The 72089-nt window shown below is 38.4% G+C and overlaps 3 protein-coding genes, 1 long non-coding RNA gene and 1 other non-coding gene across 11 annotated transcripts; 3 read left to right on the top strand and 2 right to left on the bottom strand.

Annotated features, from left to right (window-relative positions):
• Positions 1-23419: 23419 nt before the first annotated feature.
• Positions 23420-23490, bottom strand: TRNAG-GCC. Its single transcript has one exon. It is a non-coding gene; the product is annotated as a tRNA-Gly (tRNA).
• Positions 23491-23570: 80 nt separating this feature from the next.
• Positions 23571-26616, top strand: LOC110700939 (probable protein phosphatase 2C 26). Of its 2 annotated transcripts, XM_021878506.1 has the most exons (11): positions 23571-23793; positions 24308-24359; positions 24469-24548; positions 24648-24729; positions 24954-25024; positions 25109-25188; positions 25472-25569; positions 25715-25838; positions 25936-26018; positions 26114-26162; positions 26256-26615. In XM_021878506.1, the coding sequence occupies exons 1-11, from the start codon at positions 23642-23644 to the stop codon at positions 26351-26353; spliced, it is 969 nt and encodes a 322-aa protein (XP_021734198.1). In that variant the 5' UTR covers positions 23571-23641; the 3' UTR covers positions 26354-26615. The 2 variants fall into 2 exon arrangements, with proteins under 2 accessions (XP_021734198.1, XP_021734199.1); XM_021878507.1 differs by lacking the exons at positions 23571-23793; positions 24308-24359 and having other exon boundaries at positions 24499-24548; positions 24954-25028; positions 26256-26616.
• A 492-nt stretch (positions 26617-27108) lies between these two features.
• On the bottom strand, positions 27109-29525 carry LOC110700940 (60S ribosomal protein L13a-4-like). The gene is made up of 5 exons (XM_021878508.1): positions 29397-29525; positions 29024-29291; positions 28304-28420; positions 28111-28198; positions 27109-27483 (listed from the first exon to the last, which is right to left on the bottom strand). Exons 1-5 carry the CDS (start codon positions 29398-29400, stop codon positions 27340-27342), a joined length of 621 nt encoding a protein of 206 aa, XP_021734200.1. The 5' UTR covers positions 29401-29525; the 3' UTR covers positions 27109-27339.
• An 8604-nt stretch (positions 29526-38129) lies between these two features.
• LOC110700941 lies at positions 38130-41870 on the top strand. 6 transcript variants are annotated; one of them, XR_002507292.1, is made up of 8 exons: positions 38139-38428; positions 38697-38780; positions 39093-39161; positions 39258-39352; positions 39550-39624; positions 39733-39868; positions 40650-40794; positions 41567-41870. It is a non-coding gene; the product is annotated as an uncharacterized LOC110700941 (long non-coding RNA). The 6 variants fall into 6 exon arrangements; XR_002507289.1 differs by having other exon boundaries at positions 38130-38428; positions 38641-39161; XR_002507291.1 differs by having other exon boundaries at positions 38132-38428; positions 38697-39161.
• A 10546-nt stretch (positions 41871-52416) lies between these two features.
• On the top strand, positions 52417-53100 carry LOC110701564. The gene has a single exon (XM_021879196.1). It carries the CDS (start codon positions 52417-52419, stop codon positions 53098-53100), a length of 684 nt encoding a protein of 227 aa, XP_021734888.1.
• The last annotated feature ends 18989 nt before the right edge of the window (positions 53101-72089 follow it).

Consider the following 72089-nt stretch of genomic DNA (forward strand, 5'->3'; position numbering starts at 1 on the left):
ATTTCCCCCTTTCCAACTCCTACCTTCATTACTCCTTTCGTAAACCCCAATTCCCACAAACCCTTACTCCTTTTCTCCTCCTTCTCTCTATTCTTTCATCCCCTTACTCCAATTGCACCGATCCCCTACCAATCTCCCTTTCCCAAGTCCTTGCCTTTCATCCACTCCTCAATTCCCATCACAATTACAACCTAGATTTTCCATTTTCTCTTGATTTCAAGTGTGACATTGAGTTGGTTGTGAAGTTGTGCAAGTTGAATTTCTCGTAATTGAAAGTGAAGGTAAAGGTACAAGCATACAATTAGAGTCATGGGTAGGGATAACAAGAGGTCTAAGGCATCATCTCCATCAAGACCCCCAAGGGGCAAGAAGCAAGGTGCTTCTTCTAGTCAAGGTGAGGCACCTCCATTGCCTCGAGGGGATGGATTCATGGGTATGCGGTTGAATTCCAAGGAGAAGGGGATATGGACTAAGCTTCAACAACCACGACGAACGGTGCAATGTACCAAGTTTTTTGACTTAGAAGCTTTGCAAGAGCTAGACATGGAGGAAGTAGTGCGGCTCTTGCTAAGGAAAGTGGGTCTGGAGAATTTCATGACCAAATGCGCCCCCACCTATGTCAGGTATACCTATGAATTCCTTTCAACTCTTAATAAAGGACGTGATCAAATATCCTTTAATTTGAATAATAGGAATTATGTTGTGTCTTATGATGATATGCGAATGGAATTTGGTTGGGATGCACCCCCATTGGTGAACCATTGGGGTGATTATACCACGTACTCGTCCCGAACATTTTGGAGGGCTATAACTGGTTGTGAAGTTGACCCTCATGGTGATCATAGCTTCAAGATCACTCACCCATGCCTTAGACTCGTGCATAGGTTTATTTCGTCCACTATTCTATGTCAAGGGGAAGCCACTAAGGTTCCCAAAATTACATTGTCTTATTTGTGGGCGATGACACCGGAGGGTGTCGGTACTCCCAATTGGGTCGAGATTTTTGTTGACAGTTGTGTAAAGGTGCGGTCAAACTCCAGTGGCCACATTAGCATGGGTGGCATGGTCTCTTTGCTTGCTTGTTATTTGAATGTTCCACCCCCTGAGGATCTTGTGCCAGTAGATTCGGCATACTTAACGTATAACATCATGACTCTGGTCAAGATCGGTCTATTATCGCGTTCCCTCGTCGCCGGTAGTTATTTCTGGCGATACGGACCACAGGGTTTGAACTATTTAAGAATTCCTCGTCCCGAGGGACGAGCATTACCTTTTGGCCCTGCTGCCGCAGACTTTTTCCTTGCGCCCGACCCGGATGTTGCCCCCTATTTGGGAGATGCCGAAGTAATAATTGAGAACATGGGAGAGGAGAATCCCGATGTTCATATGGGCGGAGATTTTGTTGATGAGGATGGGGGTGAGGATGCTGCTGGAGTGCAGCACGATGATTGGCCTCACTGGAGGGCTGATGTAGATGATAGACTAGAGGAGGTGTGCGATGGGATGCAAGAGCTGCTTGCATATCAGAGAAGCATGAGTCGGTTTTATACCGCTCAATATCTACAGTATGAGCCCCCAACTGAGGCGTTCATGGATCACCTGGCATCCCGTGCTTTGCGTCGTTCCGAGAGGCGTGCTTCTCGGGGTGATGTCGGCTCTTCTGGCTCTGGAGGTCCCTCTCATTGAGATGGTAACGATTTTCTTCCTTTTCCCTTACTTTTGTTTTCATTGTAGTTGTTCTTGCATCGAGGACAATGCCTCATTTAAGTAGGGGGGGAAGCTTTTCATTGCATATTTTTGAAATTTTGTATAGTTATCTTGATTTCATGTTTTGTATAACTATCTTAATTGTGGTTCAATGAAAAAAAAATGCAAAAAGAAAAAGAAAAAAGAAAAAAATTGAAAAAAAAAAGAAAGAAAAAGAAAAAGAAACCCGCTAAGCCGAAAACCTGAAAAGGCGGCTTAGGCAAAAATGGGGGCCCGGTTAGGTTGAAAACCCGAAAGGGCGACCTAAGCAAAAAAGTGGCTAATGAGTGGGTGAGAAAGTGAGATTTGGAAAAAGATGAGAGGCTAGGATGAAAACCCGAAAGGGCTCCTAGGCAAAATGAGAGAAGAAAGAGAAAAATTCGTGAATTTGCGCATCTATTTGTCGGAGTCGGTGTCATAAGGGGAGGAGAAATATGGAGGTGTCGGGTAGGTCTCATCTTGATGTTTTCGGGAGATAGTTGAAGTTCGGGAGAAGTGTTGATCATGCTTAGAAAGCTAGAGTTATTTTTCTTGACTTTTGAGTGTGGAAGTGTTTTTTTTTTGTGGACTTTTGGTTTAGTTGAGTCTTGTTTGCCCAATTTTATCAAAAGTTTCGTGTGGTAGGATAGTTGAGAATATCTATGCTCTTGGCTATGTGCTTGTTGTTCTAGGTTGGTTTTGGGGGATGAGTTGAATGTAAAAAAAAATTAAAAAGGGAGTTTGTGAAGTGAGAAGGCGGTTAGTTGGTGGTTGCTAGGATGTCTTCTTGAGTTTGAATGTGTAGAGCTTGTTCGGTTCCGCCATCTTCTGTTTTGAACCTTAATGGGGAGATGTGTTCTATTCTCTAAGTTTACTCGAGGGCGAGTAAAGGTTCAAGTATGGGGGAATTTGATAAGTCGTCTTATCAAGGGTTGAGAGAAGAGTTTTAGGGTGTGTTTTGATGTTGTGCATGAGTTTTTAATAGCTTTTGTGAGTTTCGGGCGGTGATCTCACTTGTGTGCAAAAGTCGGGATTTATAGGTGTTAGTGAGTGAGTTCGGGAACTAATGAGGAGGATTATAGAGTATGGACCTTAGCTCGTGATTTGAGAAGAGTGATGGAGCTTGGAAGAGCAAGGGAGAAAGCTTGAGTAAAGGTGAAGCAAAGCTAGAAGAAAGAGCAAAGAAGACAGCAGAAGACAGCAGAACCGCTGCCAGGGCCGCTGGCAGCTGGCAGCGGGTCAGCCAGAGAGGACGAAGTGTTTTGCTGCTTTAGCCGCTGCCAACGGGTCCCGAGCAGCTGGCAGCGGGTCTTCCAGATTTCGGGGCCTGTTTTGGTTATTTTTCAGTAGTTTGCTTTGTCTTGGCTCGTGTTTTGTATTTATTTATTATTTTTATTATTGTTTTATGTTATTTTAAGTATGGAAACATATATATAGTCTATTTTTATGAAAAGTTAGCTAGGAGAATTAAGTTAGAGAGAGGTAAAAGTTTTCTAGGGTTCTTGGCAAATTTCAGAAATCTTTGTTTTTGAATTAGAATCCATGGAAGCTTAATCTTCCGGATTCTTGGTTAAAGATTGAAGCTTTTGGCTACGAATTGTGAGATTTCTCTTCTCTTTATTATCTATTGAATGTTTATTATTCCTTTGAATTATTTAATGATTTGCTTTAATCAATTGCTAGGTTAGAATTGTTAGATTCGCTTGCATCTAATTAATCTTTCCAAAGTAGCAACTTTGGGTTATGAATGCATGCTTTTGATTGATAACTTAAAGAGGGAATAATATTATTGAAGAAATTAGACCGCTTGTGTTAATTTATTCAATCCTTGTTGATTTCTCCGTTTATGTTCTTCTTGTGGATGATTTAGAGCGCTTGTCTTAAATTATACATTAGAAAGGGTTAGAAAGGAGCGCTTTGCTATTTCTAACTAGCTTATGAGAATTTAGAATTTAGAATTCTACAACAAGGTGTTCAATAGTGTTTGATTGAAGAGGCTTCTATGATCAATTTGTATGTTCAATTGTGGATTTCGCATAACCAAGACCGTTATTCTCATTGATTGCATACTATTTACGTTCATTGTTCTGATTCAGTTTAATTGTCACCATTGCTTGTCAAAACCCCCTTGTTACTTAGATTACTACGTTCCTAGAGTAATTCCACTTAGGTTTGCAGTTATTAGTCCCTTTTTCCCTGTGGATTCGAACTCGACTCCCCTAACTACGTTTATTTGCAGTTAGCTTAGTTGTGATATTTTTGGTTGCATACGACTGAGGCACACCACCTATATGTCAGTGCCTTTTGCTAATGAGTCAATGCTTAGGCGCTTTAAGCTAAGTGAGACGATCTCTTATCAGGTCATTCACTTTATGTAATCAAGCCGATTACTAAATCATGTCAAATTGCTTAGAGGGGCTAACTGGAATACCAAGGAACCTGAAAATATTTTACAGAAGGCTAGCACAACCTCATCAGGTGGCTGGGTGCTTTGGCGTCGCTGAAAAACCATCAGCGCCACCTATTTAGCGTTACCGCCAGGCGCTGATGTTGGCGCCAGGCGCTGATGTTGGCGCCAGGCGCTGATGTTGGCGCCAGGCGCTGATGTTGGCGCCAGGCGCTGATGTTGGCGCCAGGCGCCAAGCCTAATTTGTGACGCCAATGCACAGGGCCTGGCGTCAGCACGGGGATTTCCTTAAATACCCCTTTCCTCTTCATTTTGCTGCTCTGTTCGTCGCAAACTGCTCGAAAGAAGTCCGAAACTTCAATTGCTCATTGCTTGCTCGTTTCTCAACCGAATTCGCTCAAATTTGTTGCAAATCAAAGCTCTTTTCATCTATTTTCCTGATCTATGTAAGTTTTCCTTAAACTTCAATTCTTGGCATGTTTATTCACGAATTTCATGAAAATTCGAAATTTATAATGCTCAATTTGCCAAGTTTTATGCCATGAAATTGCTTGATAATGTTTGTATATTGCCTTGGGAGTAATTTGAGACTTGTTTGACTCAATTTGGTGAAGAAATGAGCAATTTGCCATTGTTGGACCTCTTAAGGTCATGAAGAACAATGTGGCTTGTTCTTGATGTTTTTGCTAGCAATTCTCGTTCAATTTGTCACAATAATCACTATAGTGTTGCAAGAAATTGTTTGATTGCTTGAAAAATGCTTTCATGCTCAATTTGTATTTGTGCTCTATTTTAGTACTACGTACTCTGTTTTTGCAAACATAGTATCATGCGGCTAGGCAAACCTTAGATACTATAGAACCTTAATTTATGATGATTCTGCTCAATGTAGTATGGCCAGACAACGAGGCTCGGGTTCACAGTTCCGAAACACTAGACGGGAGCATGAGCCCGTGGAGGACGACGCCACGCCTTCTACTTCACTTGGTCGGCTTCCGGAGTGGGATGAGCGGACCCTTTTCTTCGCTCCTGTCCACCACATTTCTGAGAGGGTGAGACGGGGTACCGAGCCCGGGAGGACACGGCATCACGGCTCTGGCTGTGACGGTTTAGGCGATTTGTACAGGATGTACATTGCCAGGCATCTTGAGACGAGACTCCTATGGGAGTCTTTCGGGCTAGCTACTTTGTTCGAGACCTCTGAGGCCATGGTTGCCTCCAGCGGGGGTCATCACGTTGTGCGTGCTTTGGTGGAGTTCTTCTAGGACACCACCAACACCTTCCATTTCCCTTGGGGCGAGATGATGGTCACCCCTACGGACTTTAGTCTCATCACAGGATTAGAGTTCACTTCTGTGCCACTGCCGTTTGACAGTGGAATCGACGTCTTCTCTTCGGAGGTCGAGGAGTTGTTGGGGTCGATTGCTATTCGGGCTCGAGCTAAGGTCGAGACGACTCAGTTCAGTGCTAGAGAAATTCGACGCTCGACACTGGAAGCGGCTCTTGATGATGATGCGACCACCCGAGAGCAGCGGGTGCGCATCTTCGTGCTGATGTTGTTGTCAGGGACATTATCCCCTGACAAGGGTAGTAGGAAATTGCTTTACTACCTCCCTACTGTCCGCGATCTTCAGCGGATTGGGACTTATGACTGGGCCAGCTTGGCCTATGCTGACTTCGTTCGTGCGCTGAGGGACTCGTGTCGTCACCGGTCCTTTGGGGCGAACGTTGCTTTGTCTGCTTTTTGGAAGGTCGTAGAGGTAAACATTTACTCCTTATAAAGTTTAGCCCTACATATTAGTTAGCATTTAATCACACTTTTAACTCCTTGTAGATCTGGTTCTACGAGTACTTTCCTTCTGTTGCGCCAGCGAGACCATCGCCGAGGGGATTTCCAGTGAGCACCTCTTGGGGCGGTCACCACGTGGACATGTCCACTGCACGTGTCCGGAACTGGATTATCTCGGTACGACTTTTATTGTTTATCTTGCTTTTCCGCAGTGCTTTAGATATATTCTTGCCTTATTGATGCTTTTTATAGGGACCTAAGGTGGTATACCGACCGTGGGGCGGTTGGACAGTCCCTGGATTAGTCGCACATTACTCTGCTGAGCGTCGCTATTTTCTGGGGACTTATGGAGCGGTCGCGTACTTGGGAGAGAGGGTCACTAGACAGCACTCTTCTGATGTCTTCGTCGTTCCCACTGCTCCACCACGTCATATGTTCGACGAGTCGCGGTTGTCGAGCATGTCTGAGGGAGATGGTATCCCTTGGCGGTCCCATGTGATCCTCGGGCGGTGTTATGCTGAGGAGCTACTACCTTTGTTAGCTCCAACCCCTGTTCCGGCTGAGGATGTGAGGGTAAGATTCTTAGATTTTATTTTTCGCTAAGTAGCCCCCGAGTAATACTTTACTAATTTTTTCTGTCTTATCAGGATGGTGCTGTTGAGTTCGTGCCGCCCCGTATGTCCATCCACTACCAGGGGATGTACGGGCCGATCGAGGAGATGATTCCTCCGGCTCCAGAGGGCGAGCGCTTCGTAGAGCAGTCGATTCCTCGCCACCAGACTAGAGTAAGCCTAGTTTTAATTCAGAATTTTTGTGTTCGTATATCATGTATATTTACTGACTTATTTTTCTGACAGTTTTCACGCGAGGTGGTTTCGGCTATGGCACGATGCATAGATGCCTTCCGGAGCCAGCTCGTCCGGATGAGGAACGCGACCACTTGTCGTCGGGATGACGTCGTCCGAGAGGTAGCCTTTCTCATTATTTTTTTTGCATTGCTGCTTCAGTTTTACTTTGTTTCTGATTTAACTCTTTTTGCAGGGCCAACCTATCTCTTCTCACACCCGCACGAGACCTGAGGGGCGGAGGGATCCGGCGAGGTCTAGCTCGAGACGTCGTCGTACTTCGTCAGGGGGTAAAGGTGGTCGCTCTGAGGCTGCTCGAGCCGACGTTTCCGAGGGCTCGAGATCTTCTTCTGAGGGTGGTCACACTGCACCGGTAGGAGAGGCTAGCTCAGCTTTCAAAGGTGGTGGGATGTACGAGGTTGGCTCGTCATCGCAGCAGCCTCCGCGGCCTCAGCCTCAGGTTGATCCTGGCTGGAGTGGTCCTATATTGGGTCTTCCTCCCCCTACGGAGACTGGAGCTGGTGCTGAAGCTGGAGCCGGTGGAGAGGTGACTCCTCGTACGGCGCAATTTTATAACATGATGGGCCTACGTCGTCCGGCGCCGTAGTTTGTTCCTGTGTATATTTTATTTTGACTTTTTTATAGAACTTTGCCTTTGACTCATTATTTGTAGACACATTTGTATATTTATGCTATTGTGAATTTATTTATGGTTGTGTGTATGTTTGTGTGTGCAAGGAAAGTGTGACAAACAATTTTGCGCAAAAAATTCCGTCATTTTTATTATTGATGGAGGGTATCCGACTCTCTCCCCCAAAAAGAAAAAATAAAAAGGGAAAAAAGAATCGAATAAATGTTGGGTTTTTGGAATTTAAAATAAAGTCCAAAAAGAATAATGTAAATTAAAAATAATAGCTATATTTAATTAATTAAGAAAAAGGATAAAAAAAGTATTAAACGGAGCCATAAAGTCATTAACCGACTCGAGTTTAATATTAAAAACGCGCGGCTGGTCTGGCAACTTGGCGCCAGCTGGCGCCACACTATTGCGCGTGGCGCCAGGCGCTACACTTAGCGTGTGGCGCCAAGCGCTGGCGGTTGGCGCCAATCACGGGGTTATGACGCCAATTGACGCTGACTCCGTGTTTTATTCTGTTTAAAATTCTTCACAATTTGTGTATAAATAGCCCCCTGCCCAGCCGATTCTTCTCATAATTCCAGCAAATAAAATAATTATCTTCTTTAGAAAAACAATAATCATGTCTTCAGTCACCAAAACCTTCACCCAATACACTCATGAATGGTGTCGATCCCTTAATGCTAGAGACAAGAAAGAATTAGATTTATTTCACTTGGGGGGAATTTATGGCATCAAAGGGGTAGATCTAGACCTAGACTTCATACATACCGCTTTAGAATTTTGGAACGTTGATACTCATTGTTTCAGAATAGGGTATGATGAGATTAGCCCTTTGCCGGAGGAATTTGGTGCTATCTTAGGCTTCCCTGCAATAGACCTCGTAGTAATCCCTAGAGTAGATGCATACTATTATAAGGATTTTGAGCGCTTCTTTAATTTGAAGGAAAGTGATTTATCAAAAATAGTAGATGGCAACATAGTTAATTTGAAAGAATTTGCACGCCATTGTTTTGATAAACCTCTTTCTGAATCTTTTCATATATATAGAAGAAGGGCGTTCTTATTTTGCATGCTTAATCAATTTTTTCTTAGTAGTGGTAAAAATAATAAGGGTCAATCAATTATAACCACTGTTTTAGAACAAATTGAATCAGGGAGGAATCCAATGCCATTGATAGTTAGAGAGACTATGATTAGTCTAGATGAATTGAAAAGGGACCCAAAAGCGCCTCTTCGCGGCTCTCCAATTTTATTACAGGTAGAAAAATAATATTTTTAATTACAGAAATCAAAAAATATATTTTTGTATTGTAATAATAATTTATTTGCATTGCATTTTTTACAGATGTGGCTAATAGAGAGGCTAGGATTAATTAGCCCTCCGGACGACATTGAAAAATATACTCCCAATTGCTTCGTGGGAAGGAAGAAGCGCATCCCTAAAATTGGGCGCCATGGGTGGAGAAAAGTCTTTTAATCACGTGATTTTGCTATCAAGTGGGTCATCCCATGGTGGAAAATAGAAAGGATGGTTGGTGTTAACAAGCAACCTTTCTGTCGTCTTCCAAGCTTGTCTCGTGTAACATATTATTATCCCTGCAGGGTAAAAAGACAATACGGCTTGCTTCAGAATATTCCTTCCAGGGATCTTCGTCCTCTCTATGAGTACCCTGTATCTCAAGAAGTAGATATATTCGATGCTTACTGGAGCGCTAGACCTTTATGGGAAGTGATTACCCAAAAGGTTCCTCCTTCTTTGCCTAATGATGTAAAGAAGTGGTTGCTGAAGAAATCTTCGATTGATCAGGGTAGAACTGATGTGAAGAATCGTCTAGGTGACAGGGTGACTCCTGCCAAAGAGCGCTTAGGTGCAAGAATTGAATTTAAAACACCTACAATGCCTAGGAAGAAAAATACTACCAAAGACAAAGGAAAAAGGAAAGCTAACACCACATACAAAAAAGCTTGGGTGGAAAAGAAGCATGGAGTGCTAGCTGAAGGGGAGACCATCTACTCCAAAATTGAATGTAGGTCCTCTAAAGGAGGCCTACTAGCTAAAGTTATGGATGAAGAGGAGGAAGCAGACAAGAATTGGAAAAGAGCTAGAAAGGAAAAGAAAGATTAAGAGCATTGCTTAGCTTTAGATTTATTAGACATAGATTGTTATTTTTATTTGAAGTTAATTTATTTCAGCCTTATTGAAATTCCATCAACAATGTAATTTTATTTTATTAATGAAATTTTAGCTTTCAATTAAATTATTTACTTTAAATTTATTTTATTAAAGCAATGAAAATTGAAGAATTAATTTTCCAGAAATTCTTCGAGTACGGAAGTCGAAAATTTTACGAAAAACACCGAAATTTGCCCAGATTTTATTCCTGAAATGGCACTAGTCATTGGAATTTGGCGCCAGCTACTAAAGTCTGGCGCCAGGCGCCAATTCCAGCGGCTGGCGCTGATGACTTATGGTTGGCGCAAGGCTCTGTTCTGCGACGCCAACAATTTGCCGATTTTCTGTCGAATTTTTAATTAATTCTGGAACGCGGAGATGTTGAAAATAAAGTGGTCGCACCCGTAAAGGGTTGCCTTGGTATCCTTTCTTAAGGAATCAGGCCGAACGTAGCTCTCTTGAGTATCCTACTCAAGTAATTATGGGTAGTATTTTTTAAGTTGGTCAAGATTGGTCATGTTTGAGAATTCATTGCCATCCATGTTAGTTAGTTTTGCTGCACCTCCTGATAGGATTGTCTTGACAATGTAGGGTCCAGACCAATTAGGTCTAAATTTTCCCCTTGGGTCTAAAACATTTTTCCTTAGTGCTTTTAATACCAAATCTCCTACTTTGATATTTCTTGTCTTGACCTTCTTATTAAAATGCCTATCCATACAAGTTTGGTAACACTGAGTGTGATGTAGAGCTTCTAGTCGTTTTTCGTCGAGTAGAATCAATTCTTTATATCTTACCCTAGTCCATTCAACTTCATCGAGTTTACTCTCTAGCGCGATGCGTAGAGATGGTATTTCTAATTCGACAGGTTGTACGGCATCCATTCCATATACCAAGGAGAATGGTGTATTTCCTGTTGATGTACGGATTGACGTGCGATAACCCCACAATGCGAAGTGAAACTTGTCAGACCAATCCTTATAGTTTTCTGTCATTTTCTCGATGATAGTCTTTAGATTTTTATTAGCTGCCTCGACTGCTCCGTTTGCTTGAGGTCTATAAGGGGAAGAATGATGATGTTGAATGCCGTATTTTTGTAGCAATTCTTCACATTTGGCTTGAAAGTGAGTTCCATTGTCACTTATCATTTCATGTGGGACTCCATATCGACAAATAATATTTCTTTCGATAAAGAGTGCTACATGTTTTGTAGTAAGTTTAGCGTATGATTGCGCTTTGACCCACTTTGTGAAGTAATCAATTGCTACTAGAATAAATTCGTGGCCTCCTGTTCCTGGGGGGGAGTGATTTTGCCAATTATGTCAATTCCCTATGTAGAGAATGGCCATGGCGATGTGTAGGTGTAGAGCAAAGATGGAGGGACATGTTGTAAATTGGCATAAATTTGGCACTTAGGGCATCTTTTTACGTATTGATGGCAATCCCTATTCATTGTAGTCTAATAATATCCTTCTCGCATTATTTTCTGGACTAACATTTTTCCATTTACATGAGTGCCACAGATTCCTTCGTGAACTATTCTCATTACTCTTTGTGCGTCCACCTTTCCTACACATAGGATAGCTCGACCTTTAGGTACCCTTTTATGTAGCTCGTTGTCTATGAGTACATATTGAGAAGCCAAAAGTCTCAACGCTCGCTTTGCTCTTTTGTCAGCATGAGGAGGGTATTCTCCATTGGTGACATAATTGAGTATGTCCGTGTACCACGGTTCTTCTTCTTCTTCTTCTTCTTCTTGGACTAAGTCGTCGTCTTCTATAGCCTGAATATATGCTGGTTTGTGTCTTTTTTCGACAGTTAGAGGCAGTTGCTCGATCTCCGTGAGAATCCTAACCATTGAGGCTAATCTTGCCAAGGCATCAGCAAATTGGTTTTCTTCTCTAGGTAGATATGTGTATTCTACCTTCTCTAACTGATCGGTAAGAGTTTCCAGATAGGTTTGGTAAGGGGCTAGGCTTCCGCTCCTTACTTTCCACCTTTTAGATATCTGATTGATGATCAAAGAAGAGTCTCCGAATATCCTTAACTTCTTTACTCCCAATGCCAAAGTTGTTTCAAGGCCTACCACGCATGCTTCATATTCAGCAGCGTTGTTGGTAACGTCGAAATCAAGCTTTATTGAGATTGGAACGTGCTCTTCTTTAGGTGATACTAGTAGCACTCCGATGCCACATCCCTTTTGGTTTGAGGCTCCATCGAAATACAAGGTCCAAGTATCATCTTCAGTGACCATTAGGTCTTCATTTGGAAAGTCATTGTCTTGTATTGGCGTCGAGTCTTCTATTGGAAAATCTGCTAGAAAGTCTGATACCACGGATCCTTTAATAGCTTTTTGTGGCATAATCCTTACATCGAACTGGGCTAGATTGACTATCCATCTTGATATGCGTCCATTGAGCGTAGATTTCTCGAATAGATACTTGAGTGGATCTAATCGGGAGACTACGAAAACGGTATGCACTAACATGTAATTTCTTAGCTTAGTTGTGGCCCACACCAAGGCGAGGCACAATTTCTCGAGCGGTGTATAGCGTGTTTCGTATTCAAGCATCTTTTTACTTAGGTAATAGATTGTGTTTTCTTTGCCTTCTACTTCTTGTGCTAGCATGGCTCCCATTGTCTCTTTGGTAACCGTCAAATATAACCTAAGAGGTATTCCGGGAAGTGATGGCGCTAATACGGGAGGATTTACGAGATAGGCATTGATCTTTTCAAAAGCTTTTTGACACTCGTCATCCCATATTATTGGTACATTCTTCTTGAGCTTCTTGAAGATTGGTTCACATATTGTCGTCAGCTTTGATATGAACCTACTTATGTATTGCAACCGGCCAATAAATCCTCGAATCTTCTTCTCAGTCTTGGGCGGTGGCATTGACATGATTGCTTTAATTTTGGTTGGGTCTACCTCTATTCCTCTAGAGCTTATGACGAATCCCAAGAGCTTGCCTGAGGTGACTCCAAAAGCACATTTTGATGGATTCAACCTCATGTTATATTTTCGTAGCCTTTCGAAAAATTTCCTTAAGGCTACTTGATGGCCTGGACGGTCTTTAAATTTTACAATCATGTCGTCGACATATACCTCGACTTCTTTGTGCATCATGTCATGGAGTAAGGCAGTTGCTGCACGTTGGTAAGTAGCACCCGCGTTTTTCAACCCGAATGGCATTACCGTGTAGTAGTAAGTGCCCCATGGTGTTATAATGGTTGTTTTCTCCATGTCTTCTTCTGCCATGAGAATCTGATTGTACCCTGCGTATCCATCTATGAATGAGAGAAGCGCGTGATTTTTCGTGTTATCTACCAGAATATCGATGTGTGGCAAAGGGAAGTCGTCCTTTGGACTTGCCCTATTTAGATCTCGATAGTCGACACACATCCTTACCCTTCCATCTTTCTTTGGAACTGAGATGACGTTGGCGACCCATTCGGGGTATTTGGATACCTTGATGAAACCTGCAGTTATTTGTTTTTGAACTTCTTCTTTTATTTTAAGTGTTACGTCGGGTTTCATTCGACGCAACTTTTGTTTTACAGGTTTCATTCCTGGAATTAGTGGTATAGTGTGTTGAGCTATCTCTCTATTAATGCCTGGCATATCCTCATATGACCAAGAAAATACATCGATAAATTCTTTAAGTAAGTTAATGAAATCGGTTCTTTCTTGTTTATTCAATGTTAGTCCGATTTTAACTTCATTTTTATGAGTTGAATCATTCGAGATGTCATCTGTTTCAGTTTCTTCAATTACCGGTGTTTTCTTTTCGAGTGTTTCCATTGCTTTAATAATTTCTTTGTCTTTTTCATCGTTAGCTAAGCAATGCTCGTCATCTTGGGTTAGGGAGGAACACAAGAAGTAAGGAGAATGAGAAATATTATTATACTCTGAGATCATTACATCAAAGAGTGATATGTCCTCAGGGACTGGATCACTAACTATCCTAGGAGAAGAAATAGGAGGGGGAGGTGTTACTACTAAAGACTTAGAAGACTCTGACTCAGACGACTCTTCAAACATCAGAACTTGCCCTGTCGTGATTGATATCTTCCTTCCGCTTGGAGTAGTCACTTTGATAGTCACTTTGTAGGGCCGTTTGAATGAGCGAGGAGTTATCCTCTTTATAAGTTGGCTCATTCTTTTCTCGCCCAAACAGTAATCCCATGACGTTAAAGTCAAAGCATGGAGGTGCTTTCTCCTTGTGGACGGGAGTTGGGATTTCATTAGTGAAGTAGTAATCCAAGAAAATCTCGAATCCTGGTTGTCTTATGCCGTTTACAACAAATGGCTCGGGAAATTCATAGCATGGATAGTCTCTCCTTCTTTTATGAACTGACCATTAAGCGTAAGAGGATACTGATCCATTGGGATTGTTTTCTTTTGAATGCAGCGTCCCTACGTGCTTTTGACTTTTCCTGGGCTCGCTTAAGATCTTTCCGAGTCGGTTCGAAACCAAGTCCGAAAGTATCTAACTTAGGGAGGCCAGGTGACTCCAGCGATTTTTCTATCCCTTTCTTCTTTCCTAGGGTCATCCCAGGGAAGTGTCCTTGTTTCTTCAGCATGGTGTTGACAATCATGTTGGAATGGGGGTCATGGCAAAGAGATGTATTTTCATCTTCCTGGAATAAGGATACTTCTTCGTTAAAGCCCCATAGGTCTTCGTCATCTTCATCGTGCTCCACATTAATAATTGGATTCTCTATGGATTTGATTCTCATAGGCGAAGCATCGATAGTGATTGGAATTCCTCCAACTATGGCTTTTACTTGTTGGTGGAGAGATGAAGGGACGACCTTTAGATCATGAAGCCAAGGGCGTCCCAACAACAAGTTGAATGAGGCTTTGATGTCCACTACTTGAAAAGTAGTAGCATGTTCTATTGCTCCTGTCGTCACATTTAGGGTTATTTTTCCAAGAGCTTGACGGCCAGTATTATCGTAGGCTCTTATTCCTTGTGTGGACGGAGTTAAGTCTTCATCCCTTATGCCGAGCATCCTCGCAGTTCTAAGTGGACATACATTGATAGCCGATCCATTGTCTACAAGAGTCATGGGAACATTCATCCTTTTGCAGAATATCGTGAGGTTTAATGCCTTGTAATGTTTGTCACCTTCTGGGGGTAAATCTTTGTCAGAAAAGGTGATCAAATTAATCGGACTAGGAAGGTCACTTGTGAGAAAGTTGGCTAGTCCCTCAGGAGTAGTGTCAGAATCTATCCCGATTTTATCCAAGGCATTCATTACAACCAACCTATGTTCTCGAGATGTTGCCAGAAGTTTCCACACATTCATCTCAACTTTTGTCTTCTTAAACTGTTTAACAATGTCGTTGCCTTCGATGATAGGTATGGGAACTTGATGTATGGTGGGCATAGGTTGCGTTGAAACGGGAGGTTGCATTCTCCCGGATCTTGTGAGGACATCTATTGATGAATCTTCTTCAGCCCAAATGTCATCCATGGTGTATGATACAGAAGGTGAAGGTCCTACTATGTCCTTTAGATAGACATCTTCTTCATCACTGTCCCAAACTCCATTAATGGTTATATCCTCTTCTTGTTGGACTTGGACTAGTTTCTTTTCATCAATCATTTTCTGTACCAAATCCTTGAATTTGAAACAGTTTTCTATAGTGTGCCCCCCTGATTGATGATACTGACAGTAATATCTATCTATCCTTTTTAATGACTCAAATGGTCTCGGTTCGAGAGGTTTGACCTCGCCACTCTTGGAGAGCATTTCGAACATTTGCGCATATGGGATCCCAATTGGAGTGTAGATTCTATTGCTCTTCTTGGGTTTTTCAGTGACTTGTATGGGAAAGTATTTTGCCTCATAAGTCTTCCTCACTGGTGTGAATTCTCTTTTAGGTTCTTCTTTTGGAAGTGGAAGCTCATCATATTTCTTATGGAGTTCGTTCATAACTTTGAGAGCTTCACGTAGTAGTTGCGATGCCTCCTTCATAGACAGTGTGAGCAATTGTATATCTTCTTTATTTGCCGGTTCTGGAAGGTTATCTTTGACATCGAAAAATATCTCCTCTTCTTTTTCTATGGCATTGATTTCTTCAACAGGTCTAATGAGAGATGAGGGGTCAACCTCGTTTTCTTCATCGGAGATAGCTAGAGCATGAGCTAGAGGTGCATTGTTGATGCTTGGCTTTTTACTGGCAAGGGGCAACAACAGTTTGTTATTGTCGATTAGGTCTTGGATAGCTTCCTTAAGCTTCCAACAGCTTTCGGTGGAATGGCCCCTACCTTGGTGATACTTGCAGTGTGCATTGGGGTTCCAGTTAACCGACCTCTTCTCAACTGGTGGGTCCCCAAATGTTCTAATGGGAGTTATAAGACCTTTTGCATTTAATCGATCAAATGCGGTGTCATAACTCATGCCAATAGGAGTGAAGTTCCTCCTAAACGGTTTCTTCTGTCCTTGGTTGTTCATGGAAAGAACTTCTCCTAAATTAAAGGTGCTAACATTATTTGAGTGGGCGGTTTTGGAAGAAGAAGGATTGTCGTTCTTCTTTCCTTTCCAGCCACTGTTGGAATTATTGTTGGCAGCTTTTGACTTAGCCAAGTCATCTTCAATATTGATCCCAATGTCATAAACACCTTAAAGGTATGGAGATTATTTTGATATTTAAGATGCTTGGAATATTTTTCTTGGAGATTCTTGATAAACAGTCTCACAGACTCTTTTTCGCTTGGCACCTCAATCATCTTAGCTGAGGTTTCTCTCCACTTGTTAAAGAAAGAGGTGAAGCCTTCATTCTCTTTCTGTTTGAGGGATTTCAAGTTCTCTATGGTCAGTCTCGACTTGAATGTTGCACTTGTACCTATCAACGAAAGCGTTTTCTGTAGACTCCCAGGTAGAGGTCTTTTCTTTCTCGAGAGAAAAGAACCATTGTTGGCAAACGGTCTCGAGAGATAGCGAGAATAGAGAAGGGAAGACCTTCTTATCGATACCCTTGATACTCATTATTGTTTCAAATGATCTTAAATGGAAGTATGGGTTGTCAATTGCTCTGAATTTTGGGATGTCGTTGGCGTTGAACTTTTGCGGAAGAAGATCTTTGTCCACCGAGACCCCTTGTGATGTAAGCTCTTGAAACTTGTAGTCGCTGGACAACTTGCTTAGGCTCTCCTGCATGAGGTCCATTTGTTGTTGCTTCACGGGATCGTCGATCCTAAGTGCGAGAAGCTTCAGTGTCTCAGTCACAGTAGCCAGTTGGTTCTTAAGATCATTGACTTCTTCTTGAGTTGCCATTATAACCCTAGATTTCCTCTTGCGAGCTATAGGTTTGTCGAAAAGTTGGACTTGTACGAAGAGGTTATCTTTGATTAATCGTCCTTCCTTTCTTGACCACGCGCTGTAAATTAAACCATTTTGCGTTTTAATTACTTGACTCGAATCAACTTGACTTTATGGTTTATTTTAAGGGAAAAAAGAAAAAAGGAAAAAAGAGGGTGCATATTTTTGGCAAAAATAATGTACATATTTTTAGGGAACTAAGTATTATTATTTTTGTATTGGAGGATTAATATCCATATTTTTAGGGAACTAAGTATTATTATTTTTATATTGGAGGATTAATATCCGACTTACCCCCATAAAAAAATGACGGAAAAACGCGCACACAAGATTTTCTTAATCATGGTCAAAGTATGTGTATTGGTGTGTGCGTTGAGTGTAAGTGACATGCTTGGACTCTTGTGTAAGACCATGGGACTTAGTGCTTAAACTCGATCATTGATTCAATTGAATATTATTGACAGCAAAATTAACCGAATTAAACAGAAAACTGATTAACTAGACCCTAGGTGATGACTCGACAAATAATCTGAACTGTCGGCCAAGCGACAGGACTGGCGTCACACTGTGGAGCTTGGCGCCAGACAACATAGCTGTCGTCAGGCGCTACACACCATAGTGTGGCGCAACAGCTCAGACCTTGGCGCCAATAGTGGAGCTTCGTTCTGGGACTGTTTTCGGTGTTATTAGTCAACTGGGGTGTGCCTAAAGTCGTACTAGGTCAATTCCGATTAAAATATTAGACTTTATTGACTCATATTAAATAATTAATTAATTAATTAGGCAAAGTTATTTAAGTCATTAATTTATTTATTTAGTCTTAACACAAGTCAACAAACGGTTAAGAGAAACATAGAATATATATGCACAACAAATAATGCACAATTAGTCAAGTAGGCACAAAATGATGCAATGCGTTCGCAACCTAACCATGGCTCTAGTTCTCTAAAGTTCGGGTTATGGTTTAGTCAAAGAGGGTCCATGGTTAATTGTCCGGATGCACCGCGCGGAAGCCTAACCGTGAAGTGTTGGCGCGAGTGGATGGGACACCGCGAGTTTTAGGAAAAAACTCGCTTCCATGGTTTGGTGAATTCAACATCTCCGATGTACCCTTTGTTGCACGGAGCGTTCAATCGGGTAGATGGAGCGTGAATTCCCAGAGGGTTATGTCCATATGTAGAACACATATGGGTTTCAGAAAAGTGAGAAAAAATTCAATCAGGAAGTAGGATCGAGCAAACAATACGAAAAACCGGTCAAAATTAGAACGCATATTTCTGGCTCGGTATTGGGGGAAATTGGCGCCAGCAAACAGAGACTGGCGCAAGCTTTTAACTGTAGCGCCTGGCGCCAATACTGACGTCTGGCGCTACGGCTAAAAGTCTGGCGCCAAGCTCTAGCCCCTGACGCTACTTCCCACATGCCTCAGCAGCTTTCTGTGCTCGATAAAATTTTCCAGTTTCGCGCGGTGTTATTTCGATCCTAGTTGTGAAAGACATTCCTCAAATTTCCTACGTGTAAAATCCTATGTTTTTAACTCATTACGGATGGTCTTTCCAATGAGATCTTTTTTATGCATATGACAATAATGTTAATCAAAATTACGCACATGAAATACTTAGAACTTTTCGAGTCTCATCCACTCATTCTAAATCATTGCCGAAAAAAATTCAGGAATTAAAATAGAAATCCTCCCCAGTGGAGTCGCCAAAAAACTGTAGGGAATAAATTTCAAGCTTTAATCCCACTAGCTTGAACCCCACTGTGATCATACACTAAAGTACAGTGGCGTCCAAAAGGGAAGAAGATAGAGCAAAAGAGTCACCAACAAGTTTTTTAGGAACTTGTAAACCGTTCATAGGATGAAGGTTACACCCCTTAACGAGCCAAGAGATCGTCAACTCCATAAGGTCTTGAACCAAATAAAGGGTTCGGGGATGATGGTACAAATCCAACCTAAAAGAGATTGAACCTGCCCTAATAATAGGCCTCTACATTATTCTGCTCGTATTCATGTGCGCTTTCTGATTAACATGCAATCAATAGGATTAACCCTAAACCTGTTTATCTATGTTGGTTGAATATAAATGCACAAATAAACTATTATTCGCGATCACTTGAAATTATAATCATATTAACCCTAAACAAGATTATTAATTATCTTATTAAGCATGATTACAAGTACCAATTCCCTTTAAACATGCATAAAGGTGTGATCAAGCAACAACAAAGAATAAATATCAAGCAACATAACAAATTAATTATAATCATTAGGATAAACATGAATAATAATAATCATAAAAATAATAATAATAAAATTATCATCATAAAATTAAATTATAATATTCATAATTATCATAAATCATAACAATTATAATCATAATCATGTGCATGTTAATAAAAATAGCAAGATCCTAGGCATGATACTAAAAATATTAATAACAAACCCTAGCATGTCACTAAGTAATAAAAATCAAATCTTTAACCCTAACATGATACCAACAATCATAAATATTAGGAAAAACATAGGAAGCATCACAGGAATCATATTTAATATTAAAACTACCATAGACATGATACTAGGAATATCATAATAACAATCTAAACATGATTTCTACATCATAATATCAATGAATCAATTAAAGCACTTACTTTGATGCCTCGTACCTCTTTCTAATAACAAAATACACACGTTAGTAACTTCAAGGAAAATAATAAACAAACAATTAAATTAAATAATTGAAATAGAGATTTGGGACCAAACCCTCAGAAATTAAACCTTTCACGTCTAGGGTGAAGGCAACTTCGAATATGTCTAGGTGTTTCTAGATCTTGCGAATGCGGAATTTTGTATAAAAAGCAAAGTTGTTAAAAGAAAGAAAGAGATGAATGAATTAGATGAATGCTAAAGAATTAGTGATTTGCGAATGAAAACTGATTGTTGATGAATGTTGAGAATTTGTGAATGAATGGAGAGAATTGGTGAATCTTGATTAATGAAAACGGAGTTTTTAATGCGATATTTATAGAGAAAATCAGCCAAAAAAGATAAATTAACAAAACAGAGTCTGACGCTCAGGAAACAGAGCTGGCGCCAACCCTGGCTAGCTGGCGCCAGGCACCAGCACTAGCGCCAGGCCTGGTTCCAGGCGCCAAGGCCTGGGGTTAGGCGCCAAGAGAAAATCCGATAAGTTTACCATACTGGAGGATAAAATAATATAATTTCTTCGAAAATGCTATTTGATTTTGATTAAAACTCTGAAAAGTCAACACAAGTCAATTTATCAATGCTAATTGAATTAGGAATGAAAAGAACCTTCTAGAAGAATCTAGGAGACTAAAAACATTCCTAATTGCATTAGGAATGATAAATCATATTAGGCCCTCCCCTAGATCATTGGGCCGCATATAAAGCTCAAACCGGGCCCAGTTTGGTAAATTGGCCATAACTTCCTTAATATTCATCGGAATTGAGCTTATAATATATCGTTGGAAAGCTCTTTGCAAGCCCCATCCAAATACACTACTATTTGACCCATATCATGGACCAACCAAACTGGATTGGTTGTTTTCTTAAAATAAGTTTTCAGAAACAGGGAGAAGAGAAAAGAAATAAAAACTCTCCACAACACTAGACCTTCCACACTTTCACTTCATTCGATTATGATGCGACGTGAAAGGTACTCATCACTGGGTTTGGTTTTGGGGGGAGACACAAATGGGTGTCTACAATAATATATATGGAAATATACTAGGAACTGTAGTCTATAATTTAGGAAGATAATTATCTCCTTTGACCAAACAACAAATATATACTATAATCAACTTTAAATTTGAGGATGATGCTCCTTTGTTTTGCTGGCTTGGACCGACTTGGTATCCTTAGACAAAATGCTTTGATCAACAATAATAAGGTGATCTAAATTGCATCTAAGGTGATTTGAAATCGGGTGAAGAACAATTTAGGTTGAATTTAGGTCGGGTCAATAACAAGTCGTGTTGATTTCGAGTCGAGTAAGTAACAGATCGAGTTGAATTTTTTTGGTCTGGTTAGTAATAGGTCTGGTAAAATTCGGGTTGGGTTAATAACAAGTCGGGTTGAATTTGGGTCAGGTCAATAACAAGTCGGGTTGATTTCAGTTCAGGTTTGTAACAGGTTGGGTTAAATTCGGGTCGGGTTGAATTCAAGTCAGGTTAATAACAAGTTGGGCTAAATTCGGGTTTTTACGGGTAAAACCGGTTTGGGTCAATTTCGGTTCAATTCGGGTTCGGTTCAGGTCAATAATTTACGAGTTACATTCAGGTCAGTTCATGTTCGGGTTCGGGTCTCACATACTCGGGTCAATTCGGGTCTAGGGTTGGTTTCAGGTCGGTTTGGGTCACCATTTTTTCGATTTCAGGTGGGTCGGTTAATAATCGGGTTTGAGTCGGTATTTCGAGTCGAGTCAACTTTTGACCGTTCTACTAACAAGGTTGTACTAAACATGGCAAAGGCTTGGCACAAAATTCAAAATTAGTCCTTAAAATAAGCAATTTGCATAATTTCAAAAGTTATATACTTTTTCTACCCTCATTTATGACCCTTATTTCCCAAAAAAAAAAAAAAAAAAAAAAATTGAGAGAAAAAGAAAAAGAAAAAATGATGTTCTTTTTATGTGTTCAAAAGTTGTTTTTACTTTAAATACTACCCGTCAAAAAAAAAATACTTTAAATACTAATTTTTATTTCACGTTAGTTGTATACTTGTATATCACTGGTCTTGTAAAATTGTAAAAATCATAGGAAAATTTAACAATAACAAACCAACCTTTGCTCCATTCTCCCAAAATGAACCAACCTTTAAATCTGCCCAAAATAAACACAAGTTTGCATTTTTTTTCTCCCGTAGTAAACCCAAATGACTTGTGACCTGAATAACCGGTCACTTTTTTATTTTCCATTTATTATCTTTTTAAATAAATAAAATTAAATTAAAATAATTAAAAAAAACTCAACCCCAAATCCACTGACAGCCACCCCTCCTCCCTCCTCCCTCCGTCTGCCGGCGACCGCCGCCCAACCACCCCCGGTGCCAGCAACCCCACCCTCGAACCCTAAATCACCTTCTCGAATTACGCCATAATTTACCCCTCAATTGTAAACCAATCACCACCACTTTGCCGCAACACACATCCTTTGCCTTACCACCATTCACCACACATTCCTCTTCCAGCCATAGCCCAAAATCGCCACCAATCACACCCTTGTAAGGCTATAATCATCGTTGTTGATTTTGTAACACCTTAACCCATAAACGGAGCAACACCTCAACTCGCAACCCGCAACCTGTCGTCGGCTAGCAACACTATGACTCGTCCCTCAACGTTGTTGATATTGTTGATGAAGAGTTCGATTAGGGTTTGTATGATTGGTGGTGGAGTTGCGTTGGGAAGAGACGTAGCAGGGCTGATGGGTGGCGATTAGGGGTGAGCAAAAATTCCGGGTACCCGGAATTGGAACCAGAACCAGTTAGGAACTGGCGGGTCCGGAACCGGAATTGGACCCGATGGTTCCAATTCTGGGTAATAAATTAAGGACCCAGTTATAACCAATTCCAATTCCAATTCCAATTCTCAACTTTTTGGACCCGGAACCGGTTGGGTACCCGGTTACCCAATATATGCTAAACTAAATTAAATTTAAATAATAAAAATACATTGAATGTATCTAATTTGTAAAAAAAAAGTATTATTAATACCTAACATAATTACAAATAGCTTAATGCACATATAAATATAAGTATTAAATGCTAAAAATGAACCTAACTACAATAAAACTTATAATTTGTATTATATTTTAAAAATTACATACACATGTGGGTACCCGGAACCAGAACCAGAACCAGAACCAGTTCCCGGTGGTTCCAATTCCAATTCCTAAATTTTAGGACCCGGTTGAACCAATTCCAATTCCGGTTCCGAATTTTAGGACCCGGTTCCAACCAATTCCAAGTCCGGGTTCTTAAATTTTGACCGGGTACCCGGTTTGCTCACCCCTAGTGGCGATTGTTGTTGAGGTGAGTCGTGATTTGTGGGTCTCGGCGGTTGTAGGTGTGGGACTGTGGGCTGCTGATGTTGCTTTGTTTGTGCGGCAGGTGGAGAATGTGGTTGTTGGTAAGTATAAAAAAAAAAAAAACCTTGACCAATGATTTAATGACACGTGAATTTTTACCTAGTATAACAGGTAAGGTGACTTGTTCGGTTCATTTTGGGAGAATAAAGGCAAACTCGTGTTTATATTGGGCAGATTTAAAGGTTGGTTCATTTTGGGATAATAGAGCAAAGGTTGGTTTATTGTTGTTAAATTTTCCAAAATCATATTCTCTTCATGTATTCAAAAGTTGTTTTTTGCTTTTAATACCCATTTTTATTTCATATTAGTGATTTATTACTAGTCTTGTAAAGTATATATACAAATTTTGGATAGTACGGAAAAAAAAAGTTCAAAAATGTTGGGGCAAAAAAAAAAATATTGCACCAGCCGGGAATCGAACCCGGGTCTGTACCGTGGCAGGGTACTATTCTACCACTAGACCACTGGTGCTTATTGATATTATTTTCTTTCTTTATTACATAAATAATAATAATTGCAAAGTTATCTGATGCTGCAAATTGCTTATCCCCCAAAAGAAACGAGTCCACAAGATTGATAAGGTGAAGAGATTTATCGAAGAAAGGAAAAGGAGAAGAGAAAAATGGTGGTTAGTAGTAGCAGTGCATTCAGATCTTCATTGAGCTCATTTTTATTACCAACGAAAGTGACGAAACTATCATTAGGCAACAGAATTACCCTGCTTCCACTTTCTAATGTTGCTGCTCTTTCATCTCAAGTTACTTATCCTATCAAGTAATGTTCTTATTTATACATTTTTTTTTTTTAATTGTTAAACTATCATATTGTATAGCATATGAGTATTTGACTGTTAGTTGAAAAACAAGAAAAGATAATGATCAAATCCTACACAATTCTTTCTTAAAATCTTACCGTTTGAGCTTTGCTAGTTTATGAGATTGGATGATGCTTAGTACTATTTCATGATCTAGAATGATTCTTTGAGTATTTTATAAAAGTCTTTCATTTGATTCTCTTCAATATAAGCTTGATATTATTTCAAATTTGTGATGGGTTGTTACTTGTACTAGTAGAACCTTATTATGACCAATAATATACGAAGTATAATTTAGAGAAATCTTTCAGTAGCTATGATTTATGAATTGTATATACAAAGCATCAACTAAGTTTAAGTCATTATGATAGAGTATAAAACATATTCCTGGGCCCCAAGCGAATATTTTAGTTGATAAAAGTGCAGAATTACATGTTATTAAATCTGATGATTGTGAATTGTGATTATTCATAGGTCAGAGATGTCACTTTGTGTTGGAACACATCTTATACCTCATCCAAACAAGGTATGTAGGTAGTCTTCTTAAGTCTTTGCTGCTTTCTATTTTTCCCGCGGCATTCAATTCTTTGTATAGCCTATGGAAGGGAGTTGATATGATAGTTCTGCCTTTGTAGATTGAAAGGGGAGGAGAAGATGCTTTTTTCATTAGCAGCCACGGCGGTGGAGCTATAGCTGTTGCAGATGGAGTGTCAGGGTATGCAGTATGCATACTTCCTTACTCGTTACTAACTGATACTGCCTGAATAGTTGAATATTTATACTTTGTGTTGCGACTGCTGTCATTATGTGGCAGGTGGGCAGAACGCGATGTTGATCCTGCATTGTTTTCTAGGGAGCTGATGGCACATGCATCATCAATGGTGTATGATACAGAGGTAGTCACAGTTTCTATAAAAAAAAAAAGTTAAGCCTGTAGCATGTCAGTTAATTAGATGGAGAAGAAAACCAAAGGGAAACACATAGTTCCGATTGATTAATTAGCTCAACCAATTCACATTATTCAATCCCCTGCTATGTATGCCTTTTCTTCCTTAGTTTAAGCCTATCAAGGCATGTAGTATTGTCCAACTAAGCAAGGTGTCTATTTATATGCCAACAGGTGAATTATGATCCGCAGGTTTTGTTGAAAAAGGCGCATGCAGCTACCTCTTCAATGGGTTCAGCAACAGTGTAGGTTAACTCTCTAGTGAATACACACACAAATGTACTAAAAATATTTTAATTTGATTGTCTGATCTCTCACTTAACATACAGAATTGTTGCTATGATGGAAGGAAATGGGACTCTTAAGATTGCAAATGTTGGAGATTGTGGACTACGTGTTATTCGCAAAGGTGGTTACTGATACTAAAACTACTAATCTGAACTAAATCTACATCTTCTGTCCACTTTCTATGTTCTGCATTTGTGTCAATCCTCCTTTTTGATTCATAATATAATGAAGGCTGCACCACTTATACTAACAGAGTAAAAGTATATGTATATTGATGAATCTGTCTTAGCGAGTGACATACAAGTGTTACATAAGATGAGGGGCAGAATTAAGATGAATTGGTTCTTCTGAAGTTCTGATTATGTTTTCGTGTTAACAAATACCGGGGCTTAGTGATTCTGCAGGACAAATAATGTTCTCAACATGCACTCAAGAGCATTACTTTGATTGTCCTTATCAGTTGAGCTCAGAAACTTCAGGTCAAACATACCTAGATGCAATGGTAAGAAAATGTTAGGCCTGTTTTACTTTCCAAACATCTTTTACTCAAACTACTGTCAAACATTAATCCCTTTTTGTATGTCATCATATCTTTCACACTTCATTCATTAATAGTTTTCATTTCTTAATTGCTTAAATATAAACAGGTGAGCAGTGTAAAATTGGAGGAGGGAGACATTGTAGTTATGGGATCAGATGGTCTTTTCGACAATGTTTATGACAGAGAAATTGCATCAACTGTTGCAAGCAACAGCGACGTAGCAGAAGCCGGTACTTCCTCCTGCTATAAAATTTACTGTAAATATATTGTTTCTCGGAATTATTAATCTTGAAGAAGTCCTAACTTAGTTGGATTTTTTTATGCTAGCCAAGGCATTAGCTAGGCTAGCTAGAGATCACTCAATGGACATCAGTTTCGACTCTCCTTATTCATCAGAAGCTCGAACCAAGGTAAAACAATCCTAGTAAGAATGTTGTTTGTTCCTCCTAAGTTGTTCATTACACCATACACTTGGTTAACTCATTCAATATAATCGGTGTTGTAGGGTATTGATGTGCCAGATTGGAAGAAGTTGCTAGGAATGAAGCTAACAGGCATTGATTACATATCTTTAGTCAAATCAATTCTTATTGATACTTTCTTGTGTGATGCTTACAGATTAACCGAAATTTGTGGTCATTAAGCAGGGGGGAAATTGGATGATATCACCGTCGTCGTTGGTGAAGTTGTAAAGCTCGCTGAAAGTTCCTCGGATATGGTTCAGACTTCAGAGATTAACAAGTAAATCAAAGCTTGCCTGTTCTTCAGGCTATGTGGTTGAGCTGATAGCAGTGATGGATCCAGAAAATCTAAAATGGGAATGTACATTAAATATCAAGCTAGAAATTCCTCTGTTTTCAAAGCTTATCTTTACCCTATTGATATTAATTTTATGATTTTGAGAATGCAAAAGCAAATATTGAATCAATTAAAACGAAACAAATTGTTTTTGTCTAAGCATTACAATTCTCTTTAATATAGTTTGAGGAACTCAATGCTTAATATACTGAATCATTGATTACAATTCTCTTTAATATAGTTTTTGTCTAAGCATGTGCAAGTAACCTGTTTCATCCACGGATCCACCCTCTTCGCCCTCCTCATAAGCATGTGCGAGTAACCTGCTTGCCTGGAAGGTAAGGAGAAGAGGTTGTAACCATTGTATAGTAGTGGCTGGGGAGGGGGAAGGCTGTGGCGGTGAATGAAACTAATATAAGTTTGTTTAGTCTATAACCAGTTAGACAATTCTCTACAGCCTACAGTGTCTACCAGATCCATCGCAAAGTGAAAGGAGTCCAACAAAATCAAAATCCAACATCCGTGTTAACTACACTTCTGCAGCCTGCTTGTCCTGTAAAATTGAGTTTTAGTCTAGGAGCACATATGTCAAACTGCAGTATGTTGCTTAAGGTGTAAATTGGAGCTTCACAAGCAAAAGCCAAGGTTTAAGTTTAGGTCTTGACAAACTCTGAGCCTAAGACAAGCTAGATTAAGATTTACTCAGGTAGAACAGAGACCTATATATGCTCAAAAAAGTTAAGCACCACAACAAATGACCTACATTCATCATATTAGGTGGCCAACAAAATCAAAATTAGTGCCAAAACACACGATAACAAAGATGATGGATGTATGACACAAATGATTTAAGACTAAATGGCAATACATAAAAAGTATAAAACAACTCAATTTGTCTAGTTTAACAAAACTGGAAGCAATCAACTTCTATCCTCAATACTTGACTGGTGCAAGAATTTCTAGTTGGGAACCAAGCTTCTCCTCAGTTGCCTTCTCAGCCTTCACCCTCAATTTGTTGAGCTGCTTCTTCCTTTCGTAAACAACTTTGGACCTCTCCTTTCTTTTCTCCTCAAGCTCCTGCAAGTCAAAACAACAGTCAGCAGAAAAATACCAACACAGCAAGTTAAGACAGATTTAGTTCATAGTTCCAGGATTCAAGAACAGATGAGATCAAATATCACAACCAGGTTTCCATCATAGCAAACAAGTCATGCACACATAAAATTCTAAACTTCAAGCAAACAAGTTCCTACATTAGAGAATGTGTATATTAAAACAATGCCTCATTAGTAGCACCAGCAGATTGAATGGGAGCAAAAAAATCAATTCAAATACATACTTCATCTGATGAAAACATATTGCTTGAGCAAATGCAAAAGGTTGCAGACAATAGAATTTTAAGCATCAGCTAACATTTATTATAATTATAATGAAATATGGTCAAACAACAATGACAAGACTAATTTATTTAAACCAGAACATACACATGCTGAGAAAACTACAATTTTCAGATCATAATAGGACTAATGAATGTAGTCCACAATAGAAACTAATTGAAGTCTATGTATCAACCAAGTATAATAAAGCACCACAATTATAACATGATAAGTAACTAAACATGAGCAAAAAAACAATTTAAACGAGGTTCAACAAGCAAATAAGTAGAGATAAACGACGACAAAAGCTACTAAAAAATATGCGTACCCTGATGGTGTCGTAGTGGTTCCAGCCGACTTCCTTTGATAGACGGCCAAGCAAGCAGTATTTGTGACCCTTTTGAAGCCTCAACACCCTGAATTAACCCAACATGTGACACTGTCAATACTTAGAGGCAAAATGTCACAGCAAAATCAAATTCGAAACTGTAATCAACAAAATTAAGAATGATCCAACTCACTTGAGAGCGTCGGGAACAACCACCCTCTTGATTTTGTCATAAGGTGGGGGAACTCCCTCATACACCTTCAACCTTGCCAATGCAGCGGCTCCCCTCTTTGTCTTGTGAGGAATCATACTAAACAAGCAATTTCACAATCAATACCATTTACCACAAACGATGATCACTCAACAAAAAATCAAACTCTAATCACAAGGAGACCAGAACCTCTAAAACCATAAGAGTGTATTAATCTACGAGAGGATCCAACCATATTTTATCTCACAATTAAATCTTTTTCTTCTACTCTGTATTTTTCAAGTAATAAAAGCTTTTTAATAAAGTGGCAGAAAAACAAATGTAGCAATTTGTGATAGGAGATAAACATGAATGTTAATCTTGGAGGCAAACTTTAATCTACAACAATCAGAATTATAAACCTATTAACTTGATTCAACAAAATGCGTTATGTTTAAATTAAAATAAAGAATAGGATTTAGTATTTAAATCAAAAACAGGCAGAAATAAGTACTCTATCCTCTAAATATCACAGTTAGCTAAATCCAATTTTCAAGCATAAATAATAAATTAAGTGAAAAATCGCAAAAAAAAATTCATGAACAAACTACATTTCTCAAACATAGAAGCAATCCTATATCATCATGTATCAATCAAACATAAAAAAATAGCAAATAAAACAAAAAATACAGAATCCAAAATACAGAGAAAATCAGGAAATACCCTCGAACAGTACGCCAGAAGATCTTAGAAGGAGCACGGAAATGAATAGGACCATGAGAAGGCTTAGTGTTCATCCTCTTACGAAGAAATCGAAGGTACTTCATCTTCTGCCGAACAAGACCACCAGAAAGTGCGATCTCTTCGCAACGAACCACAACAACACGCTGCCCAGTAAGAAGCTCCTTTGCAACAATGGAGGCTAGACGCCCCAACATGTGGTGTCGGGCGTCCACGACCACTCTCTTCGCCATTACTCCTGAGCCTGAAACTGCAATCAACATTCACAGTTATCATATTGAACAATGATCAAAATTACATAAAATTGTTGCGCAAATTCGAACAAGAAGAAGAAGAAAGAGAGAGATGGAGTTACCCATGGCTGCTGCAGCAGAGAAATGCTGAAATTAGGGTTTTGGTTTCGACTAATAATTGAAATAGGGGCTTGGAGGGTTAGGGTTTCTTCTCATACTTCGGTTTTTATGATAATGGCCTTCTGTTTCGTAAAGTGGGCCATTTTTTGGGCTTTTATATAGTGGAAATGCGCTTTGGATATCACCATTGTAATTACCGGCCAGGCTCGGCCCGTTAAAATTGACTATGATATAGTGGAATTTTGACCCATTCGATAACTTAACTGACCCAAATAGATTAACTCCATAAGACCCCGTTTTTTAGAGCTGCTCTGTTGAATCCTGCTCTGCTCAAATCAAATATGTTCTGCTCTGCTCTGTTTTTAAATAATAATTAATAATAACAACAATAATAATTAATATTCAATAAAAAAAGTATTAATATTGTATTGATGATAATAATTTATTATTTTGAATAATTATAATTATTATTAATATTAAAAATAATTTTAATAATTATTAATATTAATAATAATTAATATTTATTAATCATAATAATAATTATTATCAATAATAATATTTAATAATTCAAACTATAAAAAATTAATATTTAATAATATTATTAATTAATAATTTCTAATAATTATAACAATTCTTTCAAAATAAATAAATAATAATAACAATTAATAACAATTTCTTTTATAAACATTTGATATTAGAATCATAATGTGTAAAAACATTTTATGTGGGTATTGATTGTTAGTTCATTGAGTTGAATTATTTTTCAAATCTTTCCATACATTTTAAGATTAAAAAAAAAAAAAAGTTGTTTTCAAGTAGTACTTTGTATATTATTATTATTATTTTTAGGGTAAAAATATATGATTAAGAAAAATTTATAAGTAAAATCATTATTACTCATTAAATCATTTTATTTTAAAATTTTTGTGAAATAAATATAAGTAAACCGTTGTCTTTTATCTTTCTACTATTAACATATGTTAAATGTGGTACACGTATATTTATGTTTTCACTCACCTAAAAGAAATAAAAATAAAATAAAATAAAATAATAATAATAATAATAATAATAATAATAATAATTAGTAATAATAATAATAATAATAATAATAATAACAGCAGCAGCAGCAGCAACAACAGCAGCATCAATAATAATAATAATAATAATAATAATGTTGAAATTTGTTCTGCTCTGCTCTGCTATCTTGAGATCTGCTCTGCTGACATTTAATCTGCTCTGCTCTGCTGACCCCTACTCTGCTCTGTTCTGCCCAGAAGCTCAAAAGAACAGGGTCTTTGGTTTATAATGGTTGTGCTATAGCGGGCCGTTATTTGGAATTTTGTATTGGGAAAATACAATTGTTTATGAACTAGTCTTACAATTGTCCTACATCCCATGAAAAAGAACACTGCCTGCACCCCCATCCTTCGCGCGTGTCCCGCCCCTACTCCCGCCCCTTTTCATTTATGAACTAGTCTTAAAATCATGCGATGCACAGCTGTCTAATGTATTATACAATACTTTTTTTTGGTATTTGAACGTATAGTTATTTATTGATCTAAAAACTCTTATGAATTTTTAGAAATTTAACAATAACATTTAAACACTCATCCCCAAAAATATTAATACATGAAATCGAATTTTATTAATCAGAAAAGATGTAAATTTTTACCCAAAAATATTAATATATTTAAGTGAATTTCTAACCAGAAAAGATGTACATTCTTACCAAATAAACATTGCAAAAAAAAAAAGGATAATCAAATGAACACAACAATCTTGCCTAATACTCGCAATTTTTTATGGAATTTATGACAATTGGATACGAAACTTGTGACAATTGGAGATGGAAAATAAATTAACTTCTTCTCAACGTCCCACAAACATATTAGTCGTTAGATACCATAAACCCAATTTTGGTCATGCAAATAAACTAAAATCTAACTAAATCAGTCTAAGCAATCACACAAACTTGACGACCCAGAAGTTATGAAAACATAGTAAAAAGAAGCATCAATTAACAATATAGGTAAATGAGAAAGAAAATATAAATTATGAAAAAAAAATAAAAGAAATAATTCCTAGCATCACAAATCTATACCAATAAATTCACCACTACAACCTGATTTCAAATATGAAACCCCAAACTTAAACTTGCAAAAATACAAACCTTGTTGTAACATACTACCTCCAGTTTTTATTAATTGACATGTTTTGACTTTAGCACTATTCACACACTTTCCTTTGACTTTGTTCTGTGATTGATATATAATGAAAAATATAGTGATGTGAGATCTTTTTATAAAAATCATGATATTAAATTTTTATAATTTTTACTTATTGGAAATTATTATAATATCAAGTTTTTATAATTTTTACTTATCGGAAATTTTTATAATTTTTGCTTATCGGAAATTAAAGATGCTAAAGAAATGTCTCAACTAAAAAGAAATTGAGGAAGTATCTGACAAAATCGATCACGAAAACCCAATTTTTTAAGCAAAAAACTCAAAATTTGGTTGGAGAGATCAATTGCATGTGTATTGTGATATAAATAGGAGAGGGAATATGGAACAGACTATTAAAGAAACAAATTTTATAAACAGATGATGAACAATGATAAGAGGAAAAGAAATAAACAAGTATAAAAGAGAAAAAAAAAATTGAAACGCTTCACTATGATGTTTTTTTTTTTTTTTTTTTTGGAAAGGACACTTCAGTAAGATAGATAAATAGGGCTTAAATTTTTGTAAAACCAAAATAACAAAATTTATATTTAACAAAAAAAAGTCAGAAAAGGTCACAACTCTTGAGATTTTTTTTTGGTATTTTTTGTTTTAATAATAATAAATAAATAAATAAAAAAGGAAGTGGACACGTGTCCTTCTAACTTCATATTTTAAAATAATAGTATAGATTTGATGGAAATTTATAGAAATGTTCATTTCTAAATTGACAAATTTTCATTTATGTATCATTAGATGTTTATTTTTATAACAAGGAGTCTTTTGTTCAAATTAAAATATTTTTAGAATTGGATATTAAGAATTTTTTAAAAATAAAAATGAGAGAAAATTTATTTATAAAGTTTACACATTCGAATAATTTTTATTATAAGAATTATTGCATCATCCAATGTTCATTTTTGTTTATTCGTGTTTCAACAGATATCATTTTTGTATTATCAAATGTTAATTTCAAGAGCTATGTATAAGTTTCGTAGTAGTAAAACGTATGCAAATATATACGTATTAGAGTTTTATTTATTCTAATAAAACGTTGTTAAAAAATAATTTCCAATAAAAAATAATTTTAATTTAATTACAATAATACTATTACATGTAGTTGTTCCATAAACATGAAAGTGAACCAAATATACTATGTTTCTTAATTATTATTATTATATTGTTTTTTTTTTAGAAATACTAACCCAAAATTACACATAATAAGTGTTTATTATTATTATTATTATTATTATTATTATTATTATTATTATTATTATTATTATTGTAGCATGTGTAATATATAATATTCATAGAAATCCATATTGTCACACTCCTACAAAATACAAAGGATTAAAAGAAAAAAAAAAAAAACAAAGTTGTTTCAATTTTGTAATAAATTATAGGCAAGTAAGGTAATTCTGTAGTTGGGCACATGAGAAATGACTGCTTGAGTTGTCATGAACTCACATGACTTGAATATTACTTTTTGATAAAGTAATTTTATGAGTTGTCACTTCAATTGTTTGAATTACTCATTTATTTTTGCTTACGCCTTGTTTCTTTGGCTTCAGCAATGGTTACTTCAACCTGCCGAACCATTTTGCTTAGTAACTCTAGCTTTGGCACTTGGTTTAGAGCTTGGGTTTAGACGAACCATCTTCAGCTCAAATGAGCTTTGGTTCTTCGGCTTGGATGAGCCTCGGTTCGGATGAACCATTTTCGTCTCGGATGAATCATTTTCGGCTCGGATGAATCACTTTCGGCTCGGATGAGGTTCGGCTCGGATAAGGTTCAGCTCGGATGAACCACCTTTGGCTCGGGTTACGTTCGGCAATGGTCAGGAGCTTGAACCTCAGCAAAGCTTGCAAAGGGATGAGCTTTGGCTCTCAAACATGGTACATGCTTGGGTGAGCTTTGGTTCGGATGAACCATCTTAGTACCTGCTGAAACACCTTCAACTAGCCCAGAACACCTTCGGTCTGGGCTGAATTACCTTTAGTCTCGGCCAAAAAACCTTCGGCTTGCCCAAAACACCTTCGGCCTTGGCTGAATTACCTTCGGTATTGGCTGAAAAACCTTCGGATTGCCTAAAACACTTCGCCTTGGGCTGAATTACCTACGGCTTGCCTAAAACACCTTCGGCCCTTGGCTGAAAAACCTTTGGCTTGCCTAAAATACCTTCGGTCTGGGCTGACAAACTTTCGGTTTGCCCAAAACACCTTCAGCCTGGGCTGAAACACCTTCGGATAGTCTTGGGCTTTGAATTCCTTTTGCTTATCCAAGCTATTTGCTTCGAATTTTTAGCATGGTGAAAATTTGAGCTTTATTAAGCTTCGACAATGGTAGACAACCTCAGATTTTCTTTGGCTGCTACTTTAGATGTAGTGTGAAGAGAAATAGGGAGTTCGACAGGAAAGAATAATTTTTTCCTTGGTCACAGTTAAAAAAATTGAGTTTCTGAGAGGGTCTAGGGAGTGGGGGAAGAGGCGGTGAGTATTCACTTGGTTGTCACTAACCCGTGAACAACAACAGTTATCACAAGCAGTTTAAATCTTTGCAGAAACTTCAGGACAGCTACTAAATACTTGCACAATTGAAAAATATATTGAAATCTTGACTACACAAATAGTTTAAGGAATTACTCATAAAGCCTCAAGTCAAATGAACACCAAAAGGAACATAAAAAGTCAAACAATGACCTCTCTATTTGAACTCGGATAAAAACGAACCCAAGGGAATTAAAACACCATGGCTTGTGCACGAATTTCGGCTTGCTAATCATCCTTCAACCTCCGAGCCTAAACCCAAAAGACGTAAAACAAATGTTCATCATGGTACATCACAATCCCAAGGCTCCAAACCAAAAAATATGGTAAGCAATTTATAGAGTATAACTTTGAAGCAATTTATTTGTAAATAATGTTTCTGTACGTTTTTAAATGGATTTTAACAAGTTTTTATTTATTTGGAGTTGGATGGTTGGACGTTATGCAAAGTTTATAGACTTGCTAGAAATGTCAAGGTTGGAGCTCTAAACCCGAGTCATCAAGAGGAACAACATCTTCATCAATAGGAGGAGCAACATCAAGCTATTTGTTGGTTGAGACGATTAATACAAGAGGGGGGGTGAATTGTATTAAGTTCCTAATGACTACTTTTTGCGGATGAATAAACAATGCATGTAGGAACTTGCTAAAACACACAGATTTTACGAGGAAACCTTCCAGGGCCCAACTGGAAGTAAAACCTCGACCCTACCTTAGGGATTTCAAACACAAAACACTTCACTATAATAGGGCAAACACCAAGTTACAACCTATTAGACACAGACCTTTATTTCACAAGTTCCTACATGCAAGTGTACGACACCTAGTATGATAGGTAAGCAATGCACAAAATCCAAAACTAATATGACAAGTTAGAAGCTTGGTAAACTTACTCAATTATAGCACTGTGATTTCTCCACGCATAAACTTACAAAAACCTAAAACCATTTTGCTCTCTACTATTTATACAAGTAACACTCATATAGAAAAGTAGGTTTTCTAAAAGATAAATTAGTTAACTTATCTTTAAACACGGTTTTATGTAAATTAAGTGGGATAAAATCTTTTCCAAAAAATAAGATTAAAAAGATATTTATTAAAGAGAGTTATCTTTTTAACAAACCGATTTAAAGAAAATAATCATTTTAAAAAAATCTTTTCCTAAAATCTATCTTTTATTATTTTCCATATTTATTTTATTTAATTTACCAAGAAAACTTATCACGCTTCTAATAAATTTCATGCACTAACCTACTTAACATATTAACAATAATTTATAAAATAAAAACCTTAACTAAATATTATTGTTGCGCCGCACTTTGATCAGGTAGATTACTTGGGCTCCAAGCGTAATAAGTTCCACCAAAGAACTTAAACTTGCTTGTCTTCAAGTTCCTGTTAGGGAATGTTCCTGTTAGGGAACTTAGTTCTTGTTAGAGAACTCTTCCTCTGATTTGTTTGACTTCTTCAATAAAGATCTCTTCATGTCTTCTTAGTTTCAGATACTTCTTCAATCACCAAGATCAATCTTCACCTAAACTAATCACACACTAGAGAACCTTTATTAGTTAAGTTTGCTTTAGTTCAAGTTCCTCATCATCAAAACCATTATGCTTCAACAATTTCCCCCTTTTTGATGATGACAAACTTAAGCAAACTCTAAAACAAGTTAAACAAAATAGAAGGTCGTATTTTTGAGTTTTTTATTTATTGACAAAAAGTAAACACTCACAAAAACAAACAAAAATAAAAAGCAATAAAGGCAAAAATAAACAAAACAGAAATAAACTAAACTACTATAGCATCTTATCAGAGAAATTTCTGATACTTTCTTAACTAGAACCCAGAACAACTTTAGCCTCCAGGTTTGCTTCTTCTTTTCCCCCTTTTGGCATTATCAAAAAGTCATGTTTTTCAAGTTATTAAGCATCTAACCACAGCCCCACAAGCAATTCATCGAGTGTGGGAAACTAAAGGCAGCGCTATTAACTTTCCTTAAGTTAGTTCCACTCTCTTGCATAAGCATTCATAACATACAAATACACACATGCATAGACAGTTCCAAAAGGTATTCATTAAAAACCAAAGATAAACATCATGCTAAACAAATCCTTACAAACCAAAAATAAATTGTTCAAGCATTAAAAACAAATGTTGAAAATGTTCATGACTGCAAAAGGGAGTAAGGATAGGCTAATATAAGTAAGCTGAAAGGTGAATGGCTAAGTTTGCAAGAGGCTCAGAATCTGTTTGTTGTCTTCCTTTTGTTGTGCAATGAGAGCTTCCAGCTTGTGCTCAAGACTCTGTATCCGCTGATGAAACTCCTCCTTTTGTTCCTTCAAAGAGTTTTCCTGTTCCTGCACAAGCTTCTTTTGGTCTTTCAATGCTTTCCCTTGCTCTTGTACAAGTTTTTCCAGCTTTTGAATTTGAACCTTTCCAACTTATTCCTTCACTTGAGTTTCAACTCTCTCCATTCTGTCCATCAGCTTTGCAACTTTCCCATCAAGCACTTTCTCATCAATATCCAATTCTAAGGGCTTCTCTAGACTGGTTTGAGGGATAGTACTTGTTGATAGCCTCCTGCTTTTCCTAACAGGTTGCTCCACCACAGCTTTTTCTTTTCTTTTTCCTATTCCTTTTTCTTTCTTCTCCTTACCCTTCTCCAACTTCTGTATTTTCCCTTGAACCACCTCCAGACTAATCCCAGCCAGTGTTTCTTCATTGATCACATTTTCTGGCTTTTCATCCAAGCCACCATACTTTCCTTTTAACACCACACCCAGATTTTCAAAAATAGTAGACAAAATGACTCCATACCTGTAGACACCCATTTGTGTCTCCCCAAAACCAAACCCGGTGATGAGTACCTTTCCCGTCAAATCATAATCGAATGAAGTGAAAGTGTGGAAAGTCTAGTGTTGCGGATAGTTTTAATTTATTTTCTCTTCTCTCTATTTTTGAAAACTTATTTTAAGAAAACAGCCAATCCAGTTTGGTTGGTCCATGATATAGGTCTAATAGTAGTGTAGTTGGATGGGGCTTGACAAGAGCTTTCCAACGATATATTATAAGCCCAATTCCGATGAACATTGAGGAAGTTATGGCCAATTTACTAAATTGGGCCCGGTTTGAGCCTTATATGCGGCCTAATGATCTAGGGGAGGGCCTAATATAGATTTATCACTCCTAATGCAATTAGGAATGGTTTTAATCTTCTAGATTCTTCTAGAAGGTTCTTTTTATTTCTAATTCAATTAGCATTGATAAATTGACTTTTGTTGACTTTTCAGAGTTTTAATTAAAATCAAAGAGCATTTTTGAGGAAAAGATACAATTTTATCATCCTGTACGGCAAAATTTATCTGATTTGAGAAAACGCGTCAAAAACAGGGTTAGCGCCAAACGCCAGGCATTGACGCCTGGCGCTGGCATTGGCGTCTGGCGCCAATAAGCTGGCGTTGGCGCCAGCTCTATTTCTGTGCGCCAATGCTTTGTTTTGTTAATTTTATCTTTTTGGCTGATTTTCTCTATAAATAACGTATTAAAAACTCCGTTTTCGATAACGAGATTTCATCTAAAAAACAGTTTTAACGAATACATTCACCTACAACCAGTTTTCATTCTCTCATTCTTTAATCATTCATCATATCCATCTTTCTTTCTCTTTTCTAAACTAGTCTTTTATATACAAAATTCCGCATTCGCAAGATCTAGAAACACCTAGCCATATTCGAAGTTGCCTTCGCCCTTGTGGGGAATAAATTTCAAACATTAACCCCTAGCTTGAACCCCACTGTGATCATACACTAAAGTACGGTGGCGTCCACACTAATAGAAAAATATAAAAAGGCACCGAGCCATGCCCACCGATTTTTAAAAACCGGTGGGGAAAAAATGGGCGGGATTAGGCTTTTTTTAATTGCCATCGGTTTAAACCAAACGTTGGCATATGTTTTAAAGGCCATCGGTTCAAACCGGTGGCAATATAATTAAAAAAAAATCGCCCCTATATTTTCTTTCACTTTGCGCGTTCTCTCTCTCTTTCCTCCATCTCGTGTTCTCTCTCCTCACTCCTCAACTAGATCTCCCTCTTCTCTCTCTCTTTCCTCTCTCCACCGTGCCGCCGTCCATTCCTCCCGCTTCCCTCTGTTCATGTTCACGGTGCGTCAGTCGGACGGTCCTAGCAACGGCGGCAGTGGCGCAAGGAGCTAATACAAACCCACCTCTCGTCGTTTCCCCCTCGCGAAATGATTTTCCCTGAAGGTTCGTTCTTTTTTCTTCTTTTCTCTTTAATTAATTTCTTTATTTCGTGATTTTTGAGTTTTTATTTTTCTCAAATTTACAATTTCATGTTTTCGGAAACCAAGGGTTTTCTGATTTTCGATTTTAATTATATATTACTCCATAGAAATTGTTCCTTTCTCAATTACATGCAGCACCGCAATTACTGAATTTTGACAACATTTCATTGTCAGATTTCTTGAAATCATATAGATCTGTGTTTTTGAGCTTTCAAATTACTAATGTGTAGTGGAGCGAACTTGGGTACGGGATTTAACCCGGGTATTGTGGCCATGTGAAGGTTGGGTATGGTGATGAGTTTGATGATGATGAGGTAAAGGATGTCTCTTGATAATTTTTCTGCATTTTCGTGATAATCTGACCCTAATTACAGAAAAAATTGAACTTGATATAGGGCTTATCAATGTTGTCTTTGATATGTATATCCACGTAGGTTTGTTATGTTGAGATTTGATTTATATTTGTGATCAATGTTGAATTTTGGTTTTGTCTATAAATCACTTAATTCTTAAGAAATAGGTATGTAGGAACTCAATTTTGGTCGAACAATTTAATTTTGAAGTACTGCTTTTTGCTCGTGAGATTTGTCAATATTTTGTGTGTATAGTAATTGTTTCTCACATAGGTTTGTTGTGATGGCTGTGATGTTTGGGAGCATGTTGAGTGTGCTGAAATCTGTGGCAAAAATCTCAAGGTTGGTTCACTCTTTGTTTTTGTTTTATTGACAAGACCTGGTGCTTGTAAAGACTGTTTTTAGAGGATTTATTTGTACATTCTGTTTCTATCTAAGGATTTGGAAGATGCGGAATATTACTGCCCTGATTGCAAGCCAAAGTTTGCATTTGAGCCATCATACTCTGTAGCTCTACCTGAAGTCAACCCAAAGTACGTGTTTACTTCTGTTTGTTGTTACTGTTGCTTTACTTTCATTGTTATCATCATTATTAATATTGTTATGGATAATTTATTATAGATTTACAGCAAATACTTTTATTATTATTACTATTATTGTTGTTTCTGGCATTTATACAACCGATTTTGAGCTCAAACAATTTAGTAAGAGTTACTATTGTATGATACAGACAACCTGTGCCATCCGATGAGGTAACTGTTGCGTGCAATGGTATGGAGGCATCATATATCCCAAGCCTTCACTTGTAAGTTCTAAAGGTTACAAAAATTATATATTATGCTCTTTTAAATTCTTTTTTTACATTTTGCAAACAATCTGCTATTAATTTGATTACCTGTGCTCTTCTTTTTAGGGTTGTGTGTAAGTGTGGTAAATGTGGGACAAGGAAGTAGTCATTAAGTGAATGGGAAAAGCACACTGGTTGTAGAGCCAAGAAATGGAAGCATAGCGTCAAAGTCAAAGGCTCAATGATCCCCTCGCATCAATGGGTAAGGCAGTCCTTTCTGCTTTAATTTGAATATGTCAAAACATTATGATTATCTTGGATTTAGCTAGCATAGTTGTCGTTTGGTGGTCTCCTTGTACAGTGTGATCATACTCAATACTCACGCTGTCGGATTTCTGAATCACTTATGATGAAGGATATGAGATCATTTAAGTGAAAGACTCTTGATAGTTTTTCATAGTATTTGTTTAAGCAAGGATATGTTTAGTGCAAAGTTTTAATGAGATAGATGATATTTATGCAACCTTTGATGAATCTTTGTATTAGAAACACCAAGATCTATCATATATGGATAATATATTAGTAGGAATGATCAGTTGGGAAATGCTATATCTGCATATTAATGCATTAATTGAAGTAAAGTACTCAGATTTTGTATGTTGGTTATAACCGAGTTTAGCAGTAGGTTTGCTGAATTTAAATGACATTTCCAGGTGTTGATACAAAGGACTAGTGTTTTGTAGTCTATTTTTAATATGACTAGAAATAATAGACATTCATTTATTCATTTGCATAGAAAAAGAAGATAATCTTTGTGCATGGCTCTCTGCATTTTTTATGTAATGTATTTAGTGGAAACAAAGAAAATCTTTGCTAGTCTATTTACATGAGAGAATGTGTATATGTAAATATGAGGCACAGTTAATATATGACTTCGATTTTTTTCTTTATTCTATGTTATATAAGCCCGTTTTCAATATACAATTAGAAAAGCTCCATTTTGCATATCATGACTTATTATTTACATTTTATAATTCTCTCAGGTAGTTGCATCACATATCTATGCTGATAATCGGGCCCCTATTGAGAAATTAAAAGATGGTGAAGCTCCCCTTTTGACAACTTGCAATCAAAAGCTGCTTATAACTGTACGATGATGGTTGTAGCTCTTATTGGTGCTCACCCTGCGTAAGTATCATGAAAGATTCTAAAGAATGTATACACTAAATTTGATCAGAGCAGTAGTTCTATAGAGTGTATAAGTATACACTAAATTTGATCAGGTATCTAGTCATCAAATGAACATAGAATGTTACTTGGACTCCTCACATAAATTAGACTATAAGTTTCTGAGTTACCATACATTTTTAATTCCTGAGGCATGTGCATATATTGTGAATTCTGAGTGCAGTTCTTTTCTTTCTTATGTTGCTTGTGACAACTGGTATCTCTCTTTGCAAAATTTATTAAGCCCCCCCCCCCCCCCCCCCCCCCCCCCCCCCCCCCCCCCCCCCCTCTTTATTATTTTTTTGGTGAAGATCTAGTGAACATATGTACAAAACCCATCTTTGAGTTTTCCTTTGTTCTAAGTTGGCTGGAAGTGGCCTGTGCATGTGGCCTGGTCCTGCCTGAGAGACTCTTGGCACTTGTCCTGTGCTACATTTCTGAAAATCAGCATAGCAACTTGGTCCTGCCGACTGAGATGCTGCACTATATGCTGTGCTAGAGCTATTGTCACTTGTCACTTCTGCTCTGCCCTACCGAGGCTGTTGTAAATTGTTTATTCCAAATGCTGGTTTGATTTGTTTATCTGATTTATGATTTGTTTACTCTGATTTGTGTAGGTTCTTGTTCAAAACGCTATAAGTTGATTGATTGATTGTATTGTCTGGAATTTTACTTCTTCCGTAATAATGAACTTGTAATTTGGTGAAAATATACTGAAGTCTGTCAATTTCAGGAAGAATTAGTCTGGCCAGAATTAGATCAGTTGCTTCGGGATGAGGATGATGAAGTTGGAGGAAGTGGCAAATAACCAAGCAAAGAATTCACCAAATACTACTGTAAGGGCTCACAGTGAAGAAGGTACTAGACAACCTGATAACGGGCTTAATGCTGGTTGAGAATTTGCCTAAAAATTCATGTTGTTCATGCCACTATGTTTTTCGAGGAATATTGTAATTTTACAGCTTTTTTATGAAAAACAATGTAAGTTAAAATATATGTAAGTGTTTATATATCATTTTAAGTGAAAAAAATGCAAATTTTTTTTTTTTTTTGGCCATTATTGCCACCGGTTTTGACCAGGAACCGGTGCCAATAACCTCTTTAAAAAAAGCGGGAAGGGTTATTGCCACTGGTTTTGAACCGGTGGCTTTTTATACGATTATTGCCACCCCCCAAATGCCCAGCGGTTCAAAACCGGTGGCATAGGGGGGTTTTGAACCGGTGGCCAATTTATATTTTCGTCTAGTGCCAAAAGGGAAGAAGATAGAGCAAAAGAGTCGCCAATAAGTTTTAGAAACTTGTAAACCGCTCATGAGGTGAAGGTTACACCCCTTAACGATCCAAGAGATCGTCAACTCCATAAGGTCTTGAACCAAATAAGGGTTCGGGGATGAAGGTACAAATCCAACCTAAAAGAGATTGAACCTGCCCTAATAATAGGCCTCTACTTTATTCAGATCGTATTCATTTGCGCTTTCTGATTAACATGCAATCAATAGGATTAACCCTAAACCTGTTTATCTATGTTGGTTGAATATTAATGCACAAATAAACTATTATTGGCGATCACTTGAAATTATAATAAAATTAACCCTAAACAAGACTATTAAATATCTTATTAAGCGTGATTACAATTACAAATTCCCTTTAAACATGCATAAAAAGGTGTGATCAAGCAATAACAATAAATATCGAGCAACATAATAAACAATCAATATAATGAATAATAATTATAATAACAATCATTATAATAATCATGTTAAAGCATAATATTAATAGCAAGATCCTAGGCACGATGCTAACAAGATTAAATAACAAACCCTAGCATGTCACTAAGCAATAAAAATCAAATCTTTAACCCTAACATGATACTAACAATCATAAATATTAGGAAGAGAAAATAAAAGGCATCGCATGAATCATGATTGATATAAGCAAATCACCCTAAATATCATACTAAAGAAAGCATCCTAACATGATACTAGGAACATCCTAAACATGATACTAGGAATCAATAAATCAATCTAAGCATGATTTCTGTATCATAAAATCAATAAAACAATTAAAGCACTTACTTGGATGCCTCGTATCTCTTTCTAATAACAAAATACACGCGTTAGTAACTTCAAGGAAAATAATAAAACAACAATTAAATTAAATAATTGAAATAGGGATTTGGGACCAAACCCTCAGAAATTAAAACCTTTCACGTCTAGAGCAAAGACAACTTCAAATATGGCTAGGTGTTTCTAGATCTAATGAATGTGGAATTTTGTATTTGAAAAGCAAGTTTAGAAAAAGGGAGAGAGAGAGAGAGAGAGAGTAATCAAGAAAATTGATGAGAGAATGAAAAACTGATTGTAGGTGAATGAAAACGGAGTTTTTAATACGTTATTTACAGAGAAAATCAGCCAAAAAGATAAAATTAACAAAACAGAGCATTGGCGCACTTGAAAACATAACTGGCACCAACGCTGACTTATTGGCGCCAGGCGCCAACATTAGCGCCAGACGCCAATGCTAGCGCCAAGCGCCAGGCTTAGCGACAGGCGCCAATGTCTAGCGTTAGGCGCTAATCCTGTTTTTGATGGGTTTTCTAAAATCAGATAAATTTTGCCGTACAGGAGGATAAAATCGTATCTTTTCCTCAAAAATGTTCTTTGATTTTAATTAAAACTCTGAAAAGTCCACAAAAGTCAATTTATCAATGCTAATTGAATTAGGAATGAAAAAAACCTTCTAGAAGAATCTAGAAGACTAAAACCATTCCTAATTGCATTAGGAATGATAAATCATATCAGGCCCTCCCCTAGATCATTGGGCCTCATACAAGGCTCAAACCGGGCCCAGTTCAGTAAATTGGCCATAACTTCCTCAATATTCATCGGAATTGGGCTTATAATATATCGTTGGAAAGCCCTTGTCAAGCCCCATACAACTAAACTACTATTGGACCCATATCATGGACCAACCAAACTATATTGGCTGTTTTCTTAAATAAGTTTTCAAAAACAGAGAGAAAAGAAATAAAATTATCCGCAACACTAGACTTTCCACACTTTCACTTCATTCGATTATGATTCGACGTGAAAGGTACTCATCACTGGGTTTGGTTTTGGGGAGACACAAATGGGTGTCTATAGAAGCCCCCACTTTGACTGAGTTTGGAGAAACGCAAGTTTCGAAAAGAAAAGTCAAAGTATCGATAGGGACGGAGAATGATTCCGAACGTTCTGCGATCCTAAATCACTCTTGTAACGCCGATACCTGCAAACTAGCGTTAGTTAAACAGATAAAAGAGTTAAGAAACGCGTATCTTGCACCGTCGAGCACACGTCTCTGAAAGTAACCGATTTGATTTGATGACCTCCTGCAAGCTAGAGAATGCCATCCCGCTTGAAAACCGCTACGCCCGTAACTGCTTCCAACTTAGAAGATTGCTTCGCCTGAAACGATCCTCCTACGCATTGATAATATTCCACGTCCAAGGGAATACTATCGAAGATTGCTCCTCTTGAAACAATCCTCAGTTGTTTGTGACAACTCTCCACAATCTAGGGAATGCCACCTTGTTGTTTCGATGTTCACTCGTCTCTGAACAAAGAGCTTCTTTTTGATATGTTCACGCGCCTCTGAACAAAGAGCTTCTTTTCTTTTATTTTTTTTGGATATGTTCACGCGCCTCTGAACAAGGAGCTTCTTTTTGATATGATCTTGAATGATGTGTCCACGCGTCTCTGAACGAAGAGCTTGATAATAGGATGCCCACGCGTCTCTGAGCAAAAGAGCTTGTAGGAAATGTCCACGCGTCTCTAAACAAAAGAGCTTGAAAAGGATTGTCCACGCGTCTCTGAACAAAAGAGCTTTGATGATATGCCCACGCGTCTCTGAAGCAAAAGAGCTTGATGGAAATGTTCACGCATCTCTGAATAATAGAGCTTCGGTACTTGAACGTTTGTTGCGATAATATGCTGAAGAAAAATTTCCGAAGACCAACGTTTGTCGATCTCTAAAGCTCGCCTGAACTTAGCTTCCGCTAAAACCAGTATGTCGGTGTTTCCGTGATGAGCCAATTCTTAGGCGCTTTAAGCTAAGTGAGACGATCTTTCATCAGGTCGACCACTTATTGTGATTGTAATCAAACTGACTACTTAATCATGTCAAATTGCTTATAGGGGCTAACTGGCGTACCAAGGAACCCGAAATTGCTGTATGAGGTCGAAATCACCTTTCTGAGAGGCTTCGAGCTCTGTCGCTGCTGAAATATCTCTAGCGCCAAGAATTGGAGTAGGTTCTTCCCTATTCTGCTGCACCTGTATTTATTTTTGACTATAGAACTTTGTCAATCTCTTTAATTATCTTAGGGTTGACCTAATGTTTAATCTTGCTTGACTCATTGACTTGACACGACTCAAGGTATAAACTTGACTCGATGTGATCGACTGACTCGAGGTTGACTCGACTCGAAGTGAAATGACACGTGTGACTCATGACCCGTGTATGCATAGTGTTGATTATGCGACTCGAAAATGCAAAAAAGCAAAAAAATTTCGTCATTTTTGTGGAGGGTACCGACTTTCTCCCGAAAAAGAAAGATGCGAAAAAGAATCGAAGTTTTGAAGGTGCATGTTGAACGAGCTTAGTCAAATGTTGTTTGATACTATTTCTCAAGGTGCAAGGATTAACCCATCCTAGGCTATAGGGTAACTTAGGCACGGAGGCTAAGTACTTCATACTTCGTGATGCAACGATGATTGATAAGTGATGAGCGATATGACAAGGCATGCTTTATGTTAAGATTCCATGACAAAGGGTTCCTAAGGGGAGTAAATTTGGTCATGTATCTGTGCAGTGTGTGAAAGTGACACTAAAGCTAAGCCACAAGAGCTAAGTGTGTGGAAAGATATTATTTGTTAAAAGAGTCAAATGGTGGTGACTCATAGGCTAGGTAAGCTAATGATGTAGGGATCAAGCCCCCAAGTCTAGCTCTACATGGATAGGGATGAGCATAGGAGATCCCTTGATATGATCATGGTGTAAGTGTGTGATCGTGAATATGAATGCATTTTTATTACGGTCGCACCTCGATGTGAGGTTGCCTACGTATCCGTTAGGAATCAGGCCGAACGTAGCTCTAGCCGAACCTCGCACAAGTGTATGTATACCTCAAAAAGGTCTTTTTAAGGGTTGTAACGTGGTAAGGCTAAAGGTTATAGAAGAAGGGGATAAAGGCTCAAGACCCTCGATAAGCCCCCAAGGTGTGCAACCTTGCTTTTGAATCTTTATATTTTTATGCTTGAGTTTCTATTCTTTTTTAGCTCTTTCTTTTCTCTTTTGCTTTAGCATTTATTTATTTTATAAGTGTGGACAATCCCGAACATGCAGTCTATCACTCACTTGTTATTCATGTTTCTCAGGCACGATACCGAGCACTCGATAAGAGAAGCAATCTGAGATGTGTTCTTATCGAAGATATTTTCATATCAAAGACATTGGAACACTTGCCCTTTTGTACACTTTTATTATATTTTTTGCTTTTATTTTTATTATGATCTTTTGAAATCACTCAAGCCTTTTTGCATAAGTTACACACCATCCCAAGATTAGGTAGATATGGGTTGAAAAAAGAAAGGTCTATAGTTAGACGAGGCTCAAAGTGGTTTATGAAGAAAGGATTGTAAATTTGAAAGGTGAAAGGAGATATGATGTGGCTACAAGGGGTGCCTCAAATCATTGGTGTACCTTGTGCTTAATTCGACAGTGATTTTTTTTTTGAATCTGATCATATATAAGGAAACAAATGCTCATTTTATTAAAAGAAAATATATAATGATCCTACAAAATAAATCTAAGGAGAATAAAAAAAAGTGCTTATGCTAGACTTATTGGGGAAAGAGTAAATAAAAAAAGAAATAGAAAAAAGAGGTCACGAAATCTTGTCGTTGAAGCTCGCCTCTTGTCTTGTGTTGTTTCCTTTATCATCACTCGCTCTTCTTGTTAACTGGAGGCATGGGAAGCTTGTTATTATCAATCAAATGTTGGATAGCCTCCTTTAGCTTCCAACAGCTCTCAGTAGTATGATCCCTACCTTGATGGTACTTGCAGTGTTCGTCTGGATTCCAACTAGGCAATCTCTTTTCAGGTATGGGATCTTGAATAGGTCCAATGGGAGTAATGAGTCCTTTGGCATGGAGTCGATCGAAGGCAATATCGTAGCTCATCCCAATGGGGGTGAAGTCTTTCCTTAGTTGCTTCTTAGATCCTTGGTTATTCATGGCTAAAACTTCACTGAGATCAAAGGTACTAATATTGTTACTAGAGTAGGCGTTTTCGGAAGAAGAAGGATTGTCGTTCTTCTTTCCTTTCCAGCCACCGTGGCTACTATTGTTAGTAGCTTTTTGTTTTGCGAGGTCATCTTCGATTTCAATTCCGATGTCATAAACGACCTTGAAAGTATTCAGATTGTGTTGATACTTTAGATGCTTCGAATACTTTTCTTGGAGATTCTTGATAAACATCCTCACAGATTCTTTTTCGGTGGGGACCTCAATCATCTTAGCGGAAATTTCTCTCCATTTATTAAAGAAAGAAGTAAAGCCTTCATTCTCCTTTTGTCTTAGCATCTCAAGTTGTCTATGATCGGTTTCAACTTGAACATTGCACTTGTATCTATCAACGAAAGCGTTTACTACCGATTCCCAGGTATATGTTTTCTCTTTGTCAAGGGAGAAGTACTATTGTTGGCAAACAGTTTCAAGAGATAGTGAGATCAGAGAGGGGAAAACCTTCTTATCGATACTCTTAATGTTCATTATGGTTTCGAAAGCTATTAGATGGAAGTAAGGGTTATCTGTTGCCTTAAATTTAGGGATGTTAGTGGCGTTGAACTTATGTGGAAGAAGTTCCTTGTCCAGAGAGACCCCTTGTGAACTCATGCCCTGAAATTTATAGTCATTAGATAGCTTGCTCAAATTTTCTTGCACGAGGTTCAATTGTTGTTGCTTCACGGGATCATCGACCTTAAGTGTGAGAAGCTTCAGTGTTTCAGTCATGGTAACCAGTTGGTTCCTAAGCTCATTAACTTCTTCTTGAGTTGCCATTATCTTTTTAGCCTTCCTCTTTTGACGAATCGGTTTATCGAAAAGTGAAACTTGAATAAAGAGGTTGTCCTTGATTAATTGCCCTTCTGTCCTTGACCAAGTACTGTGGAAAAGGAATTTGGGGATATTTATTGTTAATTATTTGACTCAAACTTTATTCAACATGCAATGGATGGAGGAAGTGAAGAAAGATAGAATAGAATGTGAAGGAGAATGATATAAATGGAGGGATATGAAGAATTAGGAATAGAATGTACCCCCAACTCAAATGACGGAAAAGACTGACTCATGCATGAACCTAAGACATGGACATGGTGACATATACTCAAAGTGTGTGCTAAGACTAGTGAGTGTAGCCGGTACGTTAAGACTCGTGTCATGAACATGTGGCTAGAATATGTGACTAGACTCAATTAACGACTTGACAAGGTGTGATTGACAACGAAAATTAACCGAATTAATTAGCAAACTGGTTAATTAGACTCTAGGTGATGACTCGACCAATAATCCGAACCGTCGGCCAAACGACAGGACTGGCGTCGCACTGTGTAGCTTGGCGCCAGACGACAGAGCTGTCGTCAGGCGCCACACTCCACAGGGTGGCGCTACAGTCCAGATTTTGGCGCTAATACTGGAGCTTCAATCTGGGACTGTTTTCGGTGTTATTAATCAGCTGGGGTATGCCTAAAGTCGTACTAGGTCAATTCTGATTAAAATATTAGACTTTATTGACTCAAATTAATTAATTAATTAATTAGGCAAAGTTCTTTAAGTCATTAATTTATTTAATCTCAACACAAGTCAAACAGACGGTTAAGAGAAACATAGAATATATGCACAACAAATAATGCACAATTAGTCAAGTAGGCACAATATGATGCAATGAGTTTGCAACCTAACCATGGCTCTAGTTCTCTAAAGTTCGGGATATGGTTTAGTCAATAGAGGGTCCATGGTTAATTGTCCAGATGCGCCGCGCGGAAGCCTAACCGTGAAAGGTTGGCGCGAGTGGATGGGACACCGCGAGTTTTAGAAAAAACTCGCTTCCATGGTTTGGTGAATTCAACATTCTCGGATGTACCCTTTGTTTCACAGAGCGTTCAATCGGGTAGATGGAGCATGAATTCCCAGAGGGTTATGTCCATATGTAGAACACATATGGGTTTCAGAAAAGTGAGAAAAAATTCAATCAGGAAGTAGGATCGAGCAAACAATACGGAAAACCGGTCGAAATTAGAACGCATATTTCTGGATCGGTATTGGGGGAGGTTGGCGCCAGCAAATAGAGACGGGCGCCAATTTTTAACTGTAGCGCCTGGCGCCAATGTTGGCGTCTGGCGCTACGGCTAAAAGTCTGGCGCCAATGCTCTGGCACCTGGCGCTACTTCCCACATGCCTCAGCAGCTTTCTGTGCTCGATAAAATTTTCCAGTTTCGCGCGGTGTTATTTCGGTTCTAGTTGTGAAAGATATTTCTCAAATTTCTTACGTGTAAAATCCTATATTTTTAACTCATTACGGATGGTCTTTCCAATGAGATTTTTTTTATGCATATGACAATAATGTTAATCAAAATTACGCACATGAAATACTTAGAACGTTTCGAGTCTCATCCACTCATTCTAAATCATCGCCGAAACAAATTGAGCAATTAAAATAGAAATCCTCCCCAGTGGAGTCTCCAAAAACTGTGGGGAATAAATTTCAAGCATTAACCCCTAGCTTGAACCCCACTAAGATCATACATTAAAGTACGGTGGCGTCCAAAAGGGAAGAAGATAGAGCAAAAGAGTCGCCAATAAGTTTTAGAAACTTGTAAACCGTTCACGAGGTGAAGGTTACACCCCTTAACGATCCAAGAGATCGTCAACTCCATAAGGTCTTGAACCAAATAAGGGTTCGTGGATGAAGGTACAAATCAAACCTAAAAGAGATTGAACCTTCCCTAATAATAGGCCTCTACTTTATTCAGATCGTATTCATTTGCATTTTCTGATTAACATGCAATCAATAGGATTAACCCTAAACCTGTTTATCTATGTTGGTTGCATATTAATGCACAAATAAATCTATTATTGGCGATCACTTGACATTATGATAAAATTAACCCTAAACAAGACTATTAAATATCTTATTAAGCGTGATTACAATTACAAATTCCCTTTAAACATGCATAAAAAGGTGTGATCAAGCAATAACAATAAATATCAAGCAACATAATAAACAATCAATATAATGAATAATAATTATAATAACAATCATTATAATAATCATGTTAAAGAATAATATTAATAGCAAGATCCTAGGCACGATGCTAACAAGATTAAATAACAAACCCTAGCATGTCACTAAGCAATAAAAATCAAATCTTTAACCCTAACATGATACTAACAATCATAAATATTAGGAAGAGAAAATAAAAGGCATCGCAGGAATCATGATTGATATAAGCAAATCACCCTAAATATCATACTAAAGAAAGCATCCTAACATGATACTAGGAACATCCTAAACATGATACTAGGAATCAATAAAACAATCTAAGCATGATTTCTGTATCATAAAATCAATAAAACAATTAAAGCACTTACTTGGATGCCTCGTATCTCTTTCTAATAACAAAATACACGCGTTAGTAACTTCAAGGAAAATAATAAAACAACAATTAAATTAAATAATTGAAATAGGGATTTGGGACCAAACCCTCAGAAATTAAAACCTTTCACGTCTAGAGCGAAGGCAACTTCAAATATGGCTAGGTGTTTCTAGATCTAATGAATGCGGAATTTTGTATTTGAAAAGCAAGTTTAGAAAAAGGGAGAGAGAGAGAGAGAGAGAGTAATCAAGAAAATTGATGAGAGAATGAAAAACTGATTGTAGGTGAATGAAAACGGAGTTTTTAATACGTTATTTACAGAGAAAATCAGCCAAAAAGATAAAATTAACAAAACAGAGCATTGGCACACTTGAAAACATAACTGGCACCAACGCTGACTTATTGGCGCCAGGCGCCAACATTAGCGCCAGACGCCAATGCTAGCGCCAAGCGCCAGGCGCCAGGCTTAGCGATAGGCGCCAATGTCTAGCGTTAGGCGCTAATCCTGTTTTTGATGGGTTTTCTAAAATCAGATAAATTTTGCCGTACAGGAGGATAAAATCGTATCTTTTCCTCAAAAATGTTCTTTGATTTTAATTAAAACTCTGAAAAGTCCACAAAAGTCAATTTATCAATGCTAATTGAATTGGGAATGAAAAAAACCTTCTAGAAGAATCTAGAAGACTAAAACCATTCCTAATTGCATTAGGAATGATAAATCATATCAGGCCCTCCCCTAGATCATTGGGCCTCATACAAGGCTCAAACCGGGCCCAGTTCAGTAAATTGGCCATAACTTCCTCAATATTCATCGGAATTGGGCTTATAATATATCGTTGGAAAGCCCTTGTCAAGCCCCATCTAACTACACTACTATTGGACCCATATCATGGACCAACCAAACTGGATTGACTGTTTTCTTAAAATAAGTTTTCAAAAACAGAGAGAAAATAAATAAAACTATCCGCAACACTAGACTTTCCACACTTTCACTTCATTTGATTATGATTCGACGTGAAAGGTACTCATCACTGGGTTTGGTTTTGGGGAGACACAAATGGGTGTCTACAGCCCTAGACGTGAAAGGTTTAATTTCTGAGGGTTTGGTCCCAAATCTCTATTTGTTACAAAATAATAATGTATGCCCATTATAGCTTGTAATTATCTCTTTTATGACCACCTTAAGTATGGTCTTAATAGCATCCTTGTAACCCTCCTTTGTCATTAGTCCACATTAACCCTCCATATAAGTTACAATGTTCACATCTTGTATATATATAGATGGTCATGAAATGGATGAATATAGACAATACAATTACCAACTACATCTCTCTCTAATCTTCTTCCTTTTCCCCTTATTTTATAATACGTTATCAGCACTACACTCTAAACGAAACTATTACACTGATCACTCCGTAAGTATACTAGCCAAGAAAAAAAAAGTCCAAAGGTATTCATTTTATAACATTAGTTAACACGTATCAAGTATTGATGTTAGGAATTGTTCTATATCATGATGTTAGTTTATGATTATATGCGGTTCTGACATACTAAAGTTCTTAGTTTATGATTATATCATGATGTTAGAATATGCGGCCACTTTCATAGAATTTTTTCATCTTCACCTTATATGCTTTCGAATTATGTTAGTTTATGATTATTAGTTTATGATTATTAGATATCATGATGATATTATTTCTGCTTCATTACGTAGAGGTCGTGATATTAATTTTGCTTCTTAACATATTTTACGAGACATTTTAGTAGTATAACTCATGATATCCCCTTCATATGTGATTAAATCATTAACAGTAGTAAGTATTATTATTTTTATATAGTATATGTTTATTGTATGCTATTTAATCTTTTATTGTTATTTTATAGTGAAAATGTCGAATCTTACCAAGCTTGAATTTGTGGCCCTTGATATTACCGGAAAGAATTATCTATCATGGGTGTTAGATGCTGAAATACACCTAGATGCTAAAGGCCTTGATGAAACAATTAAGGAGGGTAATAAAGCAACACTCCAAGATAAGGCAAAGGCCATGATATTCCTTCGCCATCACCTCCATGAAGGACTCAAAAGTGAATATTTAACTGTGAAAGATCCACAAATCCTTTGGAGTAATCTAAAGGAAAGGTATGACCACCAAAAAACAGTGATACTACCTAGAGCTCATTATGATTGGTTGAATTTGAGATTGCAAGATTTTAAATCTGTTAGTGAATATAACTCATCTATGTTTGAAATAACTTCTCAATTGAAATTATGTGGAGAAAATATTACTGATACAGAAATGCTTGAAAAGACATACTTTACTTTCCATGCAAATAATATTGTCCTGCAGACACAATATAGAGAAAAATGTTTTAAAAAATATTCTGAATTAATATCTTGTCTTCTTGTGGCTGAGCAAAATAACGAGCTGTTAATGAAAAATCATGAATCACGTCCTACTGGCTCTACTCCATTCCCTGAAGCGAATGTGACAACCCATAACGGGAAAGAAACTAAAAACAAAGACCATTCCAGTAGTAGTGGTCGAGGTAGAGGTCGTGGTTTTAGCTAGTGGATATGGTAAAGGTCGTGGAGGTCATCCCCGGAAGGGAATAATTTTGATTTTGGCAGTACAACTCATTTAGAAGTTGGTGATTTCTTCAATGCTTCGGAAGGGAATAATTAAATTTATATTATTTTATGTCAACTTTAAGTATTAGACTTTATCTAGTTATTTACTTATGTTATTTTCCAATGGTTGTAATAAGGACTTTATATGCTTTATGAATTTATGAACTATTTGGGTGTTTTTATTGAATTATTTATTCTATCATCTTTATTTTTATGCTTAATATTTTGACATATATTTTATTTAATGGAGAACATGGATATTACTCAAGTTTAGTTTGCTATGAATGGTGAAGAATTGTGTCTTGCTGACAGTGCAACTACTCATACAATACTTAGAAATAAAAAATACTTCTCTACATTAATGATGAAAAGGATTAATAATGAGAGTACCATATCGGGTTGTACAAATATTATTGAGGGCTCCGGAGGAGCCACTATAAAATTGCCTTGGGGAATTGAAATTAAAATAATTGATGCTTTATACTCCCCATTGTCTCAAAGAAATTTATTAAGTTTTAAAGATATTCGCAACAATGGTTATTATATTGAGACAATCAATGAAGATGATAACGAATTCCTTCAAATCACAAATATAAATCAAGGCTCAAAACATGTTTTGGAGAAACTACCTACATTCTCCAGTGGTTTGTACTACACAAAAATTAATGCTATTGAAGCTCATGCTATAGTAAACCAAAAGTTTACTGATAATTTTGTTGTTTGGCATGACCGGTTAGGCCATCCCGGTTCAATAATGATGCGAAAAATAATTACGAATCCATGTGGACATTCTTTGAAGAGCCAACAGATTCTTCATAATAATTTTTCATGTGCTGCTTGCTCAGAAGGCAAGTTAATAATTCGCCCATCACCAGCTAAAATTAATTTTGAATCAATTAGTTTTCTGGAACGTATACAAGGAGATATTTGTGGGCTCATACATCCCCTATGTGGACCATTTAGATATTTTATGGTTTTAATTGATGCATCAACTAGATGGTCACATGTGTCCTTGTTATCAACTCGCAACCTAGCGTTTGCGAGATTACTTGCCCAATTGATTAAGTTACGGGCACATTTTCCAGATACTCCTATTAAGACTATTCGGATTGATAATGCTGGTGAATTTACATCTCAAGCTTTCAATGATTATTGCATGTCCATTGGGATAAATGTTGAACATCCTGTAGCACATGTTCATACACAAAATGGTCTGGCTGAGTCATTAATTAAACGTCTTCAGTTAATTGCTAGACCATTGCTTATGAAATCCAATCTCCCAATTTCTACTTGGGGACATGCTATATTACAGGCAGCAGCACTAATTCGCATTAGGCCAACAAGTTATCATAAGTTCTCCCCATCACAATTAGTTTATGGTCAGGAACCAAATATTTCCCATCTAAGAATTTTTGGATGTGCGGTTTATGTTCCAATAGCTCCACCACAACGCTCTAAGATGGGTCCTCAAAGGAGGTTGGGAATATATGTTGGGTTTGAATCCCCGTCAATAATTAAATATTTTGAGCCTACAACAGGGGATTTATTTACGGCTCGTTTTGCAGATTGTCATTTTAACGAGTCACTTTTCCCAACATTAGGGGGATAAAAGAGAGAGCTGAAAAAAGAAATTAAATGGAATGAATTATCATTATCTTATCTTGATCCTCGAACTAAACAATGTGAACTGGAAGTTCAAAAGATAATTCATTTACAAAGTTTAGCAAATCAATTTCCAGACTCGTTTGCTGACCCAAAAAGAGTGACCAAGTCACTGATGAGTGACATTTATGTCGCTCTTAGGATAGTCTTTTCTAGTAGTTTTAGTAATAATTCAGTTCATTTTAGTATGTTTTTGCTATGATCCTCCTATTTCGAGTATTCTACCTTTGTGGCGCGTAATGTGTATTCATGTGGTTTAGGTAGTCTATACTCCCCTCCCCTTTCGTTGTATCACGCCTTGCCTTCCTGTTCCATGATTGCAGGCGTATGCTGTTGATTCAGAGATGGAAGGGATAAGGGCAAAACAGGAAGAAGTCCAAACCAGACGAATGGCGCGGGCGCGCAACCAAAGGAGCGGGCGCGCATCTATAGAGCGCGGGCGCGCTGATGAGCGGGATCAACCATTAAATACCCTCTTTGGAGCGGGCGCGCATTTCTAGGAGCGGCCGCGCCATCATTTAACGCGCGGGCGCGCCTCTCTGCTGCTAATTCAAATCCCGATTTCAGCCCAAGTTAAAAGGGGGGAGAAAAGATAAAAAAAGCTAGCATAGAAACCCAAGGGGAGAGCTCAAAAATATCAATTCCTAGGTCTTTGATAGAGAAATTTTGTATTGAACAATCATATAGCTTTTAGTGTAATTCTCATTGTCTATCAACATTAGTTTTACTTTTAGTTTTTGAAGAAGTAATTTTGCAACATTGATGTATGGTCAAGCTTGGAGATTGAAGATTGAATGATGTGTGGCTCTTTATTTGGATTTCAATGAAGGTTTTGGTATATTTCTCTATTGTCTCTTGCTTTTATGATTAAAGCTTCTACTCTTGTTAATTTAGTTGATAAAAACTTTGTCTTTCTTACCATTTCATTGGTTATAATGTTGCTTAGCATGATTGTAGTTGTAGTTATGACTAGTGAGTAGTTTCTTGTTGCTAGGGGTTTGGTGAAGATATACTTTGAGTTTGATGTATGTTAGGCTAGGTTAATTTGGAATATTTGTGATTAAATCTTCCTTGTGCTTATACTTATTAGTCACTCCATGTTTATGGCCATATGCATGTTGTGGTTGAATGACGTGAACTAAATCGTGACGATAGTGCGATTTAGGAATAGTCATTAGGTGATTGATTATTGCATGACCTTAGCTTGTATGCCTTACGACGATAGTGTGAGCGTATGTTAGCTAGGAAGGCTCTTAATCCCGATAGGTGATTGGAGAGTATTCTTGATATTGCCTTGTATGAGTCGCTTGGGTTACATGTAAACCTATTTTCCGATGCCTAACTTCGTTGAAATCAAAGCATGTTTGATCCTTCCCCCTAGTACCTATTTTAATTGTTGTTCTATCCCCTTTAGTCATTACTTTACCCACCACACTTCTTGATCGAATTAGATTAACATTAGGAGATAAATAGCGGTGCTTAATCGTTTCCCTGTGTTCGACCCTTAACTTGCCTCTATACTCTTTTAGTTGCATGTTTAGGACTACAAATATCATTTGATAGAGGTGTCTTAGTGACGACCTAAAATACCGCCTGTCAAATTGGCGCCGTTGCCGGGGAAACGGTTTCCATTGTACGTTTATCCCTTCGTTGAGACTAGTTCACTTGTTTAATTTTCCTACTACTCCTTGCTTGTCAGTGCTCACTTTCTACTTAGCTTTGTATATGCGCAGGAGGCAACGAAGTTCTAGTCCTTTGGCGCCCATAGACCCAGAGCTGGAGCGCACCCTTGCTCAATTGAGGAGGGAAATTAGGGATAGTGTGGAAAACCCTTTCCAAGAGGAAGTTAGTAGCTCTCCTACTCCTTCACCCTCTTCTAGTGAGGATTGTGAATCATTTGCAGGTTTAACTCCCAACCCATTTGCCCAATACCATAATCAACAAAGCATGGGTGATCAAAGGTCACTAAAGCAACTTGGAGCACCCGAACCTTATGCCTCACAAAGTGGGATCTTAGCCCCCACCACTCAAGCGAACAATTTCGAGATAAAGCCTAATTTCATTTCAATGATAGAGAAGAGGCAATTTACCGGTGGGAAATTTGAGAATCCCCATGAGCATCTCAAAGAATTTCTCAAGTATTGTGACACTATCAAGATCAACGGGGTGTCCCAAGAGTACATAAGATTGAAGATGTTTCCGTTCTCACTCATGGGAGCGGCGGAACATTGGTTGAACAAGGATGTTCCTCCCGGTTCCCTCACGACTTGGAATGAGGTAACTACGGCGTTCCTAGGAAGGTTTTACAATCACAAGAAAACCGCCGAGGCTCGCTCAAAGATTCAAAGTTTCCGCCAAAGAGGTGGAGAGTCTCTTTGTGAGGCATGGGAGAGATTCAAAGAATTACAAAGGCAATGCCCACACCATGGGATTCCTAATTGGCAAGTTCTCCAAACATTCTACGGAGGACTCTCCCCTCAAAGTAAGACTAGCCTTGATGCCGGAGCCGGAGGCCCAATCATGAACAAAAGGGAAGATGAAGTGGAGAGTATCATAGAAGAAGTTGTGCGCAATTATGAGGATTGGTACGAAGGTGAGAGGGAAGCCACTTCTAGCAAAGGAACGGTACATTCCGTCGAGCAAACCAATGCCATCACAAATCTTTCCAACCAAATGGCAAAGATGGCGAAACAAATGGAGGAGTTCATGAAATCAAGTTCCCAAAATGCTTCCTCCCCTTCTCCCAAGGGAGGCCATGGTATGAATCCTTCTACTTCTTCTCCCTCTAATTACAATGCCATGCCTCCTGGTTGTATGTTTTGTGATATATGTGGAGGCTATGATCATAATTCTCAACAATGTATGTCCATAAGTGAAGGTCCCCCTCCCCATGAAAATGATGATAATGTTGAAGATGTTAATGCCATGAATTTTGTGCCCCGTGAGGGAAATAATGGAATGCGACCAAATTGGAATCAAAACCCAAACCGTAGTTGGAATCAAAACCAAGGTTGGAATCAAAGTGGTGGTGGTTATGATAACCAAGGCCAAGGTAGGGGAAACTCTTCCAATTACAATGGAAGAAGTTACTCAAACCAAAGACCCAATTGGAATCAAAACCAACAACACTATTCCAACAACCAACAACGTTTTAATTCCAATCAGGGTTCCGGGGGTAATAGACCTCAAAATGCTTCTACTTTCTCACAAAATAGTAGACCCCCCGGTTTTGACCAAGTAAGGCCCCATTCTCAAATTCCCCCTACTCAACCCCTCCAAATAGAAGCCCCTCCTGATCCTATGATGGCTATGCTTCAAAATTTCATTAAAAATCAAGAAAACCATAATAAGAGTCAAGAGGAAGAAAAGAAACAAATCAAGGCACACATGAAAATGCTTGAGACCCAAATCTCTCAAATTGCCCAACCAAGTTCTTCATCCTCCCCTTCTTCATCTTCTTCTTTACCTAGTCAAGGTGTCAACCCCAAGTCTATGTATGCCATTACTACTAGAAGTGGGAAGATCCTTGAGAGTGAACTAAATGTTGAGAAGAGTCCCGATGTGAGGATAGGACTTGAGGTTGAGGATGAATCATCAAGAGAGAATGAGATTCTAGAGGGAAGTGCCGGAAAGAATGAGAGGGGTGAGAAAGAGAAAGAGAAGGAACTCGAAAAGGAGAGCACCAAAGATCAAACATCTTTACCCCTTAATCTCCAACCTAGGAATGAGAGGTTGCCTTTTCCCCAAAGATTTGCTAGGTCTAGGCTTGATGTCCAATTTGGAAAATTTTTAGATGTAGTAAAGAGCTTGCATGTTTCTATACCCTTTGTGGATGCTATGAAAGAGATGCCACACTACTCTAAATTCCTAAAATACCTCCTGAATGGAAGGAGAGAAGTTGAAACCGTTAGCTTAACCGCAAATTGTAGTGCTATTCTCTCCAGTAAGCTACCAACTAAATTGCAAGATCCCGGTAGTTTTTCCATCCCTTGTTCTATCAATGAAGTTCATTTGGGGAAAGCTTTGTGTGACCTAGGTGCTAGTGTGAGTTTAATGCCTTTCTCGGTCTACCAAAAGCTTAATGTGGGAAACCTTTCACCTACAAACATCACCCTCCAATTAGCAGATAGGTCCACAAAATTGCCTATAGGGAAAGTAGAGGACATACCCCTTAGAGTCGGTAAGTTCACTTTTCCGGTGGACTTTTATGTTCTTGAAATGGATGAAGATGAAAGAATTCCTATAATCTTGGGTAGGCCATTCCTAGCTACCTCTAAAGCAATTATTGATGTCAAAGAAGGCAAGATGACCTTGAAGGTTGACAATGATTCTATCGAATTTGATTTGAATAAGGTGATGAGACAACCTTCCTCTGACAATGAATGTTTTAGAATAGATACAATTGAAAACTTGATGAATGAGTTTAGATACCCTTATATGCATGCTTCTAATGATCTACTTGAGAATGTCTTGTTGAATGAGAATGAGGTAGGTGATCAAAAGGAGATGCAATTATATGAGGAAATGCTTGATGAGAAAGAAGAGACAACCCCCGACCAAGAGATGCCCCAACCGTATGAAGTCTTCCAAGTAGAAGAGGAGGAAATCTCCAATGGTAAGGTAGCTCCGAAAGTAGAATTGAAACCTCTACCTTTGGGCTTGAGGTATGTCTTTTTGGATGTTAATGATACTTTTCCGGTCATTATCAATGCTAACCTCACGGAAGAGCAAACCTCCTCATTGCTTAATGTTTTGAAAATGCATAGGAAGGCTTTGGGTTATACTCTTGATGATCTCAAAGGTATAAGCCCCTCCCTATGCATGCATAAGATCGATTTAGAGGAGGGTGCTAAGCCGTGTAGGCAACGGCAAAGGAAACTTAATCCTTCCATGCAAGAGGTTGTGAGAAAGGAAGTTTCCAAGCTACTTGAAGCAGGGATCATCTATCCAATCGCTCATAGTGATTGGGTATCCCCGGTTCAAGTAGTGCCGAAAAAGGGAGGTATGACGGTAATGATCAATGATAAGCAACAATTGGTCCCAACTCGGCTTGTTACGGGTTGGCGCATGTGTATTGATTACCGCCAATTAAATGCCAACACTTCCAAAGACCATTTTCCATTACCGTTCATCGATCAAATTCTTGAGAGGCTTACAAAGCATGCTTTTTATTGCTTTCTTGATGGTTATTCGGGATTCTTCCAAATCCCAATTGACCCAAAAGATCAAGAAAAGACCACTTTCACTTGTCCCTACGGAACTTTTGCTTACCGTAGGATGCCTTTTGGTCTTTGTAATGCCCCGGCCACCTTCCAAAGATGCATGATGTCAATTTTTAGTGAAATGATCGAGGAAGAAATGGAAGTTTTTATGGATGATTTTTCCGTTGGTGGAGGCACGTATGAGCAGTGCCTAATGAATTTATCTCGTTGTTTAGAAAGATGTGAGAGTGCCAACTTGGTGCTCAATTGGGAGAAATGCCACTTCATGGTGGAAAACGGCATTGTTCTTGGCCATAAAATCTCCCAAGCGGGCATCGAAGTCGATGGTGCGAAGGTTGATGTGATCGAGAAGCTTCCTCCTCCCACAAATGTGAGAGAAGTGAGGTCCTTCCTTGGTCATGCCGGCTTTTACCGCCGCTTCATCAAAGATTTCTCTTTGATTGCTAAGCCTCTCACATCTCTCTTGCAACAGGATAAAGAATTTGTATTTGATGAAGCTTGTCATGAGTCATTTTGCAGGTTGAAAAAGGCCCTTTGCACCGCCCCCGTAGTCCGAGGACCGGATTGGTCTCTACCATTCGAGCTAATGTGCGATGCAAGCGACGGGGCCATTGGATCGGTTCTGGGACAAAGAAAGGATGGGAAACTTCACGTTATATACTATTTGTCCAAGACTCTCAACGATGCCCAACGAAATTATACAACTACCGAAAAAGAGTTTTTGGCGGTTATCCACTCATTTGAGAAGTTTAGAACCTACCTCATTGGTTCTAGGACAATAGTGTATACCGATCACTCGGCTCTCAAATATTTGATAAGTAAGAAGGAGGCCAAACCGAGGTTGTTGAGATGGGTGTTGGTCCTTCAAGATTTTGATTACGAAATGAGAGATAAGAAGGGAGCCGAGAACGTGGTGGCGGACCACCTCTCTAGGTTAGGAGCTGCAAGAATACATGAAGACGATTTGCCAATTGAAGATGCCCTAATGGATGATGTCTTATATGCTCTTGAGGCAAAATCGGAGCCTTGGTATGCGGATATTGTGAACTACTTGGCTTGTAGTGCCATACCTCCGGATTTCACTCCTCAACAACATAGAAAGCTCAAGCATGAAGCAAAGAAGTATATATGGGATGACCCCATGTTGTTGAAGAGAGGGGTGGATGGACTCTTGAGAAGATGTGTTCCTAATGAAGAATTCCAAGATGTGCTCTCAATGTGCCACTCATCCCCTTGTGGTGGTCATATGAGTGCTCAAAAGACCGCTTCCAAGGTTTTGCAATGTATGCTCTTTTGGCCGTCTCTATTCAAAGATGCTTGGCAATTTGTTAAGACTTGTGATAGGTGCCAAAGGACAGGGAACATATCACGGCGCGATGAGATGCCCCAAAATCCTATTCTTGAACTTGAAATCTTTGATGTTTGGGCAATTGACTTCATGGGCCCTTTCATCTCATCCCAAGGAAACCGGCACATTCTAGTTGCCGTTGATTATGTCTCCAAATGGGCGGAAGCCGTGGCATCTCCCACCAACGACTCAAGGGTGGTCATCAATTTGTTCAAGAAAGTCATCTTCCCAAGATTCGGTGTTCCTAAGGCAATCATAAGTGATGGAGGCTCACACTTCAAGCACCATGCATTCAACAAGCTTCTTTCAAAGTACGGTGTATCTCACAAGCGAGGCCTTGCTTACCACCCCCAAACAAGTGGTCAAGCGGAGGTCACAAATAGGGAGTTAAAAGTCATCTTAGAGAAGACTGTTGCTAGAACAAGGAAGGATTGGTCCAGTAAGCTCATTGATTCATTGTGGGCATATAGGACCGCCTTCAAGACTCCTATAGGGACTACCCCCTATAAGCTTGTTTATGGGAAGAATTGCCATTTACCCGTAGAGATGGAGCACCGAACGCATTGGGCAATCAAGCAAATCAACTTTGATCTCCACAGTGCGGGTGAGCAAAGGCTTCTAGAGCTTCATGAGTTGGAAGAGCTGAGAATGAATGCATATGACAGTGCAAGCCTCTACAAAGCAAGAACCAAGGCATGGCACGATGCTCGAATTTCCAAGAAGGAATTTGTGGAAGGACAAAAGGTCCTGCTTTACAATTCAAGACTCAAGCTCTTCCCCGGGAAATTGAGATCTAGATGGAGCGGTCCATTTCAAGTGTCCAAAACCTTTCCTTATGGCTCGGTTGAGATTTTCAATGACAAGTACCCTCCATTCAAAGTGAATGGGCAGCGTCTCAAGCCATACTATGAGGGTCAGCTAATTGAGAAGCCAGAAAATTTATCTCTCATTGATGTTTCCAAATCACCATGATTCCGTGTGAAGTACGTCAAGCTAGTGACGTTAAAGAAGCGCTTACGGGAGGCAACCCGGTTTCTAACCTCTTTGATTTTATTTTCTTTCAAATCGCTTGAACTAATCCACCTAACGCTCTCCCCAACCAATTCTGATGCAGGCGTGATTGCGTGTGTCCACGAGGAAAGAAAGGCAAGAGCAAAGCAGAAAAATTAAAAAAGAGAGGAATTTTGAAATTTGTGCTCGGATGAATTCTAAAGAAACAGAACCTCAGCGCGATTTGAACGCGGTTGTAGCGCGATCCGCAGCAGCATTAAAGCGCGGGCGCGCCTGGTTTCGTCACGGGCGCACCGTTTTTGTGAATGTAAATTCTCCAATTCCAGGGAGTTGGAGCGATTTTATCGCGGCTGAAGCGCGGCCCGCATGAGCAGTAAGGTGCGGGCGCGCCTGGTTTCTTCGCGGGCGCGCCTGGTATACGCTTGAAAATTACTTCCATTCCAGGAGGCAGGAGCGATTTGGCCGCGATTGCAGAGCGGCTCGCGTTTTAAAGAAGGCGCGGGCGTGTCTATTATTAGCGCGGGCGCGCTGTAGTTTTACTGATTTCCAGGAAGTTGGAGCGATTTAGGCGCGATATAGGAGCGGCTCGCGTTTTCTTTAAGGAGCGGGCGCGCCTTTCTGGATATCAGAAAAAAAAAATACGGTGGCTTCTTATATTCCCACAATTTCCAAATCCTCACAAACATAAACCAAACCCTCTTTGCCTTTCTCTCTCTTCGCGGCCGCTCCTCACCACCATAGCCAAGATCATCTTCTTCCACCTTCATAAATCAATCATTCTCAAAATATATACCACATCAATCATCCTCAAGCTTCAATCAATCATCCTCTCCGTTTGTTCATCTTCAAAGGTAGCAATTGGGCATCAAGGGCACAACCGCAACGAACCCCCCCCCTTCCTACTCAAATCCTTCACCAAATCGACACCAAAACAGCAATCTTCCGCATAAAGGTAAAGGTATTCGATCTCCTTAGTTAATTATTCTCTTGGATTAATTTTAAGTAAGGATTTTGATTATCTTAGGTTATTAGCGAAATTTGGTTGATTATTGTTGAAATTATTGCTGGATTCTGTTGAACTTGTTGTTGTTGATTAGTATCTTAGGCTATATTCGTTGCGTGGTTGGATTATTATTGCTTGTGAACAGGTACATTGTAGTTTTGTGGAGGTTAAGGGTGGAAATAGCCGGAGTTGGCTTTGAAAAGGAGTGAAAAAAAAAAAAAAAAAAAAAAAAAAAGAGGTGGGCAGTCATGAGTCTAAGAATTGGGAAGAAGAGAAAAACTGCAAAGTCGGGACAATCGTCCCAAAACCAAGAGTCAGACCAACCCAATGCCTTACCCACCCTAAAATTTTTACACAAAAGCCACTCCTCCATACACTCGGAAATGCAAAAACGTAAGTTGCGACCTTCTAGACACTACCATCGTGGAGACATGATAAAACTCGGTATTAATGATGATTTGTGGATTCTTTTTGACAACCTTTGATTAGGGTCATTCATAAACTCCTCATTCATGACCTACAAAGAACCCACATTAGAGTTTTTCTCGTCTTTTCAAGTGGATAGTCTAGAAAATGACGACTTTCGAATTTCTTTCCAACTCTTCAACAACCCCCACACCATGTCATTGGCAGAGTTCAACCGAGCCCTTGACCTTCACCCCGATGCCGACATTCACTACCCTCTATATGAGAGCTTTGGGGAGTATAGTGAGTACGCTTGGTGGCGTTCCATTTCAGGCAAAAATGAGTTTTACACCCGGACTTCCTTAGCCAGTGAGATTTGGCACCCTGCCCTTAGGATCCTACACCGTTTATTAGGGTATTCTATCATTCCTAAGCAGGACCTAGGGAAGCTGACTAAGGAAGAGGTCCTTTGCCTATGGATAGCCACAAAGGCAGAGCATGCTCGGAGGTTGAATTTGGGTTTCCTCTTCATGCAAACCTCCCAAGCCATAGCAAAGGGGAAAAAGCCAGGGGACATACACTGCGGGGCGATGGTCACTAGACTGGCCACCAAATTAGGTTACACTGACCTTCTACCTCTATGCACGGCCGTAGGTAGTAGTGGGGATATTTACCTTGATTTGGACCAGCTTCGCCGTTCTGATTTTATTACCCCCACGGCGAACCCCAATGCTTTTAGGTGGCTAGTTAGAGGAGCCCACCATTGTTTCCTCCCCAAGCCTCACTTCACTTCTCTCACGCGTCAGTCCCCTAATGTGTGGAGAGTTTTGAGAGATAGCGGGCGAGTGCCCGATGTCGATGGGGACGATGAGGTTGAAATGGGTAATGAGGAGGAGGTTCAGGAGGAGCAGCAGCAGCAGCCGTTTACCCAGCAACCCGCAGGTACAGGTACATTTCAGCTATCTGATATAGCTAGGCAGTTGCAGGCAATTTATGAGTCACAGCAAGGCCACCATCTGCAGCAGCAGGCCCTCTATGACTCCGCTGTGGATAGAGGAGAGATTGCCCCCCCCCGTGAACTACCCCAATTGGCCGCCTCAGCACGGCCCTGTTCCTTCTTGGGGGGGGGACAATCTCCCCACTTACCCCTACTGGCAAGGTCCTTCCGAGCCTAGTAGGGAGCTCCGCAGCTTCCCAGAGGACGGGCAGTACGATTATCGTGTGCCCGGCGGGTGTGACTTTAGAGGGGACCCTGCGTACCCCTATGCACATCCTGATCACCCCGCCCCTCTGTACTCTCAATCCGAGGACACTCCCTCTGATCCTTTGCCTAGTTGGCAAGAGGATCTTTACAGAGGTCACTACGGTTGGCCGCCGGGCTTTGACGGTGGTTGGGGCCTTTTCGGCCCCCCTAGTGGCTTCACTTATGACGAGCCGCCACGTCGGTCTGGCTCACCTAGTGAGCCCGGCTCTAGTGGCCAGTAGGCTGCGTCCTTGAGTATATCTCTCTCCCTTGTTTTTGTACGCTTATTTTGATGAGTTGGAGATATACTCTTGGTAGGGAGTGACTTGGTTGGGATTCTTACTTGCTCGCCTGCCGGTCTTTCATTGTTTTCCCTGTACCTTCATGCTGCTGATTCTACTGAGTTACATGACTGTTTTCTTTGGTTGACTTTGCCCCTGTTCACTAATCCTGTTGATGAGTTTTTGATATGATTTTGATGATGATGCTGCTTTGGGGACGCTTCTCTCGGTTTGATGGATACCGCTGAGTCCGCCCCCCGTTTTCCCTGTCGATAATGATGATTACTGGTATTCGCCAACATGGCGATTCACCAGTGCAGGTATGTATTTACGGCTTGATGATTTTTGAGGTAATGTTGATTTTGGTGAAGATCTAGAAATTTTGTCAAGGGTAGATTAGTTTATAGCGAAAAAAAAAAAAAAATAAAAAAAAAAAAAAAAAAAAATTTATTTGACTTGCGTTCTTGAATGTCTTTATTCCTAAGGATTAAGAGTTTCCGCGTTCTTGGATTGCCATTGGTTGACTCTAAGATATGTCTATGCTAAGGTAGTTGCTAGAACTCGTAAGGCCCACCGAACCCAAATTCACTTGTTTGTGGTAAGATGGCGTTGCCCTCTTTGGGGGATTTAAAGCCCTAAAGGTAGTTTTTGTAACCCATGTCAGATTTATTGTTCAAGCCTCCACCACTTATTGTATGAGCGGCTTAGGATCCTTACCAAGGCATGCTTCGATCGAGAACTTGTTGTCTAGCTACCCGAGATCGCGACCGAACTATATCTAAGGACGATAAAAGCATTTTCTTCGGTGACTATTTTGCTTTTCTAGGTTTATCTTTCCTTTTGTTGCTTCTTGATAAATTATATTTTTTTTTTTTTCTTTTTGCGTTTGCCCCTTGCTAGCCATGATTGAGCCTGCACCTCTTTGTTCATAAACACATTCAAACCCCATGACCTTTTGTTTCACTTTTCGCCCTATGACTTGTGAAGTTTGAGACATGATAGTTTGTAATGATTTAAAATCGGAAAGTTGCAAGGTGATGGTGTGGAATTTGAAATAACAAGCAAGGACAATGGAAGTTCCTCTAAAAAAAAAAAACAAAAAAAAAAAAAAAAAAAAAGAAAAAAAAAAAAAAGGTATATAGTTTGAGCATTGAGGGCACTGCTCATTTCAAGCTTGGGGGAGAGGTTCTACGCATTTTGTATATACTTTTGTGAGTTTGTGCTGAATAAGCTTGGGGGAAGATGTATTTTGTTTGGAAATTGGTGATATTCTACTTTGTTATGAGAATTGGCGACATCTTCTGCTTCACAATTAGGATTTACCACCAAATTTTCATTTATACTTATTTTATTTTATTTATTTATTTATTTCTTTCCTCACCCTTACCTCCTAGCCTGCATTACAACCCTAAGTCCTTTTAACTTGGATTGGTTGAGTCACTAGTCGGTGGAGGGAGCTAGATTTCAAGCATATGGAGAGAGCATGACTTGGTAAGATGTCGGGTCACCCTTGTTTCATTTGTTCCGGCTCCTTCGTGGAGTTATGAGATACTACCTTGAAGGGTGGATTTGAATCCAGATGAGGGAACGCGGTAAGAATGTATGGAATGCGGGTGGAGTGGAGCATATTAGAGTTCTCTATGCTTAGAATAACTTATCTTTCAATCAACCATTGGCATCCAAAAATGTGTTTACTCTTAGTACCTAGAAAGATTGTCATCCATCTATGCTTGTTTGTAGTTGATTTTCTTCTTTATTTGCTCCTTTGTTTTGGTTTGTCTTGAGCATGTCGCCAAGAGTTGTGGGTTAAACTCTTTGGAAACCCCCACGAGAGCATACTCGTCCTCATTGGCGACTTTGAGGTTTAAATGGCTTGTTGTTTATGTTAAAAACAACCGTGATTCCTACGAAAGTGAGTTAGTGTAAATTCCTTCCCCCCCTCTTTTTATTTTATTCTATTTTATTTTATTTTATTTTATTTTTATTTATATTGCTTGTGTTTGGATAATCGTTTCTCAATCTTCTTTGCCTTTAGCTTTGCTCGAGGACGAGCAAAGGTCTAGCTTGGGGGAATTTGATGAGTGACATTTATGTCGCTCTTAGGATAGTCTTTTCTAGTAGTTTTAGTAATAATTCAGTTCATTTTAGTATGTTTTTGCTATGATCCTCCTATTTCGAGTATTCTACCTTTGTGGCGCGTAATGTGTATTCATGTGGTTTAGGTAGTCTATACTCCCCTCCCCTTTCGTTGTATCACGCCTTGCCTTCCTGTTCCATGATTGCAGGCGTATGCTGTTGATTCAGAGATGGAAGGGATAAGGGCAAAACAGGAAGAAGTCCAAACCAGACGAATGGCGCGGGCGCGCAACCAAAGGAGCGGGCGCGCATCTATAGAGCGCGGGCGCGCTGATGAGCGGGATCAACCATTAAATACCCTCTTTGGAGCGGGCGCGCATTTCTAGGAGCGGCCGCGCCATCATTTAACGCGCGGGCGCGCCACTGTTGGGCGCGGGCGCGCCTCTCTGCTGCTGATTCAAATCCCGATTTCAGCCCAAGTTAAAAGGGGGGAGAAAAGATAAAAAAAGCTAGCATAGAAACCCAAGGGGAGAGCTCAAAAATATCAATTCCTAGGTCTTTGATAGAGAAATTTTGTATTGAACAATCATATAGCTTTTAGTGTAATTCTCATTGTCTATCAACATTAGTTTTACTTTTAGTTTTTGAAGAAGTAATTTTGCAACATTGATGTATGGTCAAGCTTGGAGATTGAAGATTGAATGATGTGTGGCTCTTTATTTGGATTTCAATGAAGGTTTTGGTATATTTCTCTATTGTCTCTTGCTTTTATGATTAAAGCTTCTACTCTTGTTAATTTAGTTGATAAAAACTTTGTCTTTCTTACCATTTCATTGGTTATAATGTTGCTTAGCATGATTGTAGTTGTAGTTATGACTAGTGAGTAGTTTCTTGTTGCTAGGGGTTTGGTGAAGATATACTTTGAGTTTGATGTATGTTAGGCTAGGTTAATTTGGAATATTTGTGATTAAATCTTCCTTGTGCTTATACTTATTAGTCACTCCATGTTTATGGCCATATGCATGTTGTGGTTGAATGACGTGAACTAAATCGTGACGATAGTGCGATTTAGGAATAGTCATTAGGTGATTGATTATTGCATGACCTTAGCTTGTATGCCTTACGACGATAGTGTGAGCGTATGTTAGCTAGGAAGGCTCTTAATCCCGATAGGTGATTGGAGAGTATTCTTGATATTGCCTTGTATGAGTCGCTTGGGTTACATGTAAACCTATTTTCCGATGCCTAACTTCGTTGAAATCAAAGCATGTTTGATCCTTCCCCCTAGTACCTATTTTAATTGTTGTTCTATCCCCTTTAGTCATTACTTTACCCACCACACTTCTTGATCGAATTAGATTAACATTAGGAGATAAATAGCGGTGCTTAATCGTTTCCCTGTGTTCGACCCTTAACTTGCCTCTATACTCTTTTAGTTGCATGTTTAGGACTACAAATATCATTTGATAGAGGTGTCTTAGTGACGACCTAAAATACCGCCTGTCAGTCACATATTCCAGCTGTAAATGCTCCATTTAAAATAGATGTCCCGGAAGGACAAAATAAATTTGCTAATGAGTCTAAACCACATTAGAAACGTGGAAGACCAATAGGTTCCAAAGATAAGAATCCTCGGAAAAGAAAAGAAGCATTGATTGATGATGGTCAAATTGAAGAAACAGTTTCCGAAGGATCTCCAGAAGAGACTTTAGACATGATACAAGAAGAAATTCAAGTACCTGATAATGAAGAAATTTCAACAAATTATATCATGTCTGGAATTACGTGGAACCAAAATCAAATCGACGTTGATGATGTTTTTGCATGAAATATAACATTAGATGTTATGGATCATGAACCAAAATCCATTGAAGAATGTAGACAAAGAAATGATTGGCCAAAATGGAAAGAAGCAATTGAATCAGAATTAAAATCTCTTGGAAAAAGAGAAGTATTCGAACCTGTAGTCCGTACACCTGAATGTGTAAAGCCACTGGGATATAAATGGGTCTTTGTGCGAAAGAGAAATGAAAAGGGTGAAGTTATAAGATATAAGGCACGCTTAGTTGCACAAGGATTCTCACAAAGACCTGGTATTGATTATGAGGAGACATACTCTCCTGTGGTGGATACAACTACTTTTAGATTTCTGATTAGTCTGGCAATAAGAGAAGGACTTTACTTACGTTTAATGGATGTACTCACAACTTATTTATATGGCCCACTGGATAATGACATTTACACGAAGCTCCCAGAAGGATTCAAGCTGCCGGAAGCAGCAAAATCTAGTTCTCGAGAAAATCTAGTTCTCAAGAACATTTTTGTATTAAATTGAACAAATCTCTTTATGGATTGAAACAATTTGTGGTATAACCATCTAAGTGAGTATTTGTTAAAAGAAGGTTATAAGAATGATCCTATCAGTCCATGTATTATTATAAAGAAATTTGGATCAGGATTTGTTATAATTGCGGTGTATGTTGATGATTTGAATATCATTGGAACTCCTGAAGAGATTTCAGAGACTGTCAATTAATAAAAGAAAGAGTTCGAAACGAAAGATCTTGGAAAGACAAAATTCTGCTTAGGGTTACAAATAAAGCACCTAGAGAATGGAATCCTTGTACATCAATCAACATACATAGAAAAGGTTCTTAAAAGATTTTCTATGGATACAACACATCCATTGAGCAGCCATATGGCTGTAAGATCACTTGAAGTAGAGAAAGATCCATTCCGACCTCGAGAAAATGATGAAGAAATTCTTGGTCCTGAAGTACCATATCTTAGTGCAATTGGAGCACTAATGTACCTTGCAAGTCATACACGACCCGACATATCATTTTCAGTTAATTTATTAGCAAGGTTTAGTTCATGTCAAACTCGGAGGCATTGTAATGGGATCAAACATTTACTTCGTTATCTTCAAGGTACGAAGGATATAGGTTTATTTTTCCCAAAGTTGTCCAAAGAAAATTTGATTGGTTTTGCAGATGCAGGTTATTTATCTGATCCTCATAATGGTCGATCACAAACTGGATATGTGTTCACGTATGGTGGTACTGCCATTTCTTGGCGTTCCATGAAACAAACCATTGCAGCTACTTCTTCCAATCATTCCGATATTTTAGCAATTTACGAGGCTAGTCGTGAATGTGTATGGTTAAGGTCGGTTGTTCAACGTATAAAATAAGTTTGTGGTTTATCATCTAGGAAAGAGGCACCGACAACTTTATATGAGGATAATGCAGCTTGTATTGCTCAACTTAAGGAAGGATAAATCAAAGGTGATAGAACAAAGCACATCTTACCCAAATTTTTCTTCACTCATGATCTTCAGAAGAATGGAGATATAAAAGTATTGCAGATTCATTCAAGTGAAAATTTAGCAGACTTATTCACTAAGGCTCTTCCGACCGCAACATTTAAAAAGTTAGTTTATCGTATTGGATTGCGCCGTCTCAAAGATCTTCAGTGATATAATAATGAGGGGGAGTAATTGCGCGCTGCACTCTTTTTCCCTTATCCATGGTTTTTTCCCACTCGGTTTTTCCTGGAAAGGTTTTTAATGAGGCAACATATAAGCGCATTAAATCTCTCTTAGATAATGGGCATCCAAGGGGGAGTGTTACAAAATAATAATGTATGCCCATTATAGCTTGTAATTATCTCTTTTATGGCCACCTTAAGTATGGTCTTAATAGCATCCTTGAAACCCTCCTTTGTCATTAGTCCACATTAACCCTCTCATGAATGGACTCTTCATTGTCCATATAAGTTACAATGTTCACATCTTGTATATATATATATATAGATGGTCATTAAATGGATGAATATAGACAATACAATTACCATCTACATCTCTCTCTAATCTTCTCCCTTTTCCCCTTATTTTATAATACTATTTCAATTATTTAATTTAATTGTTTGTTTATTATTTTCCTTGAAATTACTAACGTGTGTATTTTGTTATTAGAAAGAGGTACGAGGCATCAAAGTAAGTACTTTAATGGTTTTTTTTTATTGATGTTATGATGTAGAAATCATGTTTAAATTGTTATTATGATATTCCTAGTATCATGTCTAGGGTAATTTTAATATTAAATATGATTGTTACGATGCCTTTTATTCTCTTCCTAATATTTATGATTGTTAGTATCAGGTTAGGGTTAAAGATTTGATTTTTATTGCTTAGTGACATGCTAGGGTTTGTTATTAATCTTGTTAGTATCATGTCTAGGATCTTGCTATTTTTATTATGCTTTATTGTTAACATGATTATTTTGATTATTGTGATTATTATTATGTTGCTTGATTATATTTATTGTTATTGCTTGATCACACCTTTAATGCATGTTTAAAGGGAATTGGTACTTGTAATCATGCTTAATAAGATAATTAATAATCTTGTTTAGGGTTAATATGATTATAATTTCAAGTGATCGCCAATAATAGTTTTGTTTGTGCATTAAATTCAACCAACATAGATAAACAGGTTTAGGGTTAATCCTATTGATTGCATGTTATTCAAAAAGCGCACATGAATACGATCTGAATAAAGTAAAGGCCTATTATTAGGGCAGGTTCAATCTCTTTTAGGTTGGATTTGTACCTTCATCCCCGAATCCTTATTTGGTTCTAGACCTTATGGAGTTGACGATCTCTTGGATCGTTAAGGG

Source organism: Chenopodium quinoa, unplaced genomic scaffold (genome assembly GCF_001683475.1).
Source record: "Chenopodium quinoa cultivar QQ74 unplaced genomic scaffold, ASM168347v1, whole genome shotgun sequence".
Taxonomy (NCBI): Eukaryota; Viridiplantae; Streptophyta; class Magnoliopsida; order Caryophyllales; family Amaranthaceae; genus Chenopodium; species Chenopodium quinoa.

Excerpts from the sequence above, each read along its gene's own strand:
- LOC110700939 (XM_021878506.1), top strand. The coding sequence starts at position 23,642 with ATGGTGGTTAGTAGTAGCAGTGCATTCAGATCTTCATTGAGCTCATTT. Across the intron at positions 25,570-25,714 it reads AAACATACCTAGATGCAATG|GTGAGCAGTGTAAAATTGGA; the intron begins GTAAGAAAATGT and ends AAATATAAACAG. Across the intron at positions 26,019-26,113 it reads CATCAGAAGCTCGAACCAAG|GGTATTGATGTGCCAGATTG; the intron begins GTAAAACAATCC and ends TCGGTGTTGTAG.
- LOC110700940 (XM_021878508.1), bottom strand. Across the intron at positions 28,421-29,023 it reads TTCTGGCGTACTGTTCGAGG|TATGATTCCTCACAAGACAA; the intron begins GTATTTCCTGAT and ends TTGCTTGTTTAG. Across the intron at positions 27,484-28,110 it reads ACCACTACGACACCATCAGG|GAGCTTGAGGAGAAAAGAAA; the intron begins GTACGCATATTT and ends TTTGACTTGCAG.
- LOC110701564 (XM_021879196.1), top strand. The coding sequence starts at position 52,417 with ATGTCGAATCTTACCAAGCTTGAATTTGTGGCCCTTGATATTACCGGA.